Source organism: Panthera uncia (genome assembly GCF_023721935.1).
Source record: "Panthera uncia isolate 11264 chromosome C1 unlocalized genomic scaffold, Puncia_PCG_1.0 HiC_scaffold_4, whole genome shotgun sequence".
NCBI lineage: Eukaryota > Metazoa > Chordata > Mammalia > Carnivora > Felidae > Panthera > Panthera uncia.
This window is the reverse complement of record NW_026057585.1, coordinates 16,679,717-16,751,805: the sequence shown is the minus strand read 5'-3', so window position 1 is coordinate 16,751,805 and position 72,089 is coordinate 16,679,717.

Genomic DNA, 72,089 nt, shown 5'->3' with positions numbered 1-72,089 from the left:
TAACTCATCTCACTACCCACCTCCCCTCTGGTAGCCATTAGTTTGTTCTTTATAGTTAAGAGTCTGTTTCTTGTTTTTCCTCTAAATAGTCTTTTGGGTACCACTTTAGCAGCATATATCCAGTTTTGACATGCCAATTTATTATTATTTATTTCCCAAATTTTGCTGTCCTTGCAAATTATACATTACTTAAAGTTGTTTAATTATTTGAATTTCAGGCAATCAGACTCTCTCTCTCTCTCTCTCTCTCTATATATATATATATATATATATATATATATATATATCTTTTTATTACTGTTTTCCAATTTAATTCTATAACAGTCAGGAAAAATTACTTTGTTTTATTTATTATTTCTTTAATTAATATATTTATTTTGAGAGAGAAAGAGGGAGAGAACACACAAGTCGGGGAGGGGCAGAAAGAGTGAGAGAGAGAGAATCCCAAGCAGGCTCTGCACCCCCAGCACAGAACCTGATGCAGGACTGGAACTCATAAACTACAAGATGATGACCTGAGTCAAAGTGTGACACAACCAACTGAGCCACCCAGGCATCCCAGGAAAAATTACTTTGAATGATTTCAGTCATTTGAAATTTGCAGAAGCTCTTCTTAGGGCCTAATTTGCTTGAGTTCATGTACACTTGATAAGTTTATTGTTTTCTTTAAGACTTCCTATATATTTATGTATTTTCCTATTTCTACTGTTAGTACTTTTATTTATCCCATTTCTTTATAAAATTTGCACTCAAGAAACATACATCATCTAAATTTATTTTCTTTCAATCCTGTTTTGTATCTTCTACACCGTTTTTATTTCCATAAAAAAATGAGAATGAACTTGCCAAATACTACAAAGATGTCTTCTTGGTTTATTTGAATCTATAGGTCTATTTGGTGAGAAAATTATTAAATGATTTTGAGTCTTCTGATTCATGTATAGTCTATAGCTGTATTTTATTTCCTGCACAATATTTTCTCTAAAATTAGTAATTCTTTTACTGAGTTTTTTGTATATAACTATTGCTAATTTATCTCGACACATAAACAACATGGATCAGTTTTGAACATTTGTTCAGTTATATGGCCTTCTTCTCAGGCCACACATCTCTAAATACTAACGTAAACAAAATTTAATTCTTCATTTAAAACATTTATTATTCAAGTTTAAATCCAAATTTAAAATAAGTGATTTCAGGATGCCTGGGTGGCTCAGTCAGTTAAGTGTCCACCTTTGGCTGAGGTCATGATCTCACAGTTCATGAGTTCAAGCCCCGTGTTGGGCTGTGGGCTGGGGGTGCAGAGCCTGCTTGGGATTCTCTCTCTCTCTAGCTCTCTCTGCCCCTCCCCCACTTGTGTGTGAGCACTCTCTCTATCTCTCTCTCAAAGAAACAAATAAATGTTAAAAAAATAAAATAAAATAAGTGATTTCTAGATATCAACTTTTATTTGACCTATATAAAATATGTATAGAAAAAGGCAATTACTATTCTTACTTTCAGGTCTAAAAACTTTTCATTTAATTTTTAACTATCTTATCCTGCCTTATCGTATCTTATTTTATTTTATTTTATTTTATTTTATTTTATTTTATTGAAAGAGAGACAGACAGAGAGACAGACAGACAAGAGGGGAAGGGCAGAGAGAGAGGGACACACAGAATCCAAAGCAGGCTCCAGGCTCTGAGCTGTCAACACAGAGCCCCAGGAGGGGCTCTCCCACAGATGCTGGATCCTGACCAGAGCCCAAGTCGGACCTTGAATTGACCGAGCCACCCAGGTGCCACCTAAGGTCTAAAAATTCTCACTGTAAGGATTTCCATCTGAATTTTTACCTAGCCTCAGCTGAAATAGTTGCATAACTATTGTGTAGTTGTGCTAATGCTGATTACTCCTACTTAGTGCTGGGATGTCACATGCACTACATCTACAAACCAAGATCCCCCCCCCCCCCGCACCTCTTCTTTAGGCAAATAAATATTTTTAATGATTCCATGGGTATGTAGATGGAGAAAACATGGGACTACTATAGAAATAAGTGAATTAGGTGAATGAGCCACATGCTCACGTACATTGCTTATGTTTTGGGGAATTTCCCCCTAATCTTGAATATACTTCTAATGAAGAATGAAGAAGGGACGCTATTGCACACAGTCAGCTTCGTGATTTGCTAGATTAGATAACATTTAAGTGAGGAGAAGCAGGTCAGTTTGCATGGGTTCTGTTGTTCTGTGGTCTGGTGTTAGGTTCATCCAAATAACAATACAAGATCTGTTTCACAATAGGAAAATATTAAGTCTCCAAAAATCCTAGAAGCATATTTTGTGATTCTCCTTTTAGAAATTGCTTCAGTCTCCATAGAGCATCCTGATCTGTCACAGACACTTCAAACAACATTTGATCTGCTCAAGGTTAGAACTGCTTGCACCATGCCTAAGGTGATGGATAGAATTATTCTCCTCTCGGATTTTTTTCCAAAAGACATACTCCCCCCCCCCCCCCATCCTGAGAGAGATCAGTACACACAAAGTGATATGCTTAGCATGTAGTATTCAGGGGAGACCTCAGACATTGTGCTATGATATGTACAAGAGCAGTAAATTCTCTCTCCCTCTCTCTCTCTCTCTCTCTTTTCCATTTTAGGAACAGTATCCTGACATGCTCAATACTTCTGGCTCTTCAAAACTACACTGTGGTGTAAGTCTTCAAATTTGTCAAATTTGACACTTTTCTCTCACCTCCTAACAAATATAGATATTACTGAGACTTCTATGGAACTTTTTATTCCTTCTCCTCAGGTCACATCATTTTGAAAGAGAGAGAGAAAGAGAGATTGAAAACAATCAGGAGAGGGGCAGAGAGAGAGAGAGAAAGAGAGAGAGAATCCCAAGCTAGCTCCATAATGTCAGCACAGAGCCTGATGTGGGGCTTGATCTCATGATCTGTGAGATCCTGACTTGAGCCAAAATCAAAAGCAGGATGCTTAACTGACTGAGCCACCAAGGTGCCCCTATGATAATACTTTTATTTTTACAAGATTCATCTGGTTTCTTTGCAGGTCATACAAACAAGTAAAGTAGATTTTAATGTTAGGAACATCTTCTTCTGACACACATCACAGAGTTATGAGAATATCCAGAGGTGGTGAGTTTTCACATCTTCCTTCCCAGAGTGTACTGCAGGATGCACTTGTGTCCAAATTCCATTCATTTTCTGACTTTCATGATACCCATGCAAACTGGTGGCTCATTTTGGTTTCCCACATTATAAAATATTAGTAATACCTCAAATCCAGGATACAGTCTTTACCCATATCACTCTCCCTCAAAAAAAAAAAAAAAAACAAAAAAACAAACAAAACAATCACTCCTATATATGTGTGCCTTTGAAGAAGACAGGGTGGAATAATTCTAGTGAAAATTTGCGGTGGTATCATTCAAGGTACTTTGGGGAAGGGCCATGGATTTTCATCATCATAATGATTTAAGCTTCTGTTTATCATATTTCAATTTTGTTGTGGCTATTGCTTTATAGATATGTTAAAGCTTTTGTTCATTGCTTATCTATATCCTTTACAGACACCTTGAAATCAATTCAATATCACCAATGGTTCTTCTGGTACAGTCTTCTGATTACCTCTCCAGTTATGCTACTTATTGTAACAGCCATTCTCACTTTTATTCTGCTGGTTTGATGCTGCCATTTGGACTCTGCCACCCAATATATTTGCCCCTTTTTGATTCATGGGGCTTATTTTCCATGGAAGCTTCTCCTACACTTATCTCCAGCCTATAAATGACAGCTATGGCAGAGTTTTGAAAGAATGTTGGTGATTGCCTAATCCTAGTGCCTCGTTGAAGATTTATTTTCAGTGTTCTCTTAGATGAGAAAGGTTATGTGAACTCAGGTTATAGAAATTTCCTGTATGCCTGTTTAAATTTCTTCCTCAACATTAGGCCAAGGCATCTTTGACATCCAAATATCGTTTAGTATGAATCATGATTAAATTGAGATTTCAAACAATCAGGTGAGTCAGCGGTTGTGGAAACTAATGCACTATAGTCAGAAACTGTAGTAAGAATCCTTATATAAAAAAATTTATGTCAAACTAAAGCTAGAATCCACAGGATGTGTTCTATCTTCACACACTAGCCATTTTTATACATGAACTAATGTATATGTTAATTTTAGACACAAACATATAAATTTTCATATTTATAGGTCAAAAATGGTCAAATATAATTTCATATGATTCAACCTAAGAAATAAACACAATCTCATTTAATTTTAAGGGACATTTTCTGTTTCCTTGGATTTTCTGAGACCTGACTCTACTCACATGTGAAAAACGAATGGGAGCAACATGAGGAAAACTCTTTTGTAAGATCACTACTTCAAGTGAGGTAATTATAGGGTTTCCAGGCAAGCCAGGTGTAGCTGCTCAAGTAGCAGATGTGAGGCTGTTTATGCTGGCAATGGTGTTGGGCATTTTGTATCAGCTGAATCCACCTAAATATGACTGAAAGAAATGTCCTATCTCTGCAAGTCCAGTGATTGGAGTTTTACTGTTTCCAAATCTCTGAACAATTTTTTTCTGTAAGATACCTAGAAATATTTGTAAATTCAACTGATGCTTTAACTCAGCAACCTAGGGTATCAGATTTGCATATGATTTTAAGTATGTCTCTCCTGTGGCTGATGTCAAATAAATTATTTCAGGACAGTAATCAAATCTTTTTAGTTTCTTCATCATGTTTTAAACTAGGGATTTAAAGCTCTGAGCTTGCCTCTTTCTTGAACTTCTCCAATTCAGATACAAACTGCCACCCTCTCCCATGTACCTTGTGTTGTTTATTTGCAACAAAATGGCCAAATACATTTGTATTTCATTCCAGGGGACTATGAATAATAATTTAACTATTTTGCTGTTGCATGAATTACCAATTTCCTATTTCCCGGTGATAATTGAGTCTCACTGAAAACCCAAAACTGTCAGATAAACAATCTCAGTTTCCCATCTTTGAGCAATATATACCCACATCTATTTCTAGTTACACAACAGATTGTGATTAAAGGTATATGTTAGGAAGATAAAATATTTTAGGTATTGCTGCAGTTATTTAAAACAGGAAAATAGATGCTCATGAGATTATTAGAAGTTTTTAAGGAGTTAGCTTCAGGCTAGGGCTTCCCAAATGATTTCTAGAAAACAAGAAAACATACCTCTGTTAAGAGTTTTTTGGGGTGCCTGGGTGGCTCAGTCATTTAAGCCTCCGACTTCAGCTCAGGTCATGATCTCACCATTTGTGAGTTCCAGTCCCGCGTGGGGCTCTGTGTTGACAGCTCAGAGCCTGGAGCCTGCTTCGAATTCTGTGACTCCCTCTCTCTCTGTCCCTCCCTGCTCGCACATGCTGTCTCTAAAAATAAATTTAAAAAAACATTAAAAAAGAGTTATTATTTATGCCACAATTGTGAACGTAGACCACAAGGTCATTGCTATGACTACTGCAGCTAAGTATGCACACTTTACTTGAAATTCGGGATTCAGAATCAGGGAATTAGTACTAGAACTTCCACAACGTCATGGACACTGGAAAGTGAAACCAACAGTTTTTAGCACTGCAATCACCTAATATCCCTGGAGTGACTCATCATTGTAATATCCGCGATCTTGCTCAATAATGCAAACTAGCAGGAAGTTGGCCTCTGCTGAATTACTGTCTAATTTTATAAAACAATATAATTTGTGGAACTTATCCACATCTAGAACCTAATTAATAGCAAATGAAACTAAAACAAATGTCCTATCTCTGCAACATAGGAAAGAAAACTGGAAGAGGATAAAAATGTGTGCGGATTGCCAATTATATCCAGTCCAACTTAAAGGCCAGCATATTGAATGGGCAGAATTATTGAATTACAAAAAAATGATGATCATTCTTGGAGTGGAAAAAAGTGTGAGCTAAATTTTCAGATAATGAGAAAAATTAAACTCCACCGGTATCATGGATCAAATACATGAATTATTTTTTAGATTGGGGTTGGAAAACTATAGTTTGTGGCCTGTTTTTGTAATAAATGTGAGTTAAAGATTTTTTTTTTACATTTTTAAAGTGTTGGAGAAAAGTGTAAAAGAAGATGACTTATCTTCTGTGGCATGCAAACCCTAAAATATTTATTATTGCACTTTTCACCCAAAATGTCTGCTGATCCCTGTGTTAAATGAGAACAAACAGGTCAGAGAGGACATAATTCAATAGAATTTAGTATTCATGAACAGACTTTGTCTACCCTTCCTATACTCATTCCTAGTATGGTGTCTGATACCTGGTATACAGTAAGTACTTAAGTGTTGAATCAACATAATTTACAACACTACCAACATGGTTTGGTACTCAATAAAGGAAAATTTGTTCAAATAAGGTAATATGTTATCATCAGTATTTCTACGTGGTTGTTTACAGTCAAGTAGCATTATGAATAAATCCTTGGGAAGCCCATCCATGGGGTTTACACTTTGATTAGACCCAGGTCCTCTGGAGTGGAGTTTCCCAGTTGATTTAAAGTTGGCCTAAGTTCCTGGATGATATAGGGGTAGATTTCCCTGTGAGGTCCTGCTTTGTCCTTAACAGCCTCTAGGATGCAAAAGCAAAATGCACTAGCAAATCATTTAGCTGTCTTCATGCCTGCAGAGCAGCATCAGTGATTTGGGGTTCTGGAACCAGATCAGAGTCAACAAGCACATTCATCCCTTTATGCAGTTCCCAGATATTAATATCTGGCTTGTTGAAGTATATCGCCCAGCAAGCATCAAATTCCTCATCTGTCTTAAGTGACCATGGTAGCAGCAGTGGACTGACTAGGCAGTGGCGGCAGGGCTGGGGGATGGAGTTTGGGGGGTGTAAGTGTGTGGGGGGATGGGTCTGAGTCCAGAGGCCTCGAAGGCTGGCACCTGGGGGGCAGCTGCAGCTACATGGCAAATGGGGAGAGCGGGAGCTGAGCAGGATGACAATGACAGCAATCAGTCCAAGGCTGAAGGGAAGCCTGGGGGGCTTACACCCTGGGGAGCTCCTGGGCGCCGGACTCATGCACCAGACACAAGGCGGGCAGAGCCTATAATGTGCTTTAATACCATTTTCCTATGATTTTTTCTTTTAAACACCTGAATGAACACATCTGTGGTTTTGAGAATATTTTTCTCGTATCACAATGTTGTTAAATTATCTAAAACTAATATTTCAGATTATATATTTACAAGTACACAATTTACATAATATAAGATACTCCCTAAATTCATGTATGAAAATGTTCAAATAAAGATAAAGAACATCACAAATTCAAACAGTAAGAGGAGCATTCCAGTATTTGAATAAGTGAGCAGGACATAAAATGAAAATAGATTGTATGTAGAGAAAGAGAAGAATGGTGTCCAATAAGCTCTTTTATCTCTAGATATCTGTTATTGAAATTTCAAATGGACTTTACTAATGACAACATAATTTTCTCTTAAATATTTTGCCAGCGCAGAGAGGAATAATGATATTTGGGTGCCTGCTTCTTGAGTGAATTTTATGAAGTAATTTTTCTAAGCAAAAGCTTTGTAGCACCAAGGTTATAACCTAAGGCAGTGGAAAACTGATATTTTAATTTTTTCCATCCTTAGGGAATTGGTTAATTTTTCAAGTTAAAGTCCCTTTGAATAAATATGTTAGAACCTTTTTTTAAGTGAAAAATCAAACTACCATTATAATTAACTTGCAGATAAATTCAGACTCACATTTTTCCTGAAAAATAAATTTGAACAATCATAATATCTACTTTCTAGGGAAAATAATCTTTTATTTTAAATATATTCTATTTTCTTAAATTTCTCTTTACATTCAAAGCCACATTTATAGTTATTAAATTAACAGATGATATTATATTTCTAAATATAAGGCATTCAGGATCTTAGTAAAATTTTGAAAGATGAAACTAAAGTAAAAGTTCTCAAAATCTACCTATCTAGTTAGATAAATGCAATGCATTTAATATTTCCATAACACAGGCAAAAATAGTTTTGAAATATTGTTCACAGTTGATTTCTTTTTATACTTTATGTTATATAATTTCAAATAAATTTATACTGCTTTAAACACTCTTAAATCTGATACTTGCTATTAATGTAAGAAAGTAAATTTTGAACTATATTACTCAGGTTTTGGGATAGTTGTCCATGAGTCAACAACCAGTTTTGACCTTTTAAAAATGTTATGGGTTTCTGGAATTTTTTAACTTTAATTTACAAGTATCTGTTCCTATTTGTAATAAATTATGCCCACTGTTCACCTCTAGCCATAATAACTTAGACCAAGATGTTTCTTTCATGGAAGATTGAGAATGCATAGCTGTGGATTATTTTCCTTACGTAGTATAAATTTTCACATGCACAGTAGGATGATATAGTGATTATAGTATTTCTTGTGGACTGACAGTCAACACAAATGGTTCACAAAAAACAAGAGTAAATGCACAGAGAGAAGCAGAGATGCTGTTGGAGTTCTGATGTCAGCCTGCATTCTTACCTTTGGTTTTTGTGACACACAACTCAATTTGTATAAAGCTTTCTCTAATTTATTGAACTATTAGTTATTTTCCTTCAAATTGGATTTTGTTGCCTGCAGCAAAAGGAGCACAATTAATGGAAAAGCCCTATTCTCTACATTTTTCTAGTAATGCTATCTGTATTCTCCTAATCAGAAGTTCAAACTTATTAACCTGGAATTACAATTTAATACAATCTGGGTTTGTTAAAAATCTTATAAAAACTGTATGCTTCGGTTTTTTTAAAAAAATTCTGTTCTTCGTATATATTTTTTCATTTATTTATGTTTTAATTTTTAAAGACTCTTTTAAAGTTTTTATTTAAATTCCAGTTAGTTAACACACAATGTAATATTAGTTTCAGGTGTACAATATAGTGATTTAACATTTCCATAAAAAAAGTGCCCTTCTTAATCCCCATCATATATTTAACGCAACCCCCACCCACCTTCCCTCTGATAACCATCAGTCATTCATTCATTTACAAGTATTTATTAAGCTACCACTGTGAAAATGACACCATGTTAAGTATCATAGAGACACATTTTCTCTCTTTTATTTTTCCTGTTTTTTCATTAAACTTTTCTTAATGTTTATTTATTTTTGAGAGAGACAGAGACAGAGCGCAAGCAGGGGAGGGGCAGAAAGAGAGGGAGACACAGAATCCGAAGCAGGCTCCAGGCTTCAAGCTGTGAGCATGGAGCCCAACATGGGGCTCAAACTCACAAACTGGGAGATCATGACCTGAGCCAAAGTTGGATGCTTAACCAACTGATGCTTAGCCACCCAGGTGCCCCAGTTTTTCCTGGTTTTGAGTTGATAATAATTGTCTTGCTTTTTCTAAATAATCACGCTTTATTATTTGTAATTTTAATATGATACTGTGTGTCTAACTTATAAAATGTGATTAATGTATATTACCAATCTCCTTTTCTAGACTTCAAGATTTGTTTATACATATTAATATATAAATATACTATAATGCATAGATAATCAAGATATTTGTTGAAGGAATGTGGGTTATTGAACTTTAACCTATTTTTATGGTTTTTATTGTTTCCTATTATATAAAAATTTCTATTTTATAAACTCTAAGTTCCTAGCTCTCTGGTTGCAGTTGTCCATGCCAGAGGAAAAATTTTATTCTTCAGCTTCTTTCCTGCCTTCTGCAATGGGAATGCATTTTTGCCCATTATCCCTTAATCCATTACTCTCTTTGTATAAGATAAGCACTGATTGCCTCACTGCTTCCTGGTATTCATTTTAAACAATTACGATAATCTTAGTCTAACCCTTGATAGTCTTTCAACTATTAATTTTATAATATTTTTCAAACTTCTTAACATTTAAAACTTCTATAGTTTCATTTAACACTTCTTTGTTTATGACTGGTTAGTCTGCATCTTTTGTGTTATTTAGTTATTTAATTTTCTGTTCCCATTCGCTTCATAAATTCTTTGATTGACCAATTTGTACATTGAAGTACCCAGCTTTCTTACTATTACTCCTAGTGGAAGCTTCCCCTCCCTGAAATAGAACCTCTAGTCACACAAAACCTAAGGGTATGGTAAACAAAGGCAAAATTCTTGAAGTGTCTCACTGGGAATGATGGTAAGTGGGGCCACTTATACTTCCAAATGTTGAAATGTTACCATTTGGGGACCTATCATTTGGAGATTAAATGCAATATAATAATTAATTTTGAGGGTAAATGGTGTCCATCCTCAAATGGTAACATCTCCAAGATAATGCACTTTCAAGACTGATGAAAAGATGGTTTACCCTTTAAGGCTGGTTCAGTAAGAGGGAAGACCAGTGGATCCATGATCATGTGCCCATTTCCATACTACCTTTGCTGTAAATTAAGTCTTTTAAAAAAGTTTTTCTTTAAATTCCAGTTAGTTAACAAATAGTGTAATATTAGTTTCAGGTGTACAATATAGTGATTCCACACTTCCACACTTGTACTGGATACAATACCCAGTGTTCATCACAATAAGTGCAATACTAATCTCCATCACTTATTTAACCCATCCCTTCTGGTAACCATCAGTTTGTTCTCTATAGTTAAGAGTCTGTCGCTTAGTTTGCTTCTCTCTCTCTTTTCCCTTTGTTCATTTGTCTTGTTTCTTAAATTCCACATATGAGAGAAATCATATTGTATTTGTCTTTCTCTGATTTATTTCGCTTAGCATAATACTCTCTAGCTCCATCCATGTTTTGCAAATGGCAATATTTTATTCTTTTTTATGGCCAAGTAATATTCCATTATATTATATATATACCACATCTACTTTACCCACTGGTCACTTGATGGACACTTGGCTTGGACAAGTTTGGCTATTATAGATAATGCTACTATAAACATTAAGGTGCATGTATCCCTTCGAATTAGTATTTTTGTGTCCTTTGGGTAAATATCTAGTAGTGCAATTGCTGGATCATAGGGTAGTTCTATTTTTAACTTTTTGAGGAACCTCTACACTGTTTTTCAGGGTGGCTGCACCAGTTTGTAAATTAGACCTTTAGGTTTGGGGCAATGTTATATGTGACTCCTTGTCAGTGACTCAAACACTTAGTTAGCTTTCAGATAATTGCTGATTAAGGCCCTGTGGAAAGAATGATATACCCATAAACTGAAATATATGTGGATTCCAATCAAGATAAACTGTCACCCCTTCCATGAAGAAAGGGTTTCGATTCAATAATCTCAAGGTAAGTGACTAGTTGGTCTTCTCAAGGGATGGTGCTATATTAAACACTCAACATTGATCTTTCTTGCTGACTGATTATATATTTGCTGTGGATCATCCTTAAGTATAGGATCACAGCTGTTGAGCCAATGATAAGCCTACTTCCTTGCCAGCATGGGCACTCTGTGAATGAGCCTAGTGTTGGTATTGGGATGTCTCATGTAAGAACGCTTATAACATTACTCACTAAATCTTTCTGTCCAGTCATTACTTAAGGCCTTTTTGTGGTGAGTGTTAATAAGTAATACAAATATATTCACCCACTATGCACTCTCATAGAATCATCAACATTCTTTTTTGTGTGTGTGTCAGACCTCTTTATCCCTGCACTTTTTTTGTCATTCTCTAATGTACTGATTATATCCAATTAGAAACATCCAATTTCATAGTCTCTAAAATTACTAATCCTTCAGAATCAAGTACCTGAGGTGTGTCTCCATTTGTGTGTTCACTTCTACCAGTATCTTATCCAAGTATGGCATCAGTAACACTTTAACAGAAGCACTGTTACTATATACTACAGTATGCTAGCAATTATTATCTCTCTATCTGACACCAGTGATGGGATTAGACTGGCAGGTGACCTCTACTCTCAGAAAGGGGACCTCACTTTGAGAGAGAAAGTTTCCTTTAGGCAATGGTTATTCCACTTGAGGAAATCAGCTTTGTGCCACTAACAGTCCCCGCAGTTGGGAAAACAAGTACCTCAGCCTTGAAGAGAGGTTGTAATTAATGTGCCATTGCATTCAGGATGCTTTCAATCTTATTTTTAATCCTGGCTCATGTTCTTTTACTCTCCAATGGCCACTTTCCACATCTCACCTTGCACTTTTCTTTCAACCACCTTGCACTTTTCTTTCAATTTACTATACAAATATTTTTCAAAATAATGTTATCAAGAATCAACATTGATCATGACATTCTTCACTCAAAACCACCAACAGATGTCTGTTTTATAAGGGATTATATTCTCCTAATTTAATTTGCTATTAGAAAGTTTGAAGCATCTTCTATTTGATTTGCAACCCAATTGAACTTACAGTTTCATGCCTCTTGCTTTATCCTCAATTTCATATTTGTACACTTCCTTGACCTCAAAATCTTGTTGTGAAAATAATATACATTTATAAAAATGAACTGACAAAGATGCCATTTTATTTTTTTTTTAATTTAAAAAATTTTTTTTTTAACGTTTATTTATTTTTGAGACAGAGAGAGACAGAGCATGAACGGGGGAGGGGCAGAGAGAGAGGGAGACACAGAATCAGAAGCAGGCTCCAGGCTCCGAGCCATCAGCCCGGAGCCCGACGCGGGGCTCGAACTGGCGGACCGCGAGATCGTGACCTGACCTGAAGTCGGAGGCTTAAATGACTGAGCCAACCAGGCGCCCCAAAGATGCCATTTTATATTGAATTTTAAATTGTTGAATTTATACTTTATACCGAAGTGTGAAATTAGTAGTGCAATTGGTAACACAGACTTGTGGAATAGTGACCACTGTTTTCACGGTTCATTTGGGAGACGTGCAGAAGGTAAAAGGAAGAAGACGGCCTTCTAAGCATTGGAGAAGATAGAAAGAGAGATGGTTAGATGAAGTGTATATAGTCTTTTCAAAGACAATGTAGAGGACAGTCTGAACAACAACAAGAAAAAGGGTTTCATTTTGGTGACTAATGGGGGATACAAATGTAAAACAAGGATGTTTTTAGATTATTAATGACCAGAACTACCATTTCACAAAATTTGCATTTTATACCTTTTAAAGGAGTGGCATGATATAAGAGGTTTTCAGATTTATCTGAAAAAGACATATTTGCTCCAATTTTATTCAGGATTTTTCTTTGTATTAATTGGAGAATATGCCATTTTTACTTATTTCAATAGAGTGCATGAGTTCAAAATAATAATAATAATAATAATAATAATAACCATTGTATAGGTCTTACTTTTCTCTGGTTAAATTAAGGGGCTTATCATATAGTAAGATAACTCCATATATGAAGGAACTTTTTGTGACTTCTTAACTCTGATTTAAGCAATGGAATATCTCTGGAAAAGAAATGTGGAGCAGCTGGTGGAAGGAGAAGAGGTCATCAATAACATTATTGTTATTTTTGATGGGTCATCTAACTGCAGACATTCACACTGATTGTAATTATATAAACATATGAGGAAATAACACAGTATAGAAGAAAATTGCTGGAGTGATTATCTGTGAAAATGGTCATAAGCTTAATCAAAACTAACACAGTATAAGACATTGCAATAGGTAGGTAGATGTGATGAAACGGAATTTTAGAATTTTTCCTTTGGTTACTTCTTTTTCTTATTTTCAGTGAAATAAAATGCAAAGTTATAAGATAAAAGGGAGGATGGAGAAAGAGTTGTTGGATGCCTGAGAAGAGAAAGCAATGTCTGAAACCATCACTCAGGGCAGTGGAAAGATGAATGGAATGGATGAATATAGACAAATGGTTTGGCAACGCTAGGGACATATTGAGGACAATGATAATGGACATAATGTGATCCCAGTGAAAAACTTAAGTCAAGGGATAAGCAACTTTAGTTGAAATATCCTGAAAATAAAGTAGCTTAAAAAGCTATAAATTTATTTCTGTTCCCAGTTAACAGATCTGAGGTGATTGCCCCAGGTTAGTGGGAAATTCTACTCTTGCTACTGACAATCATTGAATGACCTAGTTTCTTTCCAGACTTCATCTTGGCTTTTCTCTAGGGCCTGACTTTATCTGCATGTTCAAATATAGCTAACAAATTTATTCTGGGCTGTGAGAAAGAGAGGAAGATCATTTGCTTAATTTTTTTTATAGGTAACAAGACAGAGGATGAAAACATCGCTTCTGCTAACATTTAATTGGTGAAAAATTAGTGATGTGGGTACAGCCTGCCATTGTGGTGTATAATGATGGAAAGTATATCCACCTGGATGTGTGTCTATTGCAAAAGAGAAAGATAATGGATTGTACTAATATTCAATGTCTCCCATATACAGCAGACATTGAAAAACATTCAGCCTATCTGTACTCAGGTGTGAAGTAAGGAAAGTATGGATATAAACAGTTTTATTTTCCAAGAGGGTACAAGGAAGGGAGAGGTGTCCAAGGAATTTGAGGGTGCAGGCAAAGATGTGATTATAATATTGGACAAAGGGATCCAAGCTTTGTGAAAGTGGAATAAAGATATGAGATGGGGCTGCTGCTGAGGGTTACTGCAAAAATGGTGAGAAATGCAGTTTTACAGGAAGCTTGTGTGACTATGGGAAATGACTTTAAATGGGTGAAATACCTTAAATCAAGGTTTTTAACTAGTAAATAATAATGAGAAGTTCTAAGGAATAAACACAGGACTGTTTTTTTTTAAGTTTATTTATTTATTTTGACAGCGAATAGAGGAGGGACAGAGAGAGAGAGAGAGAGAGAGAGAGAGAGAGAATGAGAATCCCAAGCAGCCTCTGAATTGTCAGCACAGAGGCTGATGTGGGGCTCAAACTCATGGCCATGAGATCATGACCTGAGCAGAAGTAGGATGCTTAACCCAATAAGCCACACAGGCACCCCATGGACTGTGTTGTCAATTCATGTTGTTAGATAAAATAATTGGATGAGAGAAAGTCAAGGAACTGAGAGTCTGGATTCAAAGATGTATTCACTGAAACACTACACTGGAGAAGTTACCATCTGTAGTTCTACTTAAGTAGACCAATCATTCATCCCCTTCTCTTGGAGTAGGATCTTGGCATAACCTTTCTGTGTAAATTCTCCTTGCTTACTTTTTGATGTTACTGATGAGCCATCCCCAGTCATTACAAATGACCTCTTATGTGAAGGACTTAAAAAAAACAGAAAAGAAGACACTACATTCCTAAATAAACGGGCGGAAAATGAATTCCTACTCAGTAGATTGAGACAGCGAGTCAGACAACATACCCTTTATATATCTCCGTTCTGGTTTTGATAAAATAATTCATGCTATCTGCCTGTCAAGGCATGGGTAATCCATAAAATAACACATTTTAGTGTTTTGTGCAGGAGGGCATTTAATTCTTAAGAAGAAAGACAGTTCTTCTGTTTAGTAGTCCAGTCAGGAAGCTATGTGTGTGTTTTAATCTTTAGTTGGCATAAATAACCCTGCCGCTTTTCATTCAGATTGCATTGCCTCTAATTCTGCTTCCTCCTCAAGAATTCCTTTTCTACTTGTTATTTACATCTTTCAAATATTTACAGATCATTTTCATATTCCCTTAGCCCAGCTATAAATATTATGCAGCTTTAATCTCCCCCCATAAATCTGTCTTCCCTTCTCATTATTTAGTTGTTTTTTTCCACCCCCCAGACTCTTTGCAACATTACTACGCATGCCTGGTATTGAAGTGCCCCTGAATTAACACAATATTGCAGCTTCAGTCTCACCAATGATGATAGAAATTTCCATTTTGAGTATTGTATATCTCTTCATTTTGTATTTACTATTATATTCATGGATTTTTTTCCTTTTGTATACTGTGCTATATCACTTTTCTATATGAAATATTTTAATTAAACTAAGTCTTTCATATATTGGCCTTTCTAATATCCATGGATAAGTCACAATAATGGTCTCTAAAATCCATGATTTTCTTTCATGTTCGATTGTGATTTCAGTTTCCCTAGAAACTGTATTTTCAAGTCACATTAGCAACACAGTATTCATTCCCTCTTTCAGATATTTGGAAAGGTGTTAAATAAAGGACAACAGAAGTCTAATTACTCAAGGTAAGTTTATTCCCTACAGGTAAAATGTCTCCAGTATATAATTATCATTCCTTTGATGACCATATTTCATTCAGTATTTAAAGCAAGAAGAAATATTTTTATTCTCCACAAATTAGATTATGTGGAAGTAGCATTTAATGGAGTATTTTCTTATCCAAAATAGGGTTCTGAATGACCTAGCATAGTGTGCTTCCTAGGGAAATAGAAAATTTCTAAGCACCCTGAAAAATACTACATAGTTTCCAGTTGGTGCTATGATGCTCTGTCCCCAACTCCCAAAATATTATCCACATTATGATATTAATGTTCTAAGTTAAGAAGTACAACACTGTGTTTCCTGAAAAGAAAGTTACTCTCTGTATACAAATTTTCCTAATGGATTTAGCGTATCTTTTAAGACTTGAAGTACAATTGTAAGTACATCATGCACAGTGAGATATTAAGAATGTAAATTGGAAATGTATACAAGCAGAGAGGCCTAAAACAATATATTCTGGACACTTCAATTTTTGGCTGATGACAGGTTTTGGGGGGGTAAGAGAAAGTGGCTTCAACTAAAAGTCAGACAATTGGATGCTATTGGTTCCTACCCCAAATCTAATGCCTGCATTAATTTTCTTCAGGTGCCCACTCCTTTAATAGTGATTGAGGTGAAGATATCCCACATCCAGCTTCAGAGATTGTTTCTGATTAGTCATAGCCAATATATGCAGGAGAAATTGACCAAAGTCCAATATCCACTTCTGTTAAAACTTTCAGCAAACTAGGAAAGAAGTGGAATTTCTCTGGCCTGATACAGGCATTTACATCAACTCTATAGGTAGCATGATAATAGAAAATGGCTAAATGTTTTCCCCATAAAATCAGGAAAAAGATAAGTATATCCACTCACAACTTCTATTTAATATTGTGTTGGAGGTTTTAATACATGTGATAAGGTATGAAAAAAATGGTATCCAGAATGGAAAGAAGAATAAAACTGTCTTAATTTGCAGACAACATGATCATCTATGTCGAAAATCTGATGGATTTACAAAAATGTTGCTAGAATATATGAATATAAAAGGGTTGCAGTATGTAATGCAAATATACAAAAATTGATGTATTTCTATACTCATAACAAACAACCTGAAATTAATATTAAAATAACATTTATAATAATATTGAATGGGGGCGCCTGGGTGGCTCAGTTGGTTGGGCGACTGACTTCGGCTCAGGTCATGATCTCGCAGTTTGTGAGTTCGAGCCCCGTGTGGGGCTCTGTGTTGACAGCTCAGAGCTTGGAGCCTGTTTTGGATTCTGTGTCTCCCTCGATCTACCCCTCCCCCACTCGTGCTCTGTGTCTCTCTGTCTCAATAATAAATAAACGTTAAAAAAATTATAATAATATTGAATATATTATAAATTTTAAAGATGTACAAGAGCTTCACACTGAGAAGTGAAAACATTGCTGATTGCTGTTAAACAATTAAAGAATACTTAAATAAAAGGAGAGAGGTATTTTGCTTATTTCTCAGAAGTCTTAATATTATGAAGAGGTCAAATCTCCAAAATAAATGATAAATAAAATACCTATTAAAATCACAGCAGGCTTTTTATAGAAATTGACATGCCATTTCTTTTTTTCTTTTTTAATGTTTTTATTTATTTTTGAGACAGAGACAGAGCATGAGCAGGGGAGGGGCAGAGAGAGGAGGAGACAGAATCTGAAGCAGGCTCCAGGTTCTGAGCTGTCAGCACAGAGCCCGACGCGGGGCTCGAACTCACGGACTGTGAGATCATGACCTGAGCTGAAGTCAGAGCTTAACCGACTGAGCCCTCCGGGCGCCCCCGACATGCCATTTCTAAATTCATTCAGAAATTCCGAGGACCTACAATTGCCAAATAACTTTCAAAGCATAAGGACAAAGTCAAAGGGCTGACCTGATTTCAAATCTACAGAATTATGACAGTGTGATTTTTTGCATCAAGATACAGAAATAGATCAATGGAAAAGAAGAGAAAATCTGGATATAGACTGATGCATACATGGACAACTAATTTTTTGTAATAGTTTTATTGATATATAATTCAAATGCCATGCAATTCACCCACTTAAAGTGTACAATTCAATTACATTTAGTATGTTTACAGAATTGTGCAACCGTAAACACAAATTTAGAACATTTTTGTCACCTCAGAATGAAAGCCCATACTCTTTAGATCTCACCTCTGAACCCCCCAGTTTTTCCCAGCCCTAAGTAAACACTAATCTACTTTCTGTGTTTATAGATTTACCTGTTATTCTCATTTTATATAAATGAAATAATATGCCTTATGCAACTGTCTTCCTTCATTTAACATGTTTATGAGGTGAATACATGTTGTAACATGTTATCAAGACTTTGATCTTTTTATGGCCAAATCATACTACAATTTTGTTTATCCACTCATCAGTTGATGGAAATTTGGATTTTTTCCATCTTTTGGCAATTATGAATAATGCTGCTATCAACATTTATGTAAAAATTATATGCACATCTATTTTCATTTCTCTTTGGTATATATGTCAGAGGGGAATTATTGGGCCAAAAGGTTATACTATGTTTAAAATCTGAGTGACTTCCAGATTGTTTTCCAAAGTGACCGCACCACTTTTATTTCAACCAACAATCTACGAGGGTTCTGTGTTTAAAGTGGAGTTTCACTGTGGTTTTGATTTGCATTTCCCTGATGACTACTTATGGTGAGTGTCTCCTTATGTGCTTAGTAGCCATTGGTCTATCTTTTGGAGAGATATATATTCAGAAACTTTGCATGTTTTCAACCAGGTTATTTGTATTTTAATGAGTTCTTTATATATTCTTATCAGATATATAATTTGCAGATATTTTCTGCCAGTCTTTAGATGTCTTTTCATTTTCTTGATAATAGTTTTTGATGCATAAAAGTTTTTAATGTTGAAGAACTACAATTTACCTGTTTTTTCTTTCTTCTTTGTGCTTTTGCTGTCATATTGAGAATCCCTTGCCAAATCCAAGGTCACAAATATTTACCCCTAGGTTTTCTTTTAAGAGTTTATAATTTGAGATCTTACAGTTAGGTCTTCATACATAATATGAAGTAAGGTGTCTACTCCATTCTTTTGCAGGTGGATTTCCAGTTGTCTCAGCACCACTTGTGGGTAAGATTATTCTAATCCAGGTTAATGGTCTTGGTTCTTTTGTCAAAAATCAGTTGACCACAGATATGTAGGTTTATTTCTATTCCATTGATCTGTGTATCCATATGCCTGTACCACATTATCTTATTTACTGTAGCTTTGTAGTAAGTTTTGAAATGAAAAATGGCTTTCCAATTTGTTCTTCTTTCTCAAGATTGTTTTGACTTTTCAGTGTCCCTTGAGCTTCCATATGAATTTTAGAACCAGAATGTCAATTCCTATAAAGAAAGCAGCTGGGATTCTGATTGGGATTGTGCTGAATATATAGATTAGGTCAGTTTGGGCATAATGCTATATTAAAAATATTGTCTTCTAATTCATGACTATGGGAAGTCTTTTCATCTGTTTACATCTTCTTTAATGTCTTTCATCAATGTCTGATATTTTTCAGAGTTTAAATTTTGCTTTTGTTAAATTTATTCCTAAGTATTTTATTATTTTGAATATTACAAATGATATTTATTTTCAATTTTTATGTATTGTTATGGCTATTTTTATATAAACACAACTGATTTTTTTGTGTGTTTATGTTGTATCATAAACGTTGCTGACTCTTTTTAGGTCTAAATATTTGTGTGTCTGTGTGTATGTGTATGAATTCTTTAGGGTTTTATCTATATTAAATTATGCCACCTGCAAATGAAGATGTTTTAATTTTTATTCTTTCCAATTTTGATGCTTTTTATTTCTTTTTCTAGCCTAATTGCTCCAGCTAGAAATTCCAATACAAGGTTGAACAAAAGTGTCCCATTGAGCATCCTTGCCATATTCCTCATATTAGGTTAAGATTATCAGTCTTGCATAATTGAGTAAGATATTAACTGTGGATTTTTCTTAAATGTACTTTATTGAGTTTAAGAGGTTCCTTTAATTCTTAGTTCATTAAGGACTTTTATAAATAAAGGGTGTTGAGTTTTTTCAAATGTGTTTTCTATATCAATTGAAATAATCATGTGCTTTATTATATTGATTTTTCGGTATGTTGAAACAACCTTGGATTCCTGGGAAAAATTCCATTTGGTCATGCTATATAAACTTTTTCAGAGAGAGAGAGAGAGAGAGAGAGAGAGAGAGAGAGAATCTTAATCTCTTCAGAGAGAAAGAGAGAGAGACAAGAGACAGGACTTGATCCCATTACTATAGGATCATGACCTGCACCAAAATCAAGAGTCAGATGCTTAACTGACTGAGCCCCCCAGGTGCCCCTATAATCCTTTTAATATAATGTATGGATCAGTTAGCTTGTATTTTGTTGAGGATTTTTGCTTGTATATTCCTAAGAGATATTGGCTTGTAGCTTCCTTTTCTTGGAATTTTGTCTGGTTTTATTAGGGTAATGATGGCTTTATAAGAATAAGTTTGAAGTAGTCTTTCCTCTTCTTTTTTTGTAAGAATTTTAAAAGGATCATTATTAATTATTTTTTAAGTGATTGGTATAATTTACCAGTGAACCCATTTGGACCTGAACTTCTCTTTGTTATAACGTTTTCAAGTATGGATGTTTTTACCTGATAGTTCTGCTCAGATTTCCTTTTTTCTTTTTCTTTTTTTTTTTTTTTTTTTGATTCAGTTGTTAATGAGTGTTTTTCTAGGAATATGTCCATTTCATCTAGGTTTATTTAATTTGTTGTCATCCAGTTGATCATAATATTCTCTTATAATGTTTTTTATATCTGTATTATTTCCTATTTTAATATTTTGAGTATTTTATCTTTTTTCCTTAATCAATCTACCTAAAAGCTTGTCACTTTAGTTGATCTTTTCAAAGGACCAATTTTTATCTCATCAATTCTATTGTTTTTCTATTCTCTATTTCACTTATTTCTGCTGTAGTCTTTATTATTTCCTTTCTTTAGCTCACCTTGGACTCAGTTTGGTTTTCTTTTCCTAATTACTTGTAGCTTAAAGTTAGGTTCTTAATTTGAAATCCTTATGTTTTTATTTTTATTTATTTATTTATTTATTTATTTATTTATTTATTTTTAAGTTTATTTATTTGAGAGAGACAGAACCATTGTTAGTTGGGGAAGGGCAGAGAGAGAGGGAGAGAGATTGAGAATCCCAAGCAGGCTCTGCTCTGTGAGCACAGAGCCTGATGTGGGGCTCATACTCACTAAACTGTGAGATCATGACCTGAGTAGAAACTGAGAGTCATACACTTACCCGACTTAGCCATCCAGGAACCCCATGAAATCTTTATTTTTTTAATATAAACTTTTTTTAAATTTTTAAAAAATATTTATTTATTTTTGAGAGAGACAGAGACAGAATGTAAGTGGATTAGGGGCAGAGAGAGAAGGAGACGCAGAATCCGAAGCAGGCTCCAGGCTCCGAGCTGTCAGCACAGAGACCGACACGGGGCTCGACCTCACGAACTATGAGATCATGACCTGAGCCAAAGTGTGAGATCATGATCTGAGCCAAAGTCGGGTGCTCAACCAACTGAGCCATCCAAACGCCCCTAATATAAACTTTTACACCTATAAGTTTCCCTGAGCACATCTGTCACTGCATCCCATACATTCTGGCATACTGTCTCTTCATTTTCAGTTATCTCACAGTATTTTCTATTTTTTCTGTTGATTTATTCTTTGATTCATTGGTTGTTTAATATGTAATGTTTTATTTTTACAAAATTGTAAAATTTCAATTCTCTTTCTGGTCTTGATTTCTAGTTTCATTATTTTCTCATCAGAGAAGATACTTTATGTAATTTAATCCTTTTAAACTTACTGAGACTTGCTCTGTGAAATAACATATGATCTACCCTGAAGACCATTCCATGTGTGCTTGACGTAATGTGTATTCTGCTATTGTGAGTGATGTCTTCTACATATGTCTATTAGGCCTACTTGGTTTGTAGTATTATTCAAGTATTTTATTTCCTTATGGATCTGTCATGTTCTTTCCATCATTGACAGTGGGGTAAAGTAGTTTGTAATAGTTTTTGTAAAACTATCTAATTCTCTCTTCAGTCCTGTCAATTTTTGCTGATCAGTTGTAGGTGTGTATGTGTTGATAAATGTTGTATCTTCTGATAGATTGGCCTTTCCTCTGTTTATAATGTCCTTTTTTATAACTTATAGTAACATTTGACTTAAATTCTACTTTTTGTATATTAATGTACTATCCAGCTTTCTTTTGTTATTGTTTGCAAGGAATTTTCCCCCTTCTTTTCACTTTCAATCTGTATTAGTCAAAAGTCAGTCTTTCAGGGGCACCTGGGTGGCTCAGTTGGTTGAGTGTCCAACTTCGGCTCAGGTCATGATCTCACAGTCCGTGAGTTTGAACCCCACGTCAGGCTCTGTGCTGACAGCTCAGAGCCTGGAGTCTGCTTCGCATTCTGTGTTTCCCTCTCTCTCTGACCATCCCCCATTCATACTCTGTCTCTCTCTGTTTCAAAAATAAATAAACATTAAAAAAAATTAAAAAAATAAAGTCAGTCTTTCATAGATAGTTTGTAGAGGAATAAAGTCTTTACAAATCCATTTTGCCTATCTATGATTTTTATTAAATAAATATTAATACATTTTTATTTAAAGTGATTACACATAAAAAATAATTGGTTTCTCATTTTTCTATTGGTTTTCTCTATGTCATATATTTTCGATTCTCATATTCTCTATTACTCTTTTTTCTTTGATTTTCTTTTTGTAGTGTGGCATATTTGCTTCTTTTTAATTACTTTTTCTGTATAGTTTTTAGGTATTTTATTAGTGGTTATGTAGAGATTCTAATTAACCTCTTGCACTCATAACAAGTATATCTGTGTATGTACATGTGTACATGTGTGTATATATTTATATATATGCATATATGTTTATATATACAGCAGTTATATAAATATATATATATATACACACACATACATATATACATATATAATGGGTTAACAGTATATTGATTTTACTTAGTAGTTCTCCATATTAAGAGGAACATAAACTCATTGCAATGTGAATATACAAATGTGTAGTAAAAGTGAAGGAAGCATAAAAATCACATTATATGCAGAGATGGAACTATATCATGCTTTAGAAATTATAATATGCTTCCATGAATTATAGATTATTTAACCAGTTCAACTATTCCATAAGCTAGATATACTTTTGTTTTGGTTGTTGATAGTTAAGATAATTGATGCAAAGAGCTCGAAGATATATAGGTAGTAAGTGATTACACTGAATCTGAAATACAGGTCTCTTTAAGCCTCTAAATTCTTTGCTTCCCACTCTTTTATAAATATTTTACAAAATAATCCATCTTTAATTATCCATATGCAAATTATCAACATCACGGTCACCAACTCATATATCAAAACTTTCTGACATGTTTTAGTTTGTTTGTTTACCTTCAATTCTAATTTCATTTATGTAAAGTTTTCATGTTTGGAAAATTAGCAAACATAATTTTTACATGACAGTAGTTTGCAATGATTATCATTCTGTTAATTTTATAAATCTAAATTAGCTGTATCTTACATTTTAGGGATAATTTTTTTCCTTCAGCTTTGTACTATACAGAATTTGTCCAAATCTATGGAGCATATCTGTATGTGAAATGAATGAAATACTGCCTAATACTTGGTAGGATTTAGGTATACCAACTTAGATGAAGAAAAGCTGTCAGGTATGACAAATATATTGATTTTTCTTGCTTGGAAATCAGTTCCCCCTCTTCCACAGTTTTTCTCAGTTCCTATTTAAATTAGTTGAATGTGAGCCAGCCCTATTCAGGTTCATTTGAACATGCAAAATGACCAAATAAAAGCATTTTCTCTGAAGTCTTACAAGAAATTGATAAAAAAAAATAACTGTTGATAAATCATAAAACTGGTCCATGCAAATACAAACTACCTGTGAGAAGAAATCTAAAGAGGCCAACATAAAAATATAGGGAAAAAAATAAAGATTATTTTGGAAGCCATCGATATTTTGTTGTAGGTGTATTTTTGCCATAAATCTACCACCATATTCAATCAATGTACTGCAATCCTTTGGTATAATATTTTAATCATCAGCTGTGTTCTCTATTCTTTAAATTAATGAATACCAGAACAACTTCTCCTATTACTCTAATGAGGCAAATTTGCAATCCTTTCTGACTTGCTTACACAGTGCTATTAACCATTTCTTAGTAACTATTAATCAAAAAGTCATTTAATCTTTACCTTATTGACATGAAATCTATCTTAACTTGGTTAGCTACACAGTTCTCCAAACTCTCAACTTTCAAGTTTCCCAAATCCCATACTAATAAATGGTTTATTCACCTTTTTCCTTGCCTTAAGACATTTTTTTTTCCTACTGGTGTTATGTAACTTTTAGTATTTTAGATTTATTTTTTTTGTTTGTTTGACAGAGAAATAGATAAGATCTATATACCTCAGAAGAGGAAATGTTGGTGCGCTTCAGTAAAACACACAAGTGAAGAGAGAAAAAAATCTCACAAATAGAATGGATAATATTATAGAACAAGCCTAGATAAATGGTACAACCATGGTTACAGAGTACCAGAGAAGGGCATGGAGTTGTCCCCAAGCAATTGTGTGGAGTGTGTGTGTGTATGAGAGAGAGAGAGAGCAAGAGTGGGAACTAGAGAGACTGAAAGGGAAGGAGGGAGGGAGGGAGAGAGGTAAGGGGGAGGGAAGGAGGGAGAAAGAGAAAAAGAGAGAAGGAAAAGATGAAATCTGGAAGAAAACAGAGACAGGTTGGTAGGTAAGTAGAGACAGACAGATATATTCATTGATTATAATCAGATTACTATTTGTGTTTCTTATGTCTAGTTAATTTCAATGAACAATTTTTCATTGGGTGAACTGAATATGAAAAAGTTAATAAATGCATTAGTAAGCTAATTTAATCTTTCATTCTTAGGCTGGCCCTGTTAAGATGGTAGAGGTGGGGTTATCACAGCTAGGAAAGTCATTATCATTTTTGTGTTTGTTCTTCTTATTGGAACGAAACGGTTTTTCTTCCAAAGTGGGCAAGCTCACTAACTGCCCTTTTTATACTTCTCTCAAACTGCCAGAATAAATACTGTTAAATAATGTCTTCCTCGTTCATAGAGGACATGATCAGTCTGAGCGAATTCACAATGAATAGTGTTTAAGCATGCTGTGTCACCTGCATGGCCTTTCCTTTTCAATTAAAAGAATTCCACAGATTAAATCATAAGAATATATTAACGAAATATGCATAGCTCCTAATTAGGAAGAGTGGCACACTTTTATGGGCATTCTTGAATTTTTAAAGAATAAAAGGAAGTGGACCAAGTTCACAACTTAAGTATTGTATGGCACAACAGACAACAGTACTATACAATATATAAAAGATTCTGCCACGGTGCTTTGTCTTTTTAATTAACAGCATGAAAAATTGGATCAAATTATTTTCCACCCAGCATCTTATTATGGTCCAGTCTTATGTAACATTAATTTATCTTAAACAATTTCCTAGTGTGCTATCAAATTTTTTTCCAGCCAAGCAAATTCATACTTGGAATTCATAGGATAGGAAATAGAAAAATGTCATTTTTTTCATGGTTGCATAAAGATTGTAATGATTCAGTAATAATCAGTAAGTAAGCATCCATCACCAGACAGTAAAATTTCAAAATTACTAATTTAAGAAAAAAACACTGCTGAAAGTTTGTGTAATATAGCCACTTAAAATACCAATTTTAGGGGCACATGGGTGGCTCAGTCGGTTAAGCATTGACTTAGGCTCAGGTTATGATCTCACGGTTTGTGGGTTCAAGCCATGTGTTGGATTCTGTGCTGACAGCTCAGAGCCTGGATCCTGCTTTGCATTCTGTGTTCTCTCTCTCTGCCCTTCCCCCGCTCATGCTCTCTGTCTCTCAAAAATGAAAAACGTTAAAAAAGTTAAAATATTAATTTAAAATTTTATAAACATATACAGGTAAATTTATTTGCTATTGATTGTAACTGTCAAAAATCAAAATAGCTCTTTAGATTGGGATTTGGTCTTAAAAATTTGTGTTCTTTCGGGGTGCCTTGGTGGCTCAGTGGGCTCTGGATTTCAACTCAGGTCATGATCTCACTGTTGCAGGCTAGAGTCCTGTGTTGGGCTCAGTGCTGGGCATGGAGCCTGCTTAAGATTCTCTCTATCCCTCTCATTCTGTCCCTCTCCCCTACTCATTCTCTTTCTCTCTCTTTCTCTTTCTCAAAAAAAAAAGTTAAAATACAAATTTGTGTCCTCTCCCAGAAAACTAAGTATCTTAAGCCCCAACATATTTAATAAATTAGTAGATAATTATTTTATTATCAGATTTGCATTCAATTTACATATGTTCAGTTATTGTGGACAATGAAATTGCTCTCACTCCTACAAAATACACACGCACAGATATTACTTCAAAATAGTATATATATATATATATATATATATATGTTACATATATATATATATGTTTGTGTGTGTGTTTAGTAGAACACTAAAAAGAGATCTTAAGTATGAAGAAGAAAAATAAGCCTTTAAATGAAAAATTTAAGGAGATGATATTTATAGATGCTTCTTTATTTTGAATCTTTTAAAAGGTTCAGGTTGTTCTAAAATCCTAAAAATAGTCTATCATCCGTAAAGTTTAAGAAAATGTGTAGAATTAAAGGGAATAAACACTAAAGACATTGTCCAGAAATATTTCTGCAACCAATTGTCCATATTTCTCCAGAAGAAACTTTGACAGAAGCAGATTATATAAAATAAGAAGTTTCTTAATATGGAGTTCTTCCATATGCCAATAATGCTTGAAAGGAGAAGAAATAGAATTTTCCTATGGAGTAAATTACCCATGCACTGTATAGTTTTGGTTTTTCCTTTGCTGTGATACCCATGTCTCAGGGTAGATAGACGAGTTCTTGTGATTCTAGTGTGACTGTAGTGAGAGAAGCTAAGTTTGTTGTCTTAGTTATATATGCTTACATCTCAGAAAACCTGGTACATGATAGGCATGAAATAAATTACAACTAAACAACAATGAGTGAATATGGGAAGAACTCTGATTTGTATTCTAGAGAATCTTGAAAAAGTTATGGTGGCTTTCTTAACAGGTTTATCCTCATGCAATTAAAATACTAGGATAGAAATCAGAGGAAAAGTGTTGTGTTAGGATATTTAACCCTTTTTATGTGAATTTGTACTTGAGTTGTTACCCTGGTTCTCTTGGTACATCCTGGGGATATTTTCCAAGATACTTAACACTTTAAGGGAGCATATACATATATCATATAACATATATGTGTATGTATATTTACATACATTCATGTACATGCATACACACACACACACACACACACACACAGAGACCAAAAAGTGAATATTTAACTTTTAAATTATACATCATATGTTTCAGATATACCTTGTATCTGTTTATATTTTGGAACTGATTTGAATCTGTTTGAGAATATCATTACAGTTAAAAGCTATGGAAATCTTGGATTAAGAGCATTTCAAAGACTTTTTGACTGGTCGAGTCAATTTTGTTTCCTAAGAGGATCTCCATATGGTGCCTGGCTCACAGAAGACACTCCTGTATATTTAAGGAAGAAGTCATCAAATCCATCCTTCCTTCCTTCTCTCTTTTTTTAAACTTTAAGTATATTAGAAGAGTAGAAGGAAATGGCAATGTACAAAAGAAAGGCTAAAAGTTGTCTCACATGCTGCAGTCTGTCACTGTCCCCAGATCTTATTTATTCTCTCCCCAAGAAAGTTCACTGATCACTATGTCCCCTGATGTTTCTTTTCTTCCTTCCTTCCTTCCTTCCTTCCTTCCTTCCTTCCTTCCTTCCTTCTTTCTCTTTTTCTTTCTTTCTCTTTCTTTCTTTCTTTCTTTCTTTCTTTCTTTCTTTCTTTCTTTCTCTCTTTCTCTTCTCTTTCTCTTTCTTCTTAACTTCCCTCATAGCTACCACTATAGTCTGGAAACTCATGACCCATGTATAAATCATTAGTCATGTGAAACTTTCATAATTTTTATTTCTTTGCTTATATTTTTACTGTTAAGTGTTCTTATGTCCTAAACACTAACCCTTCACCACAATCATATTCTTTTACTATTTAGTCTTAATGCTACAATGTAATAAGTGTTCTATTAAAATGTTCTTGGGGCGCTTGGGTGGCTCAATCTGTTAAACGTCTGACTCTTGATTTTGGCTCAGGTCATGATCTCATGGTTTGCACATTTGGGCCTTGCTTAGGGTTCTGTGCTGACAGTGTGGAACCTGCTAGGGATTCTCTCCCCCTCTCTGTATGCCCCTCCCCTGCTCCCTCTCTGTCTCTCTCTCAAAATAAATATACTTTTAAATTTTTTAAAAAAATAATTTAAATAAATTTTTAAAATGTGTGTTATTTTTGGGGGGCAAAGAGGAATAATCAATAGATAGGAAGATATGGTAAGAAAAGATAAATGTCCAAGACTCAGAAAAAAAGGAAAAGAGACATGCTCCTCCATCTCCCTCTTTAATCTATGTTTTGAAATGAGCCTACTTTGCACACTCATATAGTGTGTACTGTGTACAGTCTCATAAACATAACATTTATGGGAATGTGAAAAGTCTGGTGGAATTAGCGGGGGGGGGGTCTAGAAAATCTCTGTGATTGTACCATGTATTCTTGTCAATGTTAAAGGAAAAAAATTGGGGTTTAAGGAAATGAGTATCTGTTCACTCTATTGAATTTTCTTCTGAGCATCCTAACACTCAGCACTTGATACATAATTACAATCAGATACTTCCTACTGGCAATTAAAAGGTTTCCTACTATTAATAGGTAAAATGCTATTCTGAGTTATTTAAAAAAATTTTTAAGATATACAGGTAAAACTTTAAAAAATCATAACTAACTATGATGAAACATTTGTTCTTCATATCACAGATAGTGTTTTGATAACTAAGTCAATTTTTGTGGCTTTTTTTACTTTGTAGTCTATTGTGACTTTTCCAGTTTGATTATATTTTATAAATAGCTGAATGTTTCTAGCAGAACGTAGACTGAAAAAAAGCAACATATTTGCTTTCCAGAGAGTTCTGAAGCGTATTTGATTGAGAACAATCAAGCAGATGGGTTCCGATGAATCCTGTATGATTGGTCAGTATTGTTTCTACCACTCAGTTGTGAAGTTATTAAAATACTTATAAATATTGATTTTAGACATTTTGGGGAGACTCAAATTTAAATCCTGGGTGAGTTTAAATCGGTACTGAACAAGGAGGCAGGAATCCTTGATGTTGATCCTCTCTCTGCTATGAACTGACTTTAAATCACCTTTATGATCTTGTATACATAAATTAACTTCCTCATGACTCTTTTTCCATATATTAGGTAAGAGAATTGATGAGAATATACTTAATTTTTGTGATGGCAGTGCTACCAATGTTTTAGTGGGATGGGTCTTTTCTAATCAGCCTATTCTTCTCCAGTCACTCTGTGTTGCCTTTCTTCTAACTCTCAGGAATTGGTTGGTTGGAGAGACTGATTATAGGTATCTTGATTCTGTGAGGTACATGCTAGAGATGCCTCACGATGCAGAAGTTTAGATAGAGTTAAAGTTGACTTTGGCCAAAAGTTATTTTAATATTATAATTGTCTGGAATTGTGTTAGAAAAGTAGACTTGGTAAGTATAAACTGGGTTGAAAATCCACAGTCTATACCCAGATGTGCAACAAAAAGGTAATTTATTTATTTCACATAGTTTATCTGATTTCCATAATAAGCTTCACCCAACGGGGTGCAAAAAAAACCCTCACAACCGTCTGGTTTAAACAAACTTTTGGAGAGATGATTGTTTGAAGGCAAATACCTGTCTTCCTCTATTTCTTCTCCTTAAAGATGGCAAAATGGGAAGAATTTGATTGTGAAAAAAAAGAAAAAACCAAAATAGTCAATTTTACCTTTTACACTTGAAAGCTTCTGAATATTGCACACACGCTTTGTTTCTTTCAATGGCTGTATTTCTATATCCTTACCATGTCCTTTGTTCTACTGATTGACTTCATTGCTTGGGGGTAATTTGGAATAGTATAAGTTGTAGCTCAGGACTCTCAGCAGAAAGAAGCTAGCTCAGAATTTCAGCAATACTGGAAGCCTAATTCATAGATCCTTGCCACTACTTACCATTGTCTGGGAAAGTTTGGCATACTTCGTGGGAAACTGGGAGTAAAGCAGAGAGCCAGCATTTTGCACAACAGTATTTCAATATATTGTTTATATTGGGGAAAAAAAAAAGATGTTTAATTGGAACAGAGATGGTACAGGATTACTAAGTATATTTTAATGATATATTAATGTATGTACATATAGGTATACATATATTGTGCTTGTACATACATTTATTTACACAAAAACTATATTCAATTTTCCAAATTTCTGAAAGTAAATCCTTGTTACTGCCATTGGGAGACAAAGTGCAAGTAGATAATCTCTTGTGCTAATAGCTCACGAGAAAAAACTGAGTTACTATCTATGGGACTTTTTCTTCTCTCTAAACCAAAATATCTGTCTTCTGATATTGAAGATATAAATAACTGCCAGAGAGCTGATCTAAGGCTGTAAAAAAAAAAAAAAGGATTAAGAACTAGGAAAGCCTGTCAAATTTCACTCTTTTTGTATTATAAAATTATTTTATCCTGACTCAGAACTATATGGATTATGCTTAGGAGTGAGGTCTGCTTCTAAAACACATTATTTTTTTTCTTTCCTTTTAAAATGGAGATAAAAACTCTTGAAATTATTTCTCATGTAATCACCTATTTTTGCGTGTATCATTTATCAGTACCTAATGTGTATGCCAAAAATGTGTTCAGTCCGTTCATCATATTAAACAATTTAATAAAAAGTGAATGCTTTTAATTATGAATATCGGATTTTACTTACATTGATTCATGATGCCATGAAGGGTAGAGAACAAGGAAACATTTAATAATCATTTTGCCACAAGTATATTGTGGATGGAGTTTAGGAGAGGATCATAGAAAATTAAACTGATAATATAAATCATATAAAAAAAGGTAAATTGCCTTTGAAAATGCCTAATTTTAGGGGCGCCTGAGTGGCTCAGTCAGTTAAGCGTCCAACTTCAGCTCAGATCATGATCTCACGGTTTGTGAGTTTGATCCCCAAGTTGGGCTGTGCTGACAGCTCAGAGCCTGGAGCCTGGAGCCTGCTTAGGATTCTGTGTCTCCCTTTTTCTCTGTCCTTCTCCCACTCACACTCTGTCTCTTTGTCTCTCAAAAAAGGAATAAATGTTAAATTTTTTTTAAATAAAAAAATTAAAAAAAGAAAATGCCTAATTTTATTAATACATCTCATTGAGAATCTAGTTGAGAATTTATTTTAAACAGATATCCAATTTATGTAAAAGACAAATTGTAAAGAGAGATACTCAAATATAAAATCAAAACATAAAGAAAAAAACTAAAACTATGGAGGAGATTTTTGCTAAACCCAAAAAAATTATAGATGCAGTCATCTTTTTAATTCAGAAATCCTATTTGTAATAATTTGTCAAAGATGCAATGACAAAAACATAAACTGTCATATTTGAGCATTATCTGTTATATGAAAAATTGAAAATAAGGACATGCATACAAGTAAGAACTCTGCTTTATATTTTTTGACTTTGAAATCATGGATATATTTGACATAATTCAAAAGGAAACAAAATAACCTAATAAAACAATTGTTAAAATTGAAAAAAAAAATGAAGTAAAACCTAACTATATATAAGTGTGGTGGCATAATTCCACTAAGAAGAATTATATTTGTGAGCTAAATATGTATTTTGACTTAGTCCTAGGGGGATAAACCTTATAGTTAAAAAGGACTTCACATAAATAATAAACGTCATGTATTAACCTCATTATTTAATTATTATTAATATGGCTGCATTGGAACATTACATAAATATGCATGTGTGGGTAGACAGAGATATAGAGAAATAGGTAAAAGAAATAATTCTGACCTTATAGTATCATATAGGGAATCAAGTTTCCAAGTGGAAAAGAGATGCAAATATAAAATCCAAGTAGTAAAATGGATTCTGTAATCTTGAATTTCAATGTGTTTTTTCTAAAAAAAAAATACATATTTCCAACTCTGTTCATTGTAAAGGTTTAGAAGTAATGGTAATCCAGAAAAATAAGTGCCACAAATACCCAGATATTAGTTTTTAAATAGAATTCTATAATATTCTCCCCTATTATTTCCCCAAATATTGTCTCCTTCTCCTTCTTTAACTCTGATAAGATGTGTGAAACCTTCCTTCCCCTTTGTATATTTTAATCTCTTCACTAAGCTAACTAAACTAAATACTTCACTTGAGTTTCCTGGGTCAGTGCAGGTAATGTGAATTTTAACACAGTGGCCAACTTGTGGATATAAAGTTTCAGATATTTATTTTGTTTTCACTCACTGTGCTCTGACTAGCAACAAATATTTTTCATGAAATTCTCTGAAGATACAGGATGGAGTAGATTTATTTCTGGGTCACTGTTAAATGGCTAGTAGTACTTTTAGTTTCTCTTCTTGTGGAGAGAGTGTCTTGTATTAGATTCTGCAACACATAACATGCCCTTAGTACTCTCTTTTTTTCCTTCATGTTCCTCAGGTTTGTGAACACAAATCTCAAATTCACTGTATTTGTGAAATGCCTTCATAAACCATTTGGTAGTCAGTGTATTGTTCTGGATTATTTCTATATTTTTGCTGATAATTTTCAACTATATTGTCAAAATTCAGATGCTTTCAAAAGTTTTTTTGTTTTTCAACATCTCCCCAATATGTAAAGGTGTTTTTAGTGGAGTTAACATTCAAATGACTAGAACTAGAATTATAGATAAATTTAGTTAGTTCTTTAGTTATAGATAAATTTAGTTAGTTCTTTTTCAATGTCATGCTTTATTCCTCTTTTTTCTCAAACACATTAAATATACTTTGTTTTTACTCACCGAATGACAAATATTTATCTCATTCCTTCAGCTAATATGCATCAAAGATAGTTGTAGGATCCGAATGACAAATATTTATCTCATTCCTTCAGCTAATATGCATCAAAGATAGTTGTAGGATCTAGGACTAGAATGTCAAAAACAAAAAAAAAAAAAAACAAAAAAAAACCACACACACACAAAAATCCTTGCCCTAAGAAGTTCAAATTCTAATAATGGAGGTTAAAGACAATAAAATAATAAGTAAAATATTTGGAATATTTGAAAACAGTAAGTGCGAAGGAGAAAACCATGCATGGAAAAAGGTAATAGACATGGTCAGAGAGAATGGTATTGAAGATTTGATACAGTGCTTGGTAGTTGAAAGATAAGATAAATGAGGAAGAAATTAGGGTAAGACATCAGAAAGACAATAATGAGCAGAACTTTTGGAATGTTTGGCCATTATAAATATTGGAAATGCACCTGGGTGTCTCAGTTGGTTAAGCCAAGTCATGATCTCGTGGTTCATGAGTTCAAGCCCACACGGGGCTCCATACTGATAGCTCAGAGCCTGGAGCCTGCTTTAGATACTCTGTCTCCTTCCCTTACTCTCTCTATCAAAAATAAACATTAAAAAATAAATAAACAAATAAGTAATAAGTAAATAAGTATTGGAGAATTTTGAATAAAGAGGTAATATTGAAGTCCATATAACAGAATCACCTTGAATGGTGTACTGAGAACCATTCAAACAAACTGCAGAGGGCAAAGACAAATGCAGATACAGCAGTTAGAATGTCTTATACTGTGCTCTCAGTGACATTTGGTGGTGACTTGGATCAGGGTTGTAGTTACTGAGATGAAGAGAAGTGGTTGAATAAGGAAATATTTGTTAAAAATCCAAATATAAGGGATATACATTGGAATCAGGGTTTCTTCCGTTTTTTTCATATTGGATCACGTTCATAATTTGCCAATACTTCAATATCTATATGTTTAAAATTGTGAATGCAATCTCTCCCTCAACAATTAGAACTACATGTGTAAGGCCCTTTTTCCTCTCTTAGTGGTAGTACACTTCTCCTAATGATCTGGGTTTGTCCCACTACATTCTTCTTTGTTCTCACATCCATGTAGATGATTAGACCCTATCTTTTGTTGACTTTACCTTCTGAAATGTTTCTGATGGCAGTTTCTTATTTTACTTATCCGACTCTAATCAAATTTTTGGATTTATCAGGACTTATATATAAATTTTCTAATTTCTAGTTTTAACCACTTGGATCATTTCTTCTTTACCCTGGCATGTTACATCCTCAAAACTCTGTTTATTTACTTCAGTTTTTAATGGATCTGCATCCCTAAATCTAATCACTTAAAAAAACTATGTAAGGCCTAAAAGTTTTAGGCTGATAAAACTACTGCTTCTTGGGCTAGGTGAAAGTCACAAACTTTGTAGGGAATAGGGCAAAGAGGGGAGTGCATGTTTAGTACTTATATTTATATACTATATATCTATATCTATTTCTACCTGTAATATATCTCTATCTATCTCTATCTCTATCAATCTGTAGGTAAGTTTTCCACCAGATTGATAGCATAAATTGATTGAATAGGTAGATGATCTACCTGTAATTCTTTGGGCTCACTGGTCCCTGAAGCTAAGAGATTTTTTTATGTCAGCTCAAGCACCTAGAATTATGATTCATTCTTTAAATGATAGTTAAAATTCAATGTTCTAGGTTACTTTTCTAACCTCCCACAGAATTTTGTTGGTTATTATCATGTTATTGGGCTTATACTATGATGTCTTCTATACTGTGATTTATACGTTATTACTTATTTCTCTAACTGTGACAATATTCTTGGACCAAACCCATTCAACAATTGATTCACTGTCTATGTCTTCCTTCCTTCCTTCCTTCTATCCTTCCTTCCTTCCTTCCTTCCTTCCTTCCTTCCTTCCTTTCTTTGAAATTGCATTCATTGAAAATTTATTCATATGTAATATTTGTACTAAAGTCTCATATAAAAATAAAATATTTTTCTATGATCTCAAATATTCAAAAGGTAAAATACCATGGGGTGTTTATACACTAAATATATTTATGTAGGATTTAAATATATGGAAAAAAGTGTACTTCTAGTGCCTGTTTATTGACTCAGTCTTACAATCTGTTGGTTGAGGACGTTAATTTAATTCTGATCATTTCATGGGGGAAAAATGGTGGCTTCTGAATTTACCTATCCTGCTTTTTATTGGAGGTAATATATCTTAACAATTAAAAATTTAGAGACTTTTCCTTTTATTCCAAAATCTCTCATATTAGACCCACAGATTTAATTGTGTGACCGATTTATTCTTCCCAGATTTGCATTTCGTTATGTCAAACTTGTTCTCCAAGCTACCAAATGCATAAGCCTAAACAGAACACATTGCTCTGAGATTACTTATATTTAAAAATAAAAAACAAAACTCACTTAAGGGGTGCCTGGATGGCTCAGTTGTTTGAACATATAACTCTGGCTCAGGTCATGATCTCATGGTTCAAGAATTCAAGCCTGGCATGGGGCTTGCTGCTCTCAGTGCAGAGCCCTCTTCAGTTCCTCTGTCCCCCTCTCGCCCTCACTTGCGCACACACTCTGTCTCTCAAAGTAATAAAGAAGCATAAAAAAAACTCACTTAAATACCTGAAAAACATTGACTTTTTATTCTTTAATTACATAAATTTTATATTGTCAGCAATTTGGTAATGAATATTCAATGCCACAGCATAGCCACTTAGTGCTAACATGAATTTATTTGGAAAAAAGATGAAATCTCATTTTATCTAGAATTTTCTCTTGCCCCTACTTATAACTAGCACTTTTTATCTAAATAAAAAGAAATATACTCCCTATATTAGTTTGCTAGGGGTCCCATACAATATACCACAGACTGGGTAGCCTAAACAACAAAATTTGTCTTCCCACAGTCTAGAAGCTACAAGTCCAAAATCAAGGGGTTATCAGGTTTGGCTTCTTATGACACCCCTCTCCTTAGCTTCTGGGTAGCTGTTTTCCTGTTGTGTCCTCACAGGGTCTCTCCTCCATGTGCATATATCTCTGGTGTCTCCCTTTGTGTGTCCAAATATCCTGTTCTTATGAGGACCCCAGTCAAATGGGATTAAGGCCCACTCTAATGGTGTCATTTTAACTAAGTCACCTCTTTAAAGGCTCCATCTCTAAATACAGTCAGATTTGGAGACACTGGAAGCTAGGGCTTCAACATATGAATTTGGGGAGAGGCTCAATTCAGCCCAGAACTCCTCTCTTGTTTATGATTTTCACTTCTTACCCTTTGTTCAGTAATAAACTATCATTTATAAACTCACTTTCAGCAAGGGTCTCAAATACCTAAAACTTCTTACTAAAGCTTAATTTATTTGATATATTTTAATTATGTCATGTCATGTCATAAATATATACTGGTAAGTGTAAACTGAGGCTTATGGTACAAGGTGAAATAAAAGAAGGAAAAGCTAAACTTATCTGGAAAAATAAAGCGAGTTAGAATAAAAGAGATACAGCTTAAATGTTCCCCATTCACTTAATTTGAGCCTTATGTTTTTAATATTTTTACCTGAAAAAATCATGTACTCATACACTAATAGGCAAATTTTATTATTTGTTTGTTGATTGTAAAAGCAACCTCTAATCTTTTCAACCTTTTAAAATTGTTTAAGGCAATTAAGCCCTAGAAAACCCAGAAACAAGGCCAGAATGTGGAGTGCTCAATTTGCATATTCAAATTCCCAATTATGTGCATAGTGATATGCAAATAAGCCTTATTTTCTCTTGACTAAGAACTTTATGGTAGGAAAATTGCCTACTTGTCCTTGCAGAAAACCAGACATGAACAACAAACCTTTCCCCTAAATGATGAGACTGATGAGTTTTGTTTTTTTGAGAACTACATATCTGTGAGATCCCAACTCTTCATATTAAACTGCAATAGGAGAAAAAAAGTGTAGCATTCTAAATATTTGTTTTGTATACATATACATTTGTGTGTGGATATACACATGCATATGCATGCACAAATATGTATGTATACGTGTGGATGTGTATGTCTGTGTGTACGTTTCCATAATTTCTAGGCAGCTGAAAATATAACAAATTCTGATATACTGGACAGTCTACAGTACTGGGAGAGCATGATGCTGTCCTGGGATTGAATACCATGCAATAAGATACAACTACTTTTAAACATATATTCTTAAGGAATAAAGTGAATTTCCCCTATAGATATCATTTCCTACTCAGTTATTGGTAAGAACAATGTAAGATTAACTTTGAAATTATTAGAAACTTAATTGTTTTTCTGCATATTAGCATCAACACAATATATACAACCATAAAACATACAAATACACAAAACAGAACTAAAATGGATTAATTCGGAGGGCACCTGCGTGGCTCATTTGGTTAAGTGTCCTACTCTTGTTCTCTGCTCAGGTAATGGTCTCAGGGTTGTTATGGGATAGGGCCCCATATCAGGCTCTGAGCTGACAGCGCAGAATGTGCCTGGGATTCTGTCTCCCTCTCTCTCTGCCCCTTCCCTGCTCAAGTGTGCTCCCACTCTCTCTCAAAATAAATAAATCAAACTTAAAAAAAATGGATTATTTCTGATAAATGATTTTTCATGTTTTCCAGCCTAAAATGAGATATAATATTCTCCTTTGTAAATATTATCTAAGCACAGCCTTTATGTTTAACAATTTCATTTGTAAAGTATTTTGCTAAGTACTATGTCCTATTTTAAACTGTGTATGAATTTCATTCATTTCATTTGTTTGTATAGTGTTAAAGTCCAATTTTACCTACTGCTTCTAAAATTTATATGGATACTTTAAGAACAAAAATTTTAAATGTACTCTGTAAGGAGAAAAGTAAGATACCAAGTCATGGAGCTTTTTAATAAAGGCATAGAAATTAAGACATTGAAGCATCACCATAGAATAGAAATAATATAGGGACTAATAGATTAGAATAGAACATGACAAAAACATAAGGAAGAGCATGGATTTCAGAATCAGATGTATTTCAATGGGAGACAATATAATGTGGTATTTGGAGATAAACTAACAAATGACAAATAAGTATCCTTGAGAAAATTAAAAACTACGTAACATCCCAGTATCTCACTTTGGCCTCCATAACATATGGATAAGAGTATGCTGTGGACTGAATATTTGTGCACCCTCATCTCCCATAAGAAGACTATATATATAAGAAGACTATATATATATATATATATATATATATATATATATATATATAAATGATGAGAAGCCATGGACTTGGGCCCAGCTGATTACTTAACTTTTGGCAGTGAGGTCTAGGCCATCCCTTCATAATCAGCTCTGTGACACTGTTGCTGATTCTGCACACCACATTCCCAGACTCTCTTGCCAACCATCTTCTGGTTAAGAAAGTTCTAGCAATAAAACTCACTGATGAAAGATTATAATGCAGAAGGAAGAAAGGACTCTCTTCCTGCTTTGACCTTAGGTCAGCTTCTCTCCATCAACAAAAAACAACTATAGCTCTAGTCTCCAGCTTTTTGGGGCACTCCCAGGACCACTTTACCACCCTTCCTCAAAGGCACCAACAACATACTGCAACCCCTTAGTTATCTGAGCCTTGCATCTTGATGGTCAAATAACAAGCTAAATTTACCCCTATCTGGCTGTTAACACCTGTCAGGTCACACATACTCAAATAATTAGAAGAGGATCTCTTTCTCTCTCTCTCTATTTTTTTAACAGTAGGGGAGGGGCAGAGAGACAGGGGAACAGAGGATCCAAAGCAAGCTCCACACTGACAGCAGCAAGCCAGATGCCAGCTAGAACTCACAAACCCTGAGATCAGGACCTGAGCCACCTGAGCCAAAGTCAGATGCTTGACCAACTGAGCCACCCAAGCACCCCTAGAGCAGGATCTCTTTGGTGCCCTCCCCACTGTAGTTTACCAGCAACAGGGCAGTCAGCCGGGAGTTCAAACACCAGATGTCAGCTGCAAGGCAATGCCTTCAATAGGTGTGAACACAAAGCCCATGGTGACTATTTGTCCACTCCAAGGTTTTAGTAACTCCTTCTCCTCCTCCTTCTCTTTTTTCTGCTTTTTTTTCTTCTTCCTTCCTTCCTTTCTCCCTCCCTTCCTTCCTTCTTCCTCCTCCTCTTACAATCCTCCCTTTTCTCTTTGATTCACACCTTTGATACACATCTTCTTCCTTTAATTCACACCTCCATATATTAGTATTAATTCATTTAAGATGAGTCCTGAATATTAGAGATTTAAAATATCTTCAAGTTAACCAAAAGTTTGGCCATGGTTAAAAACTACTACACTATTTCTTGCTTTGTACCTTAGGTTCATGAATATTCATGACCATTTATTAATATCATTATCAAGAAATGATAAATAAACACAATAAAGCCAAGCATGAACCAATAGTAATATTGTGTCATGCACTGTGGATGTTAGTTCATGCTTTTGATTTTCAAAAATGGAACAGGAAATGGTCAAGTTTCTTTCCAACAAATTGGCACATAGCATGGAAAAACCCTTCTCATACAAATAATGACTGTGATTAATTACATTTTTAAATCATTTTAAATCAATTACGGAGCCAAGAAAAAAAATAAGGGAAATGTTCATATTCCAGAAACTACAAGAAAGGGAGAGTCTGGAGAGGTAAGTGCATCACCGAGGCTAGAATTTTCGTGCAGCTTCTTTCAATGTCGTAATTATGGTACAGAGCTGGGTTTTACTGAACTTGCTTGTGTAGGGAACAGGAGGCAACACCAGGGATCTGCTCTGAAAATTAACCCAGCATAAAAATGAAGGCTTTTAGGATTATAAGGATCTTAAAGGATTCTACACTCATGGTATAAGTAGTGATTAAAATCCCACAAAATTTCTGCACTGGACTATTTTGAGAATAATAAAATATTTTGGCTTTATCACTGCCAATTTAAGAGAGAGAGAGAGAGAGAGAGAGAGAAGAAAAAAGAAAAGAAAGAAGAAAGTATCTGTAAATATGTCCTCTTTTCTGATATCTAAATTTTACCCCTTTGATCCCAACAAGAGAAATTTTATAATTTCCTCCATTTTGCTGTTTCTACCTTTACTTTTATCACTTGTGTCTAATCTGGGCTTTGTATCATCCATCCAATGTGACTTTCATTACAATTATATTTTTATTTCATAAAAGTTCAATTTTTCATGTTTTTCTGCTAATTTCTCATAATTCCCTGATTTCTAAGTTTGTAATTTCATTGTTTTTTGTGTGTGTTTTTTTGTCTTCAGACTTTTTTTTTCATAGCCATTTGTTCACACAGTCCATGTATTGTCACTGCAGAATTTTAATAGTGGGAGGTAAGTATATCTTAAATGGGAAGTAAATATTGTTTCTTTTTTTAAAAGTTTATTTACTTTTGAGAGAGAAAGAGAGAGAACAAGTTGGGGAGGGACAGAGAGAGAGGGAGAGAGAGATAATCCCCAGCAGGCTCCACATTGTCAGCACAGAGCCCGATGCCAGCTCAAACTCATAACTGTGAAATCATGACCTGAACCGAAAATCAAGAGTTGGAGGCTCAATTAACCAACTGAACCACCCAGGTGCCTTTTATGTTTTATTTATTTTGGTATATATTGTTTTTCCTTCCACATATGTTTGTTGATAATGGATGTGAGGTCAAGGTCAGTTTCAATCTTTAGAAACCTGACGTGTCTTCATTAATGGATATTTTCTGCAAAGATAGTTCCTTCTATTTTGCTACATGGAGGCAGAGGTTAGTTCTTTGCAGGGCAACTACCACCTCCAAGTGGCTTCAAGTCAGAGTCAGATTCTCAAAATCAGCTACTCTTCCTAATTATTTCATAAAATAACACATACACACAGAGTTCTATATTCATGTAATTTTGTACGTGCATGAATGCACAGGTGTGTGTGTGTGTGTGTGTGTGTGTGTGTGTGTAAGGAAAGGAGAAAAATATCAAAAGTAATTCTCTGGTGGTCAAATTCTGCAATTTAAGATTCCTTTCATTACTTTCTGTCAGTGAAGAGCCCTATGAGGTGCTTGATCTCATGAATGGTGAGATCATGACCTTAGCTGAAATCAAGAGTCAGATCCTCTACCAACTAAGCCACAGAGGAACCCCAGTAAATATTTAATGATTAGTTTATGCTGCTTTTATAATCAACAAATAAGTTTTATTAAATTAAACATAATTTTTTAAAGTGGAACAATTAGTCTCTAATCTTATTGTAATTATTTTTTTTATTCTCTCAGAACACTGGCTTATGAATAGCAACTTGTTACCTTTTCCTTTGTGTATTTTCTTATTCTAGAAATTTGCCTTAATTTCATCTATATGTCCTTTTAATTAATTATTTAAATGGATTATATAAAGCTGATCTTAATCATTTATTACAGGTATTGATACTTCTAAATATTCTCATTACTACTATTTTTCTTTTGTATGCTTCTTATATTTTCTAACTTTTTAAATATAATTACTGAGAGTAATTCATAATCTTTTATAACCTTCCTGTACTTAAATTACTATGATTTCACAGCATACATACAGCAAACAAAAGGACAAGAATAAAATTAAACATTTAATGTATATTACACAGATAACCAAACTTACTATATCAAATTAAAGTTTTTACAGTAGATTGGTGCTGCTGAAGATTTTTAAAGTAAAAATAAGACTTTGCATTAATTATTCAATGACCGTGTCTATGTAATTATCTGTTATTTAGTTCATGTCAACAAAACTTTATTGAATGCTAAAGCACAGATATTGTGTGAATACCTTATGATTAAAAAGTTATTTATGTGGCACCTGGGTGGCTCAGTCAGTTTAGCGTCCCACTTCAGCTCAGGTCATGATCTCATGGTTCATGGGTTTGAGCCCCGCATTGGGCTCTGTGCTCAGAGCTCAGAGCCTGAAGCCTGCTTCAGATTCTGTGGCTCCCTCTCTCTCTGCCCCTCCCCCACTCACACTCTGTCTCTCTCTCTCTGTCTCTCTGTCTCTCGCTCTCAAAAATAAACATTAAATTTTTTTTAAGTTATTTATAAAGAATGACCCATCCCTTGTAATTTTACACTTTGATGAGAAAGGCATGCATATAGCATATTATTTTAATAAACTATGCTTTATATTGAGATGCAGATATATATAGTGATGGCTATGGGAGCTCAGAAGAGGTCACAACCCAACTGATAGGTTTGGAGAGGCTTTCTGTAAGAAATAAATCCTTAACTGTCTTGAATAAATCAAAGGCATTAAATTTTGCCTCTAGGAAATTAAACTGATTGTGGTATTTTGTGCAAATGATTTCTTCATAGAGGAGACATTTAATATTTACACATTTCAAGAGCGAAACACTACTATAAAAAAAGAGATAATAATTTGGGGGGATGAAAATGTAGGTCAGTGAGCAGCAGCATGTGGCCAATTTTGTCTCCAAGCAGAAACTAAATTAGCCTCTGGATGACAAAAGTGTAAGTGAATAAATGACAGGCATCACTAATGGATTTTAATGGTAAGAGAAATGCTCACATGTTGCAGAGATAACGATTTTTGGTGGACTACGTAGTTCTTTGTTAGAATAGGCAATTTTAATTCCAATAATAAAGGGAAGCATTTTGAATTTCTTGCGTAGTGCCCAAAGTCAGAAATGGTGTTGTGTCAACCAAAAACTATGTAGAAAAATAATCACAACTAAAATAAATTTTGTAGTTTAAAAACAGAGGCGGATTAGCCTAAATACTTGCTATATATTAAGAAAGACCATTTACTAACTGCCACTTACTGGAACTCTGATCTAAGACAAGTTCTCAAACTTTCAACCTTATTTTCTATGAGTGTTAAATCAGAAATAAAACTCTGCCTCTCAGCACATAATAATTCAATAAAGCTCTGTTAAAAGGAAGAAAATTAGAATAGCATAATCAAAAGAAAATATCTCAGTTTAAAATACATACATTCACAAACAAACAGGGATGTTGGAGAAGACCAGGACCAGTCCTCAGACCTCTTTTTCATCTGCATTCCATTCCATGTAAATCTTTTCCATTACAATTGGTTTAATTACGGTATACATGCTCAATGAAAGCCCAACATTTTGATTAAACTTAATACCCAACTACCTACTCAACATCTCCTGGCATCTAAAAACCCCAAATCTGGGTTTTCTCTGAAATCTGTACCTATTTGTGTATTTTCCATCTGAACATATGTCACAATTCAATTAGTTTCTCAGGTCAGATGCTAAAATTATCTTTGATCCCTTATTTTATTTCACACCTTGCATCTTCATCATCAATTTTTATAGATTTGTCCTTAAAAATTTTTTAAATATTTATTTATTTTTGAGAGAGAGAGACAGACAGACAGACCATGAGTGAGGAAGGGGCAGAGAGAGAGGGAAACAGAATCTGAAGCAGGCTCCAGGCTCTGAGCTGTCAGCGCAGAGTCCAACACATGGCTTGAACCCACAAACCACGAGATCATGGCCTGAGCCAAAGTTGGACACTTAACTGACGTAGCCACCACGGTGCCCCTATAGATTTGTCCTTTAAAATAGGGGGCACCTGGGTGGCTCAGTCGGTTAAGCATCTGACTGTAGCTCAGGTCATGATCCTGTGGTTTGAGGGTTCAAGCCAAGTGTCAGGCTCTATGCTGACAGCTCAGAGCCTGGAGCCTCCTTCAGATTCTGTCTTCCTCTCTCTCTGCCCCACTCCCACTCGTGTTCTGTCTCTTTCTCTCTCTCAAAAATAAATAAACATTAAAAATTTTTTTTTCAAACATACCCTAAGTTTAACTACCTCTTCCTCTTCCAGCACCATCACCCTAGACCAGATCACTGTCATTTCACAGGTCTATAATTCAGGGTAAATCTCACAGAAATTCTGCTACCAGGATTGCTCTCTAAAATCTTGTCTCTATAAGTCAGAAAGTATCATACATTAAAAACTAGATCATGATGAGCCCCAGGTGTTTTATGGAAGTGTCGAATCACTATATTGTACACCTGAAACCAACATTACGCTGTATGTTAACTAACTGGAATTTAAAAACTAGATCATGTCCCTATTTTAATGGAAACGCTGTAATCTCATCCTACATAAAGGACAAAAACACTGATGACCTTTCCATGCCTTCTAAGATCCTATACGATGTGCCTATTATCTCTTATCCTCCTTGTTACTTGTGTTCCAGCAACACTACTCTTTGTACCTCCTCAAATAAAGATAAACATGTTCCTACCTCATGGCATTTTTATGGGCTGTTCTCCTTCCTCAGAACTATTTCCTCAGATGTTATATGGATTATTTTCTATTCTTCTGTCACATCTCGTAGTTGTCTTCTCTGACAACTTTCATTAAAATAGCAAAAAATGCCCGTGATCACTTGAACAATTTATTCTGCATTCTGTTTTACCTCCTGACTTTTTCTTACGACTTTGATTTTTAAAACAGTTTTAGTTAAGTTCACAGCATAATTGAAAGGAAACAACCAAGATTACCCATATTATCTTTTACCCTTACACATACATAGACTCCATCTTATCAACATCCCCTAACAGAGTAGTGCAAGTTATAATTGACAATCCTACATTGACAGGTCAAAATGTAAAATCCATGTTTTACATTAAGGTTCATTCTTGCTGCTGTTCATTTTATGTTTGGACAAATTAAAAAAAAATTTAATGTTTATTCATTTTTCAGATGGGGAAAGACAGAGAATGAGCGGGGTAGGGGCAGAGAGAGAGGGAGACACAAAATCTGAAACAGGCCCCAAGCTGTCAGCACAGAGCCCAATGCAGGGTTTGAACCCACAAACTGAGATCATGACCTGAGCCGAAGTGAGAAGCTTAACTGACTGAGCCACCCAGGTGCCCCTATATTTGGACAAATTTATAATGATGTGTACCCATCATTATAGTATCATACAGAGCATTTTCACTGCCCATATCTAAGGCATAGTCTTTCAAGGATCCTAGCTAAAAGTTTAGAGTGTTTTTCAAGGCTCTAAAATTTAAATTTTGTCCTGTGCCCTCCTACTATCCACTCCCCACTCACCCCCACCCACTCCAACATCCACCATGCTCCCAAATATTGAGAAGAGTTCTACTCAGGCTCTGAACCCTTAGAAAAATTCTTTTAATACAATAAATCCACGAAAGGAAAATATGTAATGTTAATATCTCTGTACTTCCCTTATTTTTGGAATCTTGGACAACCACTCACTCATTGGGAACTCTGCAATTTCTTAAAGCTTTCCTAAATATCTTTCTAGTTTTTCTCGCTCTTCTTAACTGAATGGTCTATCTAACTCCATTAGTCAACCAAGTAGAAACCACAAACTTTTGCTTTTAATTGAGTGATACTGAAACCCACTGTCAGGTAAAAGATAGTAGTAGTTTATATAATTTTCATTTTAAGAATATTATTCTGACTACCCTTTTGGAAATATATAGAGGGATTTTTTGAAGGGTCTTTCAATCACTGAAATTAGGGATGACTGTGATTTGGTCCAATGTGGTAATAATGGAGGCTGTAAGACTGATCAAATTCAGGTATAATTTGAAGTTAGAATCAGTAGAATTTGTGACAGACTAGATTCCAGAATAGGAGAAAGTCAAGGATGACTTCATATTTCCCATTTACTAAGGTGGGGAAAACTGTGGAAGGGACAGGAAGGGAAGTAAACATCAAAAATTTGGTTTGGGATATATTGTTACATACCTACTAATTATTCCAGAGGATGAGTGTAGAACAAAATAAGAAGAGGTCTAAAGGATAAAATCTTGCTTTCTGAAATTTAGAGGCCATGTAAATAGGGAGATTGAAAAATGCAAATTCATGTAGTAGAAAGAGTTACAGAACTGTGCAATATCCTAGACTTAAAAAGATGTCACTAGGCGCCTGGGTGGCTCTGTCGGTTAAGCGTCTGACTTCAGCTTGGTCATGATCTTGCAGTTCATAAGTTCCAGCCCCACACCGGGCTTTGTGCTGACAGCTCAGAGCCTGGAGCTTGCTTTGGATTCTGTGTCTCCCTTTCTCTCTGCATCTTCCTTGCTTGCACTTTGTCTCTCTCTCTCTCTCTCTCTCTCTCTCTCTCTCTCTCAAAAATTAATAAACATTAAAAAATTAAAAAAATAAAATAAAAAATAAAAAGATATCACTAATAGAAAGTAATAGTCAATAGTAACAAATTAAGCTACATCTTTATTGCTAATGATAATCATTTGGAAATGAAATATTTAAAGAATGTCCATTGGCAACTTAAAGTCTAAAATAGATACTAGTTCTGAAGTCATACTTAAATTGCACCATAAAACAGAGAACAGGAACAAAAGGTCCTGGTATCTTCCTTATGGCCTGTTAGGTGTTCCTGGAAATAATTTTTTTTCATATTTTTCTCTCTGAGTTTAAAAGGTTGAATCTGCAAATATTTTCTTAAAAGTACGTATCTAAGTTCAGCAACTGGTTGTCCATAATGCAACCATGAAAGTACATGCTACATATTACTAAGTATATTATCTGCATCTGGTTTCAGTCCAACAGTGTTCATAGGATGAATTTTATGATTATTTTACAGGGGCTACTTTAGACTAACGATTGAATGTGACCAGAGCTTTTAAGGGTACACTCTCTTTCCTTCCACAATACTGTGTCACCCATACACATATATCTAGACATGAATGAGACAATTAAAGTTGGCAGATTGATACCAGGGTATTTTGTTTATCTGGCTACAGAGCATTGGGTGAGCAATGGTTGATATTTGGAAACATTTTATGGAAGAACAGTAACGGTAGAAACTAATCAGAGGAAATATCAGATGTAGGAAATGGATATGGCTATTCTGGTGTCCATGTGCTAATGATTAGCCTTGCATATTTGCGTAATCTTTAAATTTGAGTCTAGCTGCCAACATTTGCTAGTTTCTTAAGTTAGACAAATCAGTTAACCTCTCTATATAAAAGTATAAATAGAAAAGTATTCCCAAGCTCTGAGATGGTCTATTCGAATATGTATATTTTGGAAAGGAACTATTCCCAGGCGCGTGTGGGTGGCTCAATTGGTTAAGTGCCCAACTCTTGACTTCAGCTCACGTCATGATCTCAAGGTTTGTGAGTTTGAGCCCCACATAGGGCTCCATGCTGTCAGCTTGGGATTCTCTGAATCCCTTTCTCTCTCTCCCTCCCCCTTTTTTTTCTCTCAAAAACAAATAAACTTAAAAAAGAAAAAGACTATTCCCTAATAATTGTCAATAGTAGGCACTAGGTTATTCTCAGAAATGTAATAAGTCTATTTGACTAGATTACTCTTAGCTTTGACATAACAGGCATCAGAAATCCTTATAAAAACTTGAGATTGTTTATACAATGGAGTATTACTCAGCAATCAAAAAGAATGAAATATTGCCATTTGCAACCACGTGGTTGGAACTGGAGGGTATTATGCTAAGTGAAATTAGTCAGTCAGAGAAAGACAAAAATCATATGACTTCACTCATATGAGGACTTTAAGAGATAAAACATATGAACGTAAGGGAAGGGAAACAAAAATAATATAAAAACAGGAAGGGGGACAAAACAGAAGAGACTCATAAATATGGAGAACAAACTGAGGATTGCTGGAGGGGTTGTGGGAGGGGGGATGGACCAAATGGGTAAGGGGTATTAAGGAATCTACTGAAATAATTGCTTCACTATATACTAACTCATTTAAAAAAATTTTTTTTTAATTTTTAAAAAATAAATTTTTTAAAAATAAAAATTTTTAAATTTTTTTTTAAATTTTTAAAAAATAAAAAATAAAGTTAAATAAAAAAATCAATATAATCCACAATATCAATAAGCTAAAGAATAAAAACCATATGAAAATCTTTTAAAAAATGAAAAAATTACCACAGAATCTAGTAAACCCACTTATGGGTATATATCCAAAAAGAATTGAAATTGGTATTTTGAAGAGATATATGCATTCCCATGTTCATTGCAGCATTATCTGTAATAGCCAAGACATGGAAATAACATAAATGTTCATCTACATATGAATGGGTAAAGAAAATATGGTGCATGCAAACAATGGAATATTATTCAGCCTTAAAGAAGAAGGAAATCCTGCCATATGTGACAACATGGATGAACCTAGAGAATGTTATGCTAAGTAAAATAAGCCAGAATGGTGGTTGTCAGGAGCTGGGGGTTGAGGGAAATGGAGAGTTGTTGTTCAACATCTATATAGTTTCAGTTATGCAAAATGAATACATTCTAGAGATCTATCATACAACTTGGTGCCTGTAATTGGCAATACTGTACTATGCACTTAAAAATTTGTCAAAAATGGTAGATCTCATATTAAGTGTCCTTACCACAATAATTAAAAAATTAAAAACCACCAAAACTTCTTTTCAACATTTGTCATAAAGTTGTCATGGGACTTCGATGATACAATTTCCATAAATCTTTGAAAAAAAATAGAGTGCAATAAAACTAAAAAAAAAAAAAATTGAGATTGTTTTGCAGGCTAGAACTACTATGCAATTTCAGGGGAAAAAAGAGAGATAGATGGATTGATCATTTTTTCAAATATGAAATTTTGATTATATCCTTATTTTCCACAAGATCTCTTTCAATGGTGTCATTGATTCCATTTTTCTTCTTTCTACCCTTGGGCTAAAAGCTTTGTATATGCAACAAGAAACATATTCAACGGATGAACTTAATCCATATAAAGTAATGAAGTTGTAAAGTAATATCAGCTATAAACTACTGTTAAGTTCTGATTTCCAAATAATTGCAGAAAAACACATTGTCTTTGTTTAAAAATTTTCAATTTTCATTTTATTTTTTGTTTGACACTTGAAATATTCAAGACATTTATCTCATCATAAAGAAAAGTGTCTCCAAAGAAATTAAACTATATCAATCATACTGAGTAAGCCAGGCCATTACTGTATACACATATGCATGGGTATATTAACTTATAAACACACTCAAGAATAGCTTAAATAAGTGAACATACTAAAATTTCTAAATTTCCTTTGAAAAATGAAATAGATTGTTTGAATTTACTGAAGTGATGTTTCCTCATTTTACTTTTATTTGTTAATTATAGAACATATGCTTAATGGTTGGCTTATAAAACTTTAATTTATAATTAGAGATAATGCTTATAATTTGAGAATATATTTTTCATTTGTATATGTGATTTATAGATACTATTTAATTAATATTTAGTAGTATAATATACCTAATGTACATATATTGCCTACATATAACATTAAATTAAATGTGTGAACATTAAATGTTTAAAAAACATTGTGTATTAAGGTAAAATGATTAGTCTGATTTATCTAACCATTTAATAGTTTAAAACTTAAAGCTTAATTAGCATCTAGTCCCATTTACTTCATAATTCAGAAACACTACATTCTCTAAAATGAAGTCTTTGCTGCCAGCAGTAGGCAGTATATCCATATTAAGAGTGATTGGACTCTCATTAGAAAGAAAAACAGCATTAATTAAAAGTAAGAAGAAATAAATTTCAGTCTGGTCTCCAACATTCCCTAAATTTATATACTTGAGGAATCCAATAACCTCTCTGAATTAAACTTACCAGTATTGTGAAAATAAAAGGATTATTGAGGATCAGATGAAATTATTTGAAATTTCATGGTAAACTGGATATATTCTATAATTTGGCATTATTTTCTTTATTATTTTCTTTAACTTAATATTACTAACTTGAAATATCCTCCTTGTGACACTTGCCAGTGGTCTTAGATCTAGATATAGACTGATTAAATCTACTCTTTCTTGTATGTTCTCCCTTTTTCTCTTTGTAAGACAGTCACAAATGCCTTGTGATTTTTCCTCCTGAAAAATTCCTAATCTCTTTGAATAATTATTTAAGTGATATTGTGCTTATAGTCACGTTTTATAGGTACATTTTCTTCATGGATTATAAAGTTTTATCTGGCTGGCTGATTTGTTTGTTTTGGCAATGTGTAGCTCTAATATAAATACTATGAACCATCTTTCATATTTTGAAAATTTTATCAAATCAGTAGTAATGTTATAGTAAGATAGCTTCCTTTGGAGATAACATATCTTTTTTTTTTAATTTTTTGTATTTATTTATTTTTGAGAGAGTGAGAGACAGAGCACGAGCAGGGGAGGAGCAGAGAGAGAGGGAGACACAGAATCCGAGGCAGGCTCCAGGCTCCAAGTTGTCAGCACAGAGTCCGACATGGGGTTCAAACCCACGAACCATGTGAGATCATGACCTGAGCCGAAGTTGGACTCTTAACTGACTGAGCCCCCCAGGTGCCCCCTGAAGTTAACATATCTTAATAAACCAATTTACATGGTATCTTAGGCATAATTTTCAGGGGAAATTTGCAGAGCACTTCGTAAAAATGCTGCATCAACTTCTTCTTGATTCTCAGGTAGGTATCAAGAGGTCTTTTTCAACACTTGAAAGTTACACAAAGTGTTTATTTATACAAATTAAGTCTTGCATTTTCAATAGAATAAAAATACAATCTTTGGCTGCATCTTTTTGCTGTAGTTTCCCTAGTCATCAGTTGATTGGTTGGAATTCATCCTCTCATTTTGCCACCAAATAGAGCTCACGGGTTATGTGGGTTATGTATATCTTTCATATTTTAAGAACAGATTTTCTGGATCTTATATTTTTGGTTTGTGTTTTTTTTTTCCTCTAGAACACAAGTGCCCATTCAATATGTAGATTCAGTCTTCTTTGCATTTAAAACTTATAATAATTAACATTTGTTTAGTATTTATTTTGTACTTTTTGCATTTATTCAACAAGTATCATTAGGGATCTATTATGTGCCTAAAATTATCCTCACTACTGGGAATACAGGAGCAAAAAATCAGACAAAATTTCCAACCTCGCTGAGCTTGCATTCTAGTCAGGGAGGATAAAAAAGAAATAACACAAATAAATAAATTGTACCAGATGTGAGAAAGTGATGATCTATTAAAAAAACAAAAAACAAAAAACAAACAAACGAAAAACAGGAGGGGTAAAAATACTCAACACAATGTTGAAGGAGAAGAACAGACTTGGAAGAGTGACACTACTTGACTTAAAAGACTTACTATTAAGTTACAGTAATCAAGACAGTGTGGTACTGGTGAAAGAAAAGACTAATGATCAATGGAACAGAGCAAAGAGCCCAGGCATAGACCCATACAAATATAGCCAAATGATCTTTTTGACAGTGGAGCAAAAATAGTCTTTTCAACAAATGATACTGGAACCACTGGATATTCACATGCAAATTTTTTTTAAAAAAGAATCTGGAGACAGACTTTATATCAGTTATAAAAATTAACTCAAAACGGATTATAAATCTAATTGTAAAATGCAAAACTCCTAGAAAATAACATAGGAAAAGTAGAAATGACCTTGGAAATGGCAATAGCTTTTGAGATATAATAACAAAGGCATGATCCAGAAAGAAATAATTGATAAATTAGACTTCAGTAAAATTTAAAACTTCTCCTCTATAAAACACAATGTCAAAAGAACAAGAAGACAAGCCGTAGCCCGAGTGGAAAATATTTCCAAAGACACATCTGATAAGGACTGTTATCAAGATGTACAAAGAACTCCCAACAACAGGAAAACAATGATTAATGATTAAATGATTAATGGAGATGATGGTTTAATAATGATTTTTTAAAAAAGGCCAAAGACCTTAAGAAACACCTCATCAAAGAAGACATACAGATGAACAATAAGCATATGAAAAGAGGATCCACAGAATTTATCATCATGGAAATGCAAACTGAAATAATGAGATACCAGTACACACTACAATGGCCCAAATTTGGAACACTAACCACACCAAATGCTGACAAGAATACAGACCAACAGAAAACTTTCACTCATTTATGGTACGAATGTAAAATGCTACAGCCACTTTGAAAGACAATTTGGCAGTTTCCTAGAAAAGTAAACATACTCTTACCATAAGAATCAACAACTGCACTCCCTGGTATTTATCCAAAGGAATTATAACCATATGCCCATACGAAAACCCACACATGGATGTTTGTATTAGCTCTGACATAATTACCAAAACTTAGAAGTAACCAGGTAGGTGAACGGATAGAAAATTATGGTACATCCAGAATTGGGTTTTATTCAGCACTAAAAAGAAATGAGCTATCAGCCATGAAAAGACACAGAGAAATCTCAAATGTATATTACTAAATGAAAGAGGCAAATGTGAAATGTCTACATACTGTATGATTCCAAGTATATGAAATTCTGAAAAAGGAAAAACTATGGAGACAGTAAAAAGGTCAGTCATTGCCAGGAGTTAAGAGGATGACAGGGAGGATGAATAGGTAAAGCATAGATGATTTTTATGGCAGTGGAAATACTCTGTATGAATACACTTTACTCTACATTTGTCCAAACCCATAAAATGTAAGGTACCAAGAGTGAACCCTAATATATCTCTTGGAACTTTTAAAACTTCATGTAAAAGTTACAGCAGACAATGTTTTAAACTGCATTGAGAAGTTATTTTTTAATATATGTTTTGGTTATATTAGCATGAGCATGGAATCTATTCAGAATTTTAGGTAATTAACATAATTTGTCATTGAGACTATGATACTTGGAGAACATATGGGGGGCGGATGAACAAATGGCTAAATGTCTTTAAGTAGTTTGCTAAATCCTAGGAAATAAAATCATGGCTCTGCATACAGGAAGCACTCATGCATAAATTTCCCTTTTTCCTTCAAAGACTGTGTTTGTTGTTGTAAATGAGAACCCACATACACAATTACCTGTGATTCAAGAAGGCAGCTGCAAATATATGACACCACGGATGCATCTGTAGAAGAAGAAGAAAAAAAAGCAGATGCTGTGATTTTTATTTAGACTCCTTTCAAAGAAGAGATGAGACCCAATAGGAAGAAAAGTCACTAGACAATTAATAAACATTACTTTTCATCTCACTGCTTTACTTTTATTGCCTCATCCTTTATAGTTTTATGGGTTTGTTCTTGCCGCCCTAATCTTTCCCTCTTGTAATTTTGTGTTGATTTAAAATCAGCTTTCCTGTGGCTTTTTTAAACTAGGGAGTTCTCCATTAATAGTGTGCTTGCCTAGCATTTTCCCTTATCCTTCACAGCTCTACTTAAGAGTTAAAAAAGTAGGTGATAAAATTGAAATATGTCAATATAAAAATGAAGAAAAGGATTTGTCTTAGTATATTAGGAAGATTAAGCAATGGTAAGAGAGTTCTAGACCATCGAGGTTTTATCTTTTGCTTGTTGAAGCTGCTCTCACATCTCTATAAAGACACTGGATGACAGCTCTCCTCCAAGGTCAGGTTATTTTGTTACTGCAAGTGAAAAGCATGAGGGAGATTTATTAGGTAGCAACGTGCATCTATGCATTTTATCTCTCTCCAATATAAATACCTAGGAGACGCTTGAAACCGTGTTTAAAAGGAGTCCTAATGAATTATAAATGATGATAAATCTGACTTGATTTCAAAGTGATGGGCGTTTTACATTTAGCACTTTTACTGTGGAGGTTGCCTTTTGTTACCTACCTCTTTTAAGTTCAAATATATGATGCATTATGCAAAACTGGTATTTAGAGGCCTCAATTAAAACAACAAAACTATAAAATAAAATATAAATACAGAACAGTCTTTTATTAGAAAACACTGAGAACTTACATATAGAAGCATACACACATACATGGATTTATCTATTAGGATTTACTATTTATCTATACAGATTTACTTTTTCATATCAAGTTTATACTAGTTTTTGAAACAAGGGCATGTTCAATTTTGACAAACCACAGATAATTGTTATTGTTTTTACCTAAGAAAGATCCAGTTACTCCAAAAAAAATAAGGCTTGAAATGTTTTATATGAAGAAACTATAAACATTTTTATGATCTTGTTTGCTATTATGCATTTGAATATTTCTGGTGCATGACCACAAATAATAAATATTTTATAAATTTAAGGAGTCTATATGTGTGTTTAAATTTCTCCAGGAATGAAAAAAGGTGTAGAATATAACAACGTTTGGGGCACCTGGGTGGCTTAGTAGATTAAACATCTGACTTCAGCTCAGTTCATGATCTCATGGCTTCTGAATTCAAGCCCTGGGTCAGGCTCTGCATTTATAGCTCAGAGCCTGCTTCAGATTCTGTCATTCTCTCTCTCTCTCTCTCTCTCTCTCTCTCTCTCTCTATCTCTGTCTCAGCCCCTCCCCCGCTTGGGCATGTGTGCTCTCTCTCAAAAGTAAGTAAACATTTAAAATAGACTTAAAAAAAAGAATATAACATCAGTTTTTGGTATGCATATTATATAAAGCAGACAGGCAAATTGACTAACAACAAATTACCAATTTCAGGATATGATTAGAAGTTGGGTTAATTATACCTACTCTGAAATTAAAAGCTTTGAAATTCCATAATTCTGGCACTCATTTACTACTCTCAGTCTCCATATTTGTAAAGTAGGAATAATAACAGTGTAATGGTGTTTACCTATTGGTTACTGTAAAAATGCAATGCAAAGGGAATTATGTACACAAAGGTATTAGTAAACTCCTAGCTGGTAGCAAGTGTTTAATAAATATTTGTTATTAGATAATAAATTATTCCTTCTCACTTCTTTTATTAATTGAAAAAACACAAAGTGCTTCAATGTACCAGAGACTATTTTCAACATAAAAGTTGTCTACTTTGTGGAGGTTACATTCTGGTGAAGAAGATGGAAAGACGGGTCATAAGGAGATGGTCAATATAATTGTACTATCACAAAGAGTAATATATTAAGTGCTATGAAGATAAAAAGGGTAAATTATGAGAGAGTTGCCTTGATGCTATGTTAGGTCGAGTTGTTGGAATAAGTTTTTATTCTTAGTAAATTGACTCATGCTTTTAATCTATATACTTCTGTGTTTCAGTTAGAAATTGTATTTAACATCTCCATTTTCTTGAAATACCGCGATACTGAACTATCATTCCTATCTCTATCCTTCCTATATCTGTAACTCTAAACTCTAGTGAAAATGGACACAACATTCTGTTTAACTTTGAAATATTTAATTTTAAATAAAAAAGAAAATATAAAGGCAAGAAATTCCTAAAACATGAAAACTACAAAAAACATTGCCTCTTTATTTTTCTAAACTTCTTTGTCAGATTGCCCATCTACACCATTGAGAAATCCTGGTTTCATAATGTTATCTACATAATAGGCCATGCAGGCCATATTAACATAGTAGCATTGCTAAATTATTTAATGTCCCTAGTAGACCTAGGGGTCTATATTAAAGATTGCAATGATTAAGAATTAAAAGATGTCACTTTGGCCTATTTCTAATTTTAAATTTACTATTTCCTTCTATGGGGTGATGACTAAGATGTTAAATTTAGGTTGAGGTAAGTGTATATCACACAGACCTTGATCTGGCAGCAAACTTATTTTTTTTTAATCAGTAAAGTTCTCACTGTAATGTGAATCTTGTCTCCTTGCATAGAATAACATATAGATTTAATTTCTACTCTTTTCCCCACAAAGCCAAGAATTCAAAACTATTTGAAAGGTGTTCAAAGTTTCTTTTCAGAGACATGTCTTAAAATGTATAATATTTAGTCTAATTTGGGGGAAATAAAGACAAACTTAAAGATGCAACTCTCTTAAGGTGGGAATATGAAAGAACAGAAGATGAAAACTCAGCATAAATGGAGAGTGTCACAAGGCTTTACAGTAAGTATCAGCCAGCGATGTGACAAGAGAAGCAATTTTGTAAGCACCATGGTAGTAATTAAATAAGTTACCAAGATACATTCCAAGATGTCATTCTTGATTATATAGCTCAAAAGTGTCAAATTCACTGCCTATATAGGAATATAAATTCCATCACACAGGATAAAGAAGACTATATTAAAAATGTGGATGTTGACTAAAGAAATAGGAATACTAACCTACTGTAGTTAATTAAATATATCAAATAGGAAGACATAAAGCAATCTAAAGTTTGTATTTATGTAGTTATAGTATTTAAAAATAAGCATTGTGATTAGGGTTTAGCTTTATTTTCTAAAACACTGAAAATAGAATATACAAGATCATTTGAAATTCTGGTTTTACTTATATGCTTCTATTTATACTTATCAAAAGTTAGGAAAAGCATTGGACCAATGGCCACTTACTGCCAGGATGTTATACAATAGCCACATGTAATTTTATAGAATGTAAAATGCAAAATATAACTTGATGGATTGTATAGAAGTAGGTATGACTTGCTTAATTTTTCTGTTGTTATAATTTAAAGGCATGCTGATACCACTATTAAAGAAACAACAGTGACTTCGTGGTCTCTTTTATTATTGGACATTGCAGAATTGAGAAAAGTAGCCTCTGCCATAAATACAGGGATCCCATTCATGTGAATTCCAGAAGTCTCTTTCTCTATATCTTTAACCCTTTTATCGTTCTTGCTGTGGTATAACTGCTTGGTAAAATATTAACCTTATTTAAATCTAATGTCCACTCTATCTCTGCAGTTGAATCATACAATGCAGAATTTCACCACCATGCTGACTGGTTTTATCACAAATAAATGAAAGGCACCCTTCAGTAGGCCTTTAAGGCTACCTGCCAATCACACTACACTTCCCCAGAGTATCCACTCATTCCCTCTCCCATTCTTTGCAATACTTAGAACATATTTCTCCCCTTGCTCAAACCTTCAATAACCTCTCAACTATCCTCATTTTCAAGTTTTGTCAAAGAGGACTCCCACATTTTCTATCACCAAGTCTACCTACTTATAGCATATACCCAGATGCTATTGCTGTCCAAGAACCCTCCGTGTTATTATGGTATGTCATACCCTCTTTGTGTGTAGTAATTTTTTTTTTAGTTTATTAATTTTGAGGGAGAGAGAGTGAGAGTGATCGGGGGGGGGGGGCAGAGAGAGAAGGAGAGAGAGAATCCCAAGCAGATTCTGCACTGTCAGCGCAGGGACTGACATGGGGTTCAATCTCATGACCTGAGCTAAAATCAAGAGTCAGATACTGAACCAACCGAGCCACCTCGGCACCCCTGTATCCCATCCTACAGACATGGGACATTTACAGCTTCTTTCCTTTCTCTCTTCTGTATCACCTAGCTTTTGGCTCTCTCTTTATGATAGAAACATGCTCTTTCCATTTATCTTATGATTTTCTTACCCTTACATCTCATTTTCCCTTTCACTTGTCAGCAGAACTATGAAGAGTGCTTATATTCTTGTCTTCAAATCCTCTCATTATATTCATTTTTGAAATAACTCTAATAGAGTTTCCCACAATACCTCATCTAGCTTCTAGGAAACTGTTTTTGTCAAGGAAAGTCAGCAATGAGTTTAATTTGCTCAACTTAATTGTCATTTTTCAGTCTTTATTGTGCTTGATTTATCACAAACATTTTATGCAATTGATCAATCCCAAATCACAGAAAGACTTTCTTTACTTGCATTCCTGGACATCACACTAACATTGTGTTATTGATATCTTATTTGACAATCTACTCCAACAATTTCCTGAATCTTTTCTTATTTCCTGAACTAAAATATTGGAATATTTTATGTTTCATTCTTTTACTTTCTGGTTCTCTATCTACATTAATGAGATTTCAGGCACATTTTCTTTAAAGGACTAATGAGATTCTTACACAGTACAGAATAGTGAGGGAGGAGTCAAATTTGTTTACATATGTCAATAGTGTCATTAATATATTACTCTTGCTTTGTTACTCTTGGAAGGAACGCTTGACTGGGATGAGGAAGTGTAGTCATAATCATGTCATGAATTGTTTGACCAGAAATCAAATGGTAGTATAAACTTTTCATCAAATGCAAATGAAGAGTGTGATTACAACCAAGAAATAGATAGTGTCATCCCCAACTTAGTTAGTGAAGCCAGCAAGGGAAGATAATGAAAGGAGATCAGCAAGAATTTAAATTACCCCAGTTATGAAATCAATAGACCCTTTATTGACTAAGCCTATAATTTACAGAGGAAAAAACTCCTTGACCTGTTTGAAATTCTCTAGAATTGACTGATACTAAATTATGGCCACCTGATGGAAGGAAGGATCAAGACATAAATCACAGTGGAACAAAGGTAGTTGACACTCCTGCACATTTGAGTCTATGGATGAGAAATGTGTGTTATTTGATTATATATGTTACAGCCAAGAAGACTTTCTACATGTCTTATTTAAGTCTTATCTATTGAAACAAAGGGAAAATATCATCTGTGGATAAGAGCACAATATTCATCCTAAAAAGAACTCCATAATGTTCAGAAGGAAGGATATACTATATTTTGCACATGTTGCCTTATCTTTCTATATTAAAAACTTATCATTATAGAAATATACTCACAGTGCAATATTTCAATAAAATATCTGTACTTTAATAATAAACATATAGTTCATAATCATGCATTAAGGAAATAACATTGTTTTGGCCACATCTTTAGTTTGAACTGTGAGCTTCTGAATAAATAAATTTTGTGGAATCCCAATTTATTTAATGAACATTTTAGTAGCTACTCATTAAACCCATAATCCTAACTGATGTTATTATTAATAATTCCACTTTTCAGTAAAAATAGCCAAGCTAAATCAGTTATACACATAGTAGATTATATTCACATATTGGTACATTCTTACCAGTATAGTTATGATTATAGGTATCCCCATTCAGAATTTCATTCACAAAAACTACAAAACTTGCCACAATTTCAATGTCTTTGTAAATAACACTTAAAAATAATAAATATTGAGGATTACCTTGGTAGTTCAATTTGTTAAGTGTTCAATTTTGTCTCAGGTCATGATCTCATGGTTCGTGAGTATCAGCCTTGCATTGGGCTCTGCACTGACAGTGTGGAGCCTGCCTGGGATTCTCTCTCTCTCTCTCTCTCTCTCTCTCTCTCTCTCTCCCTGTCCCTCTCTCTCAAAATAAATAAATAAATTTAAAAAATAATAGCTATTGAGATTAAAATTATAATATAAATTGACATCTTTCACATAGACATTGTCTATCACTTTTGTTTTTCTTATAATGCACCTTCTCTAGGCAAGTTGATCAAAAGCTTAAAATGGATAAATTGCCTGATAATATGTGGTCTTAATACAATATTCTAAGAAATATATTAAGTTTAAAAAAGAAAACATTTTCTTTTTCCCTCTATTAAATGCCAAAACTATTGGTAAAATATTTGCTATATTTTTCAATATAGGATTTTATGAAAAACAGATTCTACAGAGTATTAACAAAATATTAAGTTTTTATATAGGATACAAGTATACATAAATAATGTTTGGATTCTATATATTTAGCCAAACACCATGTCAATTATTCAACAATATGTTCAGAATATCATGTATTCATCATTATAACTTATTCTAATTTTATCATTTATAATACTGTCTATATCTATACATTGAATATAAAATATACACAAGTGTGTGTGTGTGTATATATATATATATATATATATATATACACACACACACACATACACACACACACACACACACACACACACACATTTTGGGCTACTACCAATGAAAACCAAACTTTAAAGTATTTTTTATTGCTGTGCACATGTGGTTGATTTGTTTTAAAAAAGTGTTGCTTAGTCTTTCAAAAAATAAATTAGCCTCTGCAGATGTTACAATGATACACCAGCAACTCAAATAATAAATTGAAGCTTCAAAAACATGTATTTATGCACAAAAGTAATTACATTAATTGATCTAAATGCCAAAGGTATCATCTGTCTTTGCTTTTATTTAAGTATGAACTCAAAATCATTTTTCTTATGAGCCAGAATAAATATGTGAACTATCGTTAATGTCCCAAAAGTATTCTTGTAGTACTAATTAAAAAATTTAATGGCTCCAAAACCAAATGGTTAAGATAAAAACTACATCACCTGTGAAGCTTAGACTAAAAATATGAAGTGAGAAATTATAAAGGAAAATTATGGATAATAAGATTTTTCCTCAAATTTTCATAGCATTTATTTGATTTTTTAAAAGTTTGAATAATATCCTTTATTATCTACTTCTTATTTCATGCTCACAAAAATTAGTAAGGGATATACTTTAAGAATATAATGCAATGAATATATTTTTATAAGTGTATAGCATTTTAATGGGTATGTAAAAACCTGGTATGTTTGTTATAAAGTATTGTTATTAATATTTACCAAAAGCATATTATGTGCTAGACATGCTTCTAAGCCCTTTGCATACTAAATGCATTGAAAATTAAATTAATTTAATTCTCAAAACAACCCAATGAATTAGGCACTATTTTTATCCAATTTTGCAATTTAGGAAACTAAGAAAGATATAAATAAATGTAAGTTTATTCTGAATATTTTGGAATAATGTTTGTGTGGTCAGGTTTCTGACCATGTGTACAAGTATGACTGAAAAAAACTGTGTGCTGACAATCGTCATTCTTTCTCTCATGGTTTCATAAAGACCATCATCTTCTGGTTTATAGCTAAAAGTAATATTTCTAACTAAGATGACATTTGTAAATTCCTGGCTGTGGCTCAATTTTTTCATTTATAAAAACATAACATTTGATCAAAATTATGACATGTTTTCTGATGTTTTAAATTAAAATCTCCATAGTCTTATTACCCAGAAATCCATCTTATGTGCTACCATCATGTTAGCACTGTTATCTAATCATAAACTGATCTCTCATTGCATCTTTTTGGCAACAATAACTTTGTATTAGTAGACTGTCCAATTTCTTGGATGCTGCAATTGGTGACTACAGAATTTAATGAAATATTCATATCATGGGCAACATTAGTGACATTGATGAAATGTCTAAAAAATTTGGATGTAAGAGTAACATAGTTACTCTACTCATATAGAAACATTAATATAATTACTCATTAGATTATGTTAGTTACATATTACCAAATTGTTAACTGGTTATCTTGTGATAACTATAATATTTTTCCTTTGGAATGATGTTCATGAATAATAGTTCATATTAATATATGCATTTTGTCATGTAACAAAGTGTTCTTCTATTCTCAGGTTTTGAAGATTTTTCTTAAATCAGGAATGGTGTTAAATATTACCCATACTTATTATTAACATGACTAGATTTTCAAATTTTATTCTATTGTTAAGATTTTTAACATTAATAATTGTCCTAATGTTAAATTATTTTTAAATCTCAAGAGTACACAAATAATTTTAAGTAACTTGCTTAATTTTTAAGTTACTTACTTAGTTTTGATAAATGCCCCATGGTTATTAAATATTCACATTAGAGAAAGCTGAGTGATAGTATTTGAGAACTCTCTAAACTATCTTTGCAACTCCTCTGTAAATCTAAAATTATTTAATAATTTTTAAAAATATCCCTGCTCATTATAAGATAAGAATCAAAGAACTCTTAATCAATTAATTAGTTCTATGGCCATTATAATTCTTGGTCCATGATAACATGCTTTTAAACCCATCTATTCAATCAATAACAATTCACTTCAGTGAATCCACTTCCGAAAGCTATCCAGTCACTATCTACCTCATTTTTTGACCTCAGGTTTTCAGTGAATTTACTCTAGTGGACATTATTCTAAAGATGATGTAATCAAACACACATCTCTACCCAACATACAGTACAAACTATTACATGCCACATTCTCAAGACTGATGTCAAGTCACTTTAACCTCTATAACCAACACCACCTTAAAGCCAAAGGCTTTTTAAATACTTCATAAAAGATCAGAATGCTTTGCTAAAAGACGCCATGCCTGACCAGCACCATAGCACTCCCTTATTTAAGAAAGTAATACATTAAAGCTTTTTGTTTATAGATACTAAGTGGTGCTTTCAAAATATGACAAAGTCATTTATTCTTTCAATACAATTCACCCGGCCCTCATAATGAGTAATAGGAGAAGGTATAAAACTCCTACATTGCCATTCTCTCGTTTTTTGAGGTCACAGAGTCTCCTATCTCTGTTGACCCAAGAGAACCTATCTCTTAGAGCCAGAAGTAGACTATTCCAATAGACTACAAAAGTAGGCTATTCCAATAGGCTGCAAACAATAATTAGTCCAAATGCAGGGAATTTGTTCTAAATTGGGTCAATTGGAGGCCTTAACTGAATATTTTTAGAATTGTTTTGTTTATACAAGTTTAATAAAACTGTAGAATCTTCTTCTAATTATATCTCATCTGGGAACCATGCTGTTCATATATATCTCCCACCTCTATGTGCACTGACACCCAATGAAACCTGTATGTCTTCAGTCACATGTTCTTCCAAAACGTATGTTCAAATACTCAGAATTTGAACAGTTTATGTTACGCTAACAGCAACACAAACAATCCTTTCAGCTAGATCTTCTAACTAGTTTAAATTATCACAGAAAACATCATATACAAATGTAGACCCCTCTGACTCAAACTTTCTATTAAAAACTAATGGGGGTTAAACAGGTTACGGCGATTAAGGAGGACACTTGTGATGAACACAGGGTGATGTATGGAAGTGTTGAATCACTAAATTCTATAGCTGAAACTAATATTTCACTGTATGTTAACTAACTGGATTTTAAATGAAAACCTTTATAGAAAGAAAAAAAAACTAACAGGAAAAAAATTGAAGAGCAATTTAGAAGGATATGATGAATACACTTTTAAAAATAGCTACAATATATAAAGGAAAGTATATATTATAATAGAAATATTTTCCAAACTACAAAATACCAATGGGAGTTCCCTTTCACCCTTTGTTACATGTTTCTTCTGTTTGCAATTTCTAATCATAGTTGTAGTTTTAAGAGAATAATGACAGTGGATTATTAGGAGTTGCAGTTATTTTGTTAAGGAATCTAGTAGGAGAGAACACCAATCACTTGGAGGTAGTACTATCCATAATCAGAAACTTTAATTTAAGAATATGTTATTCACTCAGAACATTTCCAGAGGTCCTGTGGATATATGGAGATTTTGTATATGAATATGCACAATCTTATAACAGTTTAGTAATTTATTTTGGTAAGTAAACACAGCATTTCTTGTATACAAATCAGCTACTGAATTGGAATGATAAGATCCAGAGTTAAGTATTTCTGAAGCTGTCTATATAAAAACAATTTTCAAAATATAAGTTTAAATTGTCTTATTGGTCTTAGACAATTAAATTGTCTTAAATTGTCTTATTCCTACCTCAAGTAGAGTGTTTTACAATGAAATTTTGCTGTAACTTACATGAATTCATAATTCAAAATATAGTGGTGTCATATATTATGTATAATTTACGGGTGTGAATTCCCAGGGAGGTTACTGAGGATTGCAAGGTCTAGAACACCCATCCATTCAACTATGCAAAAAACGTTAATTGTAGATATCATAATAAATAAATGTCTTTCTTTGGGCTTATACTCTGGTTGAGTGGGAAAAACAACAATCAAGATAGATAAGAAAATGTACAGAAATGTGTGATAAGTGGTATGGAGAAAAATAAAGCCAGAAATGTAACAACAAATGTGGGTTAGAAATTGCAGCTTTGGTAGATGTGTGTGTGTATGTATGTGTCTGTGTGTGCATACACATGTGTGTTTATGTAATGCTTTCTTTTTAGAGTAAGTAGTGCTTCTTGAATCTCTAGATTGAATCTTCTCATACTTTTGGGAAAGCCTTGTGCTAATCTTGTCCATATCCTTGCTTCTCTCACTCTTGTATGCCAGCTGTGATTACATTAATGGTTTCTACATTTCCTTTTTGTCTTTTATCTTCTTTCCTTTTCTATGTTAGTAAATCTGTATTTTTCTTTCAAAAAATTTCCTCTGAGGAACAACATCAAAGTTTTTGTTGCATTTGGCTACCCTGAAATACAGCCAGATCAACACTAAACCATCCTGCACACCTAGAAAACTAATTTGAGGATTAACACAACAATCTTCACAACCCGAACCAGAGAACTTGGCAGGTACGTGGCGCAGAGAAGTGAACTGCTTGAGAGAGAAGACATGGAGGGCAAGGAGTTATTTGTGCTTGTGGAGAGAGGATGGAGATGGGGGGAAAGTTCGGGAAAAACACCCCCCCCCCAAAGCAGCTGGAGAGAAAGCAGAAAAGCAGAAAACAGCTTCAGGGACTGAACTCAAAAGGGAGAAAGGATAAAGGAGAGGGTTTAAGTTCCATTAAGATTCTATACACAGGGGGAGCGCAGAGTCTGAAACTCCGCAGCTCAATACTTAGTGGTGCTCTGGTAGGAAGGGGTAATCCCCAGGAGCAGAGTGAAGTCCGGGGATCTTTGGGTCACACAGGGAGAGGCAGTTCCCCTGCTGGGAGGCCATTTGGTAGAGGCTGTGTGACCACCCCGCAGGCAAAGGTCCCAGCAGACCCCAGAAAACAACCACATTCACTGGTGCTAGAATAAATACATTAAGGGTGAAGCCTGGTGCCAGATGTGTGCTGCAATTTTCTATAATCCCTGAAATGCTGCTGCCACACGATCGCATGAACTTTTTCTGGGGCAGTCTGGCACCTAGACACAGTCTCTGGGCATCAGCAGCAGCACAGTCCAGCAAACGTTCCTGGGTGCAGCCAGCATCCAGCCATTGCTCGGTGAGACCTTCATGCAGAGGGTCAGACATTTTTATTAAATATTTTTATTAAAATATATATTTTTGTACCATATTTTTTACTTTTTTGTAAATTTTTCAAATTTCATTTTACTTCCATCATTTCATTTCAATTTTATTTTATTCATTTTTTTTCAAATTTTCAAACGTTTTCCTTTTTTTTCTCTTTTCTTATCTTTCCCTTTTTTCTCTAATCTATCATGCTCCTTTCAACAACCAGACCAAAACACACCTAGGATCTAGCACCATTTACTTGATTTGTGTGTGTGTGTGTGTGTGTGTGTGTGTGTGTGTTGTTTTTAATTTTTTAATTTTTTAATATTAATTTTTTTACCTTCTTAATTCTTTTTCTTCCTTCAAAATGACAAAACGAAGGAATTCACCCCAAAAGAAAGAGCAGGAAAAACTACAGCCAGGGACATAATCAACACAGATACAAGCAAGATGTCTGAATGAGAATTTAGAATCATGATAATAAGAATACTAGCTGAGGTCGAAAATAGATTAGAATCCCTTTCTGCAGAGATAAAAGAAGTAAAATCTAGTAAGATTGAAATGAAAAATGTTGTAACTGAGCTGCAATCTCGAATAGATGCCAGAGAAGCAAGGATGGATGAGGCAGATCAGTGAATCCGTGATATAGAGGAAAAACCTATGGAGAATAATGAAGAATAATAAATAATGAAAAAGAAAGAGGGAGACGAAGGCAAAAGAGCATGATTTAACAATTAGAGAAATTAATGACTCATTAAAAAGGAGCAACATCAGAATCATATGAGTCCCAAAAGATGAAGAGAGAGAAAAAGTGGTAGAAGGGTTGTGTGAGCAAATCATAGCGGAAAAATTTCCTAACCTGAGGAAAGACACAGACATCAAAATCCAGGAAGCACAGAGGACTCCCATTAGATTCAACAAAAACTGACCATCAACAAGGCATCTCATAGTCAAATTCACAAAATATGAAGGCAAGGAGAGAATCATGAAAGCAGCAAGGGAAAAAAAGTCCCTAACCTACAAGGGAAGACAGATCAGGTTTGCAGCAGACCTATCCACAGACTTGGCAGGCCAGAAAGGAGTGGCAGAATATATTCAATGTGCTGAACAAGAAGAATATGCAGCCAGGAATTCCTTATCCAGCAAGGCTGTCATTCAAAATAGAATGAGAGAGAAAAAGTTTCCCAGAAAAACAAAAATTAAAGGAGTTTGTGACCACTAAACCAGCCCTGCAAGAAATGTTAAGGGGGGACTTTCTGAGGGGAGAAAAAATGAATAAAAAAAGACCAAAGGAACAAAGACTATAAAGAACCAGAGAACACCACCAGAAACTCCAACTCGAGAGGCAACATAATGGCAATAAATTCATATCTTTCAGTACTCACTCCAAATATCAATGGACTAAATGTTCCAATCAAAAGACATAGGGTAACAGAGTGGATAAGAAAACAAAATCCATCTATATGATATTTACAAGAGACCCACTTTAGACCTAAAGACACCTTCAGATTGAAAGTAAGGGGATGGAGAACCATCTATCATGCTAATGGTCAACAAAGGAAAGCCAGAGTAGCCATGCTTATTTATATCAAACAATCTAGACTTTAAAATAAAGACTGTAACAAGAGATGAAGAAGGGCATTATATCATAATCAAGGGGTCTATCCACCAAGAAGACCTAACAATTGTAAACAATTATGCTCCAAATGTGAAAGCACCCAAATATTTAAATCAATTAATCATAAACATAAAGAAACTCATTGATAATAATATCATAATAGTAGGGGACTTCAACACCCCACTTACAGTAATGGACAGATCATCTAAACAGAAAATCAACAAGGAAACAATAGCTTTGAATACACCCTGGACCGGATGGACCTCACAGATATATTCAGAACATTTCATGTCTTCTCCAGGGCACATGGAATGTACTCCAGAATAGATTACATATGGGGCCACAAATCAGCTTTCAACAAGTACAATAAAGGACAAAAGATCAATATCATACCGTGCATATTTTCAGATCACAGTGCAATGAAATTCGAAATCAACCACAAGAAAAAATTTTGGAAAGATAACAAATACTTGAAAACTAAAGAACATCCTACTAAAGAATGAATGGGCTAACCAAGAAATCAAAGAGGAAATTAAAAAGTACATGGAAGCCAATGAAAATGATAACACCACAGCCTAGAACCTCTAGGATGCAGCAAAGGTAGTCATAAGAGGGAAGTATATAGCAATCCAGGCCTTCTTGAAGAAGGAAGAAAGGTCTCAGATACACAAACTAACCTTACACCTTAAAGAGCTGGAAAAACAACATCAAATAAAACCCAAAACCAGCAGCAGACAGGAAATAATAAAGATTAGAACAGAAATCAATGCTATCGAAACCAAAACCAAAACAAAAACAAAAAACCAAAAACACCACAGTAGATCAATGAAACCAGAAGCTGTTCCTTTGAAACAATTAACAAAATTGATAAACCCCTAGCCAGTTTGATTAGAAAAAAGAGGAAAGGACCCAAATAAATAAAATCAAGAATGAAAGAAGAGAGATCACAACTAACAAAGCAGAAATACAAACAATAATAAGAGCAATTGTTTGTTTGTAAATATAAACAATAATATTATGAGCAATTTATATGCCATAAAATAGGCAATCTGGAAGAAATGGACAAACTCCTAGAAACATATAAACTACCAAAACTGAAAAAGGAAGAAACAGAAAATTTGAACAGACTCAGAACCGGTAAAGAAATCAAATTAGTAATCAGAAATCTCCCAAAAAACAAGAGTCCAGGGCCAGATGGGTTTCCAAGGGAATTCTACCAAACAGTTAACGAAGAGTTAACACCTGTTCTCTGGAAGCTGTTACAAAAAACAGAAATGGGAGGAAAACTTCCAAACTCTTTCTATGAAGTCAGCATTACCTTGATCCCAAAACCAGACAAAAACCCCACTAAAAAGGACAACTATAGACCAGTTTCCCTGATGAACATGGATGCAAAAATCCTCAACAAGATATTAGCTAATCATATCCAACAATACATTAAACAAAGTTATTCACCAGGGATACAAGGATCATACCTCAAGATCATAAAAGCCATATATTAAAGACCCAACACTAGTATTATCCTCAATGGGGAAAAACTGAGAGCTTTCCCCCAAAGGTCAGGAACAAGACAGGGATGTCCACTCTCACCACTATTATTCAACATAGTATTGGAAGTCTTAGCCTCTGCAATCAGACAACAGAAAGAAATAAAAAGCATCCAAGTTGGCCAGGAGGAGCTCAAACTTCCACTCTTCACAGATAACATGATATTCTATATGGAAAACCCCAAAGGTTCCACCAAAAAAACTGCTAGAACTGATCCATGAATTCAGCAAAGTCACAGGATATAAAAGTAATGCACAGCAATCAGCTGCATTCCTATACACTAACAATGAAGCAACAGAAAAAGAAATCAAGGAATTGATCACATTTACAACTTCACCAAAAACCATAAAATACCTAGGAATAAATCTAACCAAAGAGGTGAACAATCTATACAATGAAAACTAGAAGGCTTATGAAACAAATTGAAGAAGACACAAAAAAATGGAAAAAATATTCAATGCTCTTTAATTAGAAGAACAAATATTGTTACAATGTCAGTACTACCCTAAGAAATCTACATATTCAATTCAATTCCTATCAAAATAACACCACCATTCTTCACAGAGCTAGAAGAAATAATCCTAAAATTTGTATGGACCAGAAAAGACCTCCAGTAGCCAAAGCAATCTTGCTAAAGAAAACCAAAGCTGGAGGCATCACAATCCCAGACTTCAAACTGCATTACAAAACTGTAATCATCAAGAACTATGGTATTAGCACAAAAACAGAGACTCATGTCAATGGAACAGAATAGAGAACCCAGAAATGGACTCACAAAGGTATGGCCAACTAATCTTTGACAAAGCAGAAAGAATATCCAATGGAATAAAAACAGTCTCTTCAGCAAGTGGTGCTGGGAAAACTGGACAGTGACAAGCAGAAAAATGAACCTGGCCCACTTTCTTACACCATACACAAAAATAAACTCAAAATGGATGAAAGACTTGAACATGAGAGTAGAAGCCAACAAAATCCTCTAGGAGAAAGCAGGCAAAAATGTATTTGACGTTGGCTACAGCAACTTTTTACACAACACGTCTCTGGAGGCAAGGGAAACAAAAGCAAAAATGAACTATTGGGACCTCATCAAAATGAAAAACTTCTGCACAGTGAAGGAAACAATTAGCAAAAAAAAAAAAAAAAAAAAAAGGTAACCAACAGAATGGAAAAAGATATTTGCAAATGACAGATCAGATAAAGAGTTAGTATCCAAAGTCTATAAAGAACTTATCAAACTCAACACCCAAAAAACAAATAATCCAGTGAATAAATGGGCAAAAGACATGAATAGACACTTCTCAAAGAAGACATCCAGATGGCCAACGGACACATGAAAAAACGCTCAACATCACTCATCATCAGGGAAATACAAATAAAAGCCACAATGAGATACACCTCTCACCTGTCAGAATGGCTAACATTAACAATGCAGGCAACAACAGATGTTGGTAAGGATGCAGAGAAAGAGGATCTGTTTTGCACTGTTGGTGGGAATGCAAACTGGTGCAGCCACTCTGGAAAACAGTATGGAGGTTCCTCAAAAAATTAAAAATAAAACTACCCGATGACCCAGCAATTGCACTACTAGGTATTTATCCAAGGGATACAGGTGTGCTGTTTCGAAGGGGTATATGCACCCCAATATTTATAGCAGCACTATCAACAATAGCCAAATTATGGAAAGAGCCCAAATGTCCATTGATGGATGAATGGATAAAGAAGGTGTGGTGTGTGTGTGTGTATATATATATATATATATATATATATATATATATACACACCCACAATGGAGTATTACTCAGCAATCAAAAAGAATGAAATCTTGCCATTTGCAGCTATGTGGATAGAACTAGAGGGTATTATGCTAAGTGAAACTAGTAAGTCCTAGAAAGACAAATATCATATGACTTCACTCATATGAGGACTTTAAGATAGAAAACAGATGAACAGTAGGGAAGGGAAGCAAAAATAATATAAAAACAGGAAAGGGGACAAAACATAAGAGACTCAAATATGGAGAACAAGCAGAGGGTTACTGGAGGGGTTGTAGGAGTGGAGATGGGCTAAATGAGTAAAGGGCATTAAGGAATCTACTCCTGATACCATTGTTGCACTATATGCTAACTAACTTGGATGTAAATAAAAAAAATAAAATACATAAAATTAAAAAAATTTCCTCTGACCAGTGTTAAGATCATAATTCTCTATTGGTGCTTCTCCTTTTTCTTTTCTTTTTTTAATGTTTTATTTATTTTTTGAGAGAGACCACAAGCAGGGGAGGAGCAGAGAGAGAGAATCCAAAGTGAGCTCTGTGCTGACAGGCTGACACCAGTGAGCTTATGCGGGGCTTGAACCTACCAATCATGAGACCATTACCTGAGCCAAAGTTGGACGCTCAACTGACTGAGCCACCCAGGAGCCCCTCCTTCTTTCTTTTTCTTAAATGTAATTTAAGTTACTATCAAGAGTTTCAATTCTTTATGTTCCATTTTATTTCTTTAAAGTTAATAGTTCTCATTTGTAAAGCCCAGTTCTTTGTGATAAGCACTGTCTTTTTAAAAATTCTAAATTCTGTTAACGAGTTAACACTTTAATAATCATGGCTTCATTTTTTGTAAGTATACAGAAAACCTGGATAAAAATAAATAAATTAATTTTAAAAATTTGATACAAATTAGAAGATAGATCAACAGGGTTATCTATAAATCAACTTTTGTGGCTGTATGCTTTAAATATTTGGGGGAAAATATTCTGAAAATGTTTATTTCTCCTAGAATAGATGCTCTATTTCTTCAACAGAGTTTGTTTCATGTGTTTAAGGACATACTATAGCTGCCGTGATAGATGGAAAGATAACAAATTATGTTGTGCACTTTGAAACAATAAAAATAATTACTGATTTGTATGAATAGCTAATATAAGTTCCTAAATCCCTACAGTTATTCAGACTTCCATATATTGTATTTAAGTTTTATTTCCCACAAATATTTCACCTGACCTATAATGCAAAATATCCCCTTTGATTCAACCATTTAATATCTTGGTGGCTTCATGGCATGGGCCATGGGACCACTGGCTGATTGATACACTGTGATAACAGTGTTAAGTCCTTTTTTGATACCACATAACACAGGAAAAGATTAGCTATCTAAGATCATATGATTTACAATGAACATACTAGAGATATGCAGAAAATCCATAAAGATAGTTGGTAACAACTATGTTAATATCATATACAATGTGTTTTTTTTCAAGTTTTTATCTAAATTCCAGTTAGTTAATATACAATATAATATTTAGTTTCAGGTGTAGAATTTAGTGATTCAACACTTCCATACAACACTGAAGCTCACCACAAGTGCCCTCCTTTTTTTAAAAAAAAATTTCACGTTTATTCATTTTTGAGAGATGGATAGAGACAGAGCATGAGTGGGGGAGGGGCAGAGAGAGAGAGAGAGACATGGAATCTGAAGGAGGCTCCAGACTGTAAGCTGTCAGCACAGAGCCCAATGCAGGGGCTGGAAACCACTGACCGCAAGAAAATGACCTGAGCTGAAATTGGACACTTAACCGACTGAGCCATCCAGGTGCCCCACAAGTGCCCTCCTTAATGCCCACCACCTATTTTGTGTAATATATATATATATATATATATATATATATACACACACACACACACATATATAGTACAAATGTGCTATATGTACTATATATAGTACATAGGAATATACATATACACACACACACACACACACATATATATATATATATATATATATATTTCTAAAGATATTATTTTTCTAAGTAATCTCTATGCCCAATGTGGGGCTCAAACCACAACCCCAAGATGAAGAGTCATATGGCCTATCAATTGAGTCAGCCAGGG